Raw genomic sequence first — 72,089 nt, 5'->3', positions numbered from 1 at the left:
GACCCACCCTACTCCAGTATGACCTCCATAACATAGCAAAAGAAACCCCCTATTTCCAAATAGGGTCATGTTTACAAATAAGGGTTAGGACATCAGCATAATTTTTGGTGGACACAGTTCAATCCATAACATGGATCAAGCAGGAAAAAAAGTAATAAATACTAATAGCTAATTATATATTGAGTACTTACTATTTTCCAGAAGCTATTCTAATTGTTTCACCACTAGGAGTTATTATTCCCATTTGCAGGGAGGATACTGATGCACGGAGATGTTAAGTAATCGTCCTTCATCAAAGTGGTGAGTCCTGCACAGGCTGTCAAGCTCCACATCTGAAGAGAAGGGCTTCAGAAAAGACCTGAAACTGAGGTGTCACTGCTGCACATTCTTAAATTGCAAGAAGAGGGAAGTGTTTTGATCATGTCTACCTACAAGAGGGGCTATCTTCCCAGGTAGTACACAATTCCCCACTCCCTCCATCCCCAGTTACAGTGACCTCTGCAAAGGCCAGCATAGGAGCCATGGTGCTCGGTGGTAGCCATCCCCAAGAATAGAGTCTAAAGGCTGGAAGCTCTCACTTCTGCATGGAGTGTATGCCTCTGTATCCCTCATTGGATCATTTCCTTCGGTGCTACCTTTAGGATGAATGACCCTTCCTGGTTTGCCCAGGACTTACCGAATTTTTTCACTGAAGATCTTGGGCAAACCAAGATGGTGGTCACACTATTTCTTATGAAGTCATTATGATAAAAGACACCTAAATTTAAGGATGGGGATCGATCAAAAGTAAACAGGTTTGGAAAAAGGATTATTTTGTGATCTGTCTCAAGCCACAGAATAGGAGATCATACTCACCCCAAGTGGGGTCACACAGGAAATCCAGTAGCAAATATGCTGGCTGGCCACAGATTTTCAGGTATTCTATTGGTTCAGTTGTCTAAGGACCAAGCAGCATGAGAAAAAGACCTAACCAGAGTCCAGGGGAGTCATGGTAGATGAGAGTTTTCTAGACAATGAAGTACAGCTCAGAGCTATGCACGGCAATCTGGCGATGCATGTAAATTCCAATGTTAACCTGAAAAGGGTGGTTAGGCAGCACGCAAATGAACAGAGGACCCTGTGTTTTGGAAATGCTGTATCTAAATAAATTTCCTCACCATTTCAAGAATGAGTAATCAGAATCCACAACAAAAATAAATTAGGAAAAGTGCTGTGAAACATGGGAAAAGTACTCTTATACTGAGAATTCAGAGATCTTAGGATGCAACAACCATGTGAATTATACTAAATGCCATTGAACTGAACTGTACATTTTAAAGTGGATAAGTTTATAATATATGGATTACATCTCAATAAAGCTGTTTAAAAAATTAATCTTAGGATTCAAGGAGACTTGACCTCTATGAACCAAAGAAAATTTTAAAAAGTAAAAAAAAATGAAATGTAATGACAATAGGAGGGTAAGAAAAAGATGCTGAAGGATATAAGGAGACAGAGAAAATTAATAAACTGGGCATTCATCTCATGAAGTTAAAAAATGAACAGTTAAAGAATCCTAAGGAACCCTAATGTGTTGGAATCGACTCAACAGCAACTAACAACAATGACAAACTAAAGAGTGGAAATAATAAAGATAAATAATAATTGAAATGTAAAGATAAATAACAAAAAATGTCATTTAACTAGAAAACAGAAATGAGTCCATAAATAAAGCTAAGCTTCTGATTATTGATCATTTCTTCTTTATCACATCACAGGAAAAACCCAGATCCTTTTTCACCAAATTTGGAAGGAAGTGCATTTGGGATAGCCTGACTTAAAAGACAGGCTAACGATGAAGAGAGAGCTAATTAAATCAGGTGGACACTGGAGAGTGTGTTGGCAACTCTTGACTGGAGGGGGGATGGGAAGATAGAGAGAGAGGGAAGATGGCAAAATTGGCACGAAAGGAGAGACTGAAAGGGCTGACTCAATAGGGGGAGAGCAAGTGGGAGAAGGGAGTAAGATGTATGTAAACCTACATGTGACAGACTGATTGGAATGGTAAATGTTCACTTGAAGCTTAATAAAAATTAATTAAAAAAAAAAAATACAGGCTAAGTCACATAGTATAAATTCACTTTGTGTGTGAATGGCGGTGGGGAGATACCACAAAAATACAGGCAGACATTCTTAAGAGCAGCATAAATGAAGTACTATGACAAGCTTGTGGGACAGCCATTTGAACTAAGGTATAATGAACACTATGATGAGTTAAGATAGTTAGGAGACTAAAAAATAGTGGTTCCAAAAATATAAACCTGAATCAAAATAAATGAGAGTAGACTCTAAACAGAAGGCAGTGAATTGCAATGGACTTTCTTCTCATGTGAATAATTCCATGTAGAATGCTCCAGGACCAGCCGGGAGTTACTCACATGTGCTGCAGACATTAAAACCAAAGGAAAAATAAATGGCATATAAAAACCTTATTCCAAAGTTAGAAATTATACAAATCTGAAATAAGTCCTATAATTACAGAAAATTCTTGCAATTTTTATGTGATCTTTTAAATTAAACTTTATTTTATTTTTTTTAGGTTATATTATATACATGATGGTAATATATATGTTATATATATTGGTTTTATATATATATATAAAAATGATCCTCCAGTACAGCATCAAGTAATACAGCCAGTTGATAAATAAGCCCAAGAGCTGATTATTTAAAAATCCAGGAACAGACTGAACTCTTGTAAACCTAATCATAAAACGGACCAAAAGATAAGAATTAGTAAAAAGAGACAACTAAAAATGTGGAAGACATTTATATCATTTTTTTCAGCATAAAGTAAGAACGTATAATCCAAAATTTTGAAGATCTAGAATTCTAACATGCATTAGAATCACCTGCCACTTGCCATCAAGCTGACTGACCTTGACTCATGGTGATCCCATGTGTGTCAAGAGTAAAACTGGGCTCCATAGGGTTCTCAACGGCTGATTTTTTGAAAGTACATTGCCAGGCCTTTATTTGGAGACACCTCTGGGCTGACTCGAACCTCCAACCTTTTGGTTAGCAGCCAAGGGCGTTAACAATTTGTACCACCCAGCACTCCTAGCATCACCTGCAGAGCTTGTTTTTTTTTTGTTGTTGTTGTTAAATAAGAGTTTCTAAATCAGTAGGTCTGGGGCAGGCACAAAAAACAAGTCATTTCTAACAAGTTCCCAGGTGGTTCTGATGCTGTTGGTGGGGGACAGCACTTTGAGAATCACCAATTTTTCTAGAGTGAAGCTATTTCTGGAAAAACATGAATAACTGAAAGGCTGAAGAAGTAAAAAGCCTGAAAAAATCAAAAAATTACTGATGATATTTATTTCATACTGGGTACAGAGTATCTGATTGGGTTAATGAAAAAGTTGGGGAAAAACACGATAGTCGCACAACACTGTGAATATAAGTAATGCTACTGAATCTTTTATATGGTTAAAATGGCAAAACTTATGTGTATTTTACCACAATACAAGATGTGGGAATTAGAAAAAAAGATACAATTGACGAATCATTTTTTAAAATGGTTCCTGTTGTTGTTGTTATTGTTAGGTGTCCTGGATTGATTTCAACTCATACTGACCCCATGTGACAGAACTGCCTCACAGGGTTTTCTAGTCGGGGTCGCTATGAGTCGGAAACGACTCGATGGCACCACTCTCATCTCTCTCAATCTTTACAGGAGCAGACCTCCAGGTCTTTCTTCTGCAGAGCAACTGGGTGGGTTCAAACAGCCCGTCTTTTATTTAGCAGCCAAGTGCTTAATCATTTCTCCACCAGGGTTCTTTATATGGTTCCTAAGCTAGAGAATTTCTCTGATGAATTCTTTAAAACTGCTGGGAAACAGATAATCCCCACGTCAGTGCAAATATTTCTGAGCATTAAAAAATTAGGAAGCTAACCAATCAATTTTGAAGCTAATATAACCCTGTATGCAAAACCTGAAAAGACGTTTGCTTTATTAACTATTATAACCACTATATATGTACATGTACACACATACATATATGCATATGTATAGTATTTATACGTGTTATATTTTGTTTTATAGAACAAACTATAAACCTGTGGTTGACCATTTAGACTGCCAAGGAAGCCTGTTCACGGGAAATCTTATGTGGGTGGCTCATTTATAAAATAGATAAAAGCAAAGATGCTCCTTTCACAGAGACTTTCTCAGCTTATGCATAGTAACCACATAAAAGTCAGTGCAAAATCCTAAGCAGAATTTTGGTAAGCCAATGCATAAGAACAATCAACCAAGTATTATCTCAGAAATACATGCTTTAATAATAAAGTTTATTAATATAAATTAAATCGATTGATTCAATAAGAAAACGATTTTTGGTAAAACAATATTTCAGTTGAAAATTTCTTCATAAACCAGGATTAGAAGGGAACCTGTTAATCATGATTAACTGTATCAGTCAAACCAACACCAACATCTATTACAGAGAAGGCTTGGAGTTTTAAGCTCTTTCTCAAGACCTGCACATTTGATTAGAAGGTTCTCTAGAGGCCAGTTCTAGTGAGGATTGTAGAACATGTTGAGAAATTTTATGATACAGAATATAACTCATTTTTCTAAAGTAAATATGTGGCATATACAATTACTTCCATTTTTGCCCTAAAGACTGGTTGCTGTCTAAGAGCTCACTGTGCCAACACTGTAATCCAGAGGCCTCTAGCAAAGATGTCTGCAACAGAGAGCAGTGAAATGCCCTGACGGCTTGTTTATACATTACTTCTTAGGGATGCTGTGGATGTTGTCACATTTGAAATCTTCGAGCATTTTCTTGACATTCCAGATGCTGAATAAAGCTTTGCAGACTTCTGAGAAGACGTGTCTCCATCTTCTTTAAAAAGTGTAGACGTAACTCATTGGGACTAATTTGATGACTCATATCCACCACTGAGATTAATTTTAAGTAAATATGATGTGTATGTCATTTTATCTTGGCAGGTTTGGAGGGGCCTTTCTGAGATGCTATGAGATGTATTAAAGAAGCACAGAAAAAAAAAATGTTTATCTACTAAGAATTCTTTCCCAAGTAATGGTGAAGGTGAAGCTTTATTATGTGTTGGTCTACACTCAGTTTTCAGCTCTATTAGGGAAGTAATGCTACTCAATTTTTCCCTAATGCATAGAAATGTAAGATAAAAATTGCATCCCATATACTTTGTCCATCCTCCTGACACTTGGCAGGAAATGCTGACGATTCAGCGTGTCTACCCAGGGTAATAAGCATATTCTGTGTACTCTTCCCTTCATTTATTGCCTACTTCAATCACCTCTCCTGATAGTCTATTCCCTCTTCTAATTACTCTCATGGAAAAGAAATGCCTTAGTATTAAATTTAAACTTCTTCTTTAGCAAAATCAGAATGCAGTAAATAATTTCCAATTCCCTTTTGGAATCTAAACTTTTCCCACCGTACATGTTGACCTTTCAAGTACTTTTAGGTGGTAGTCCAATCACTTTCTCTCTCTTTTTTGGGGGGGGGGTGTCATAGCTTTATTGAGTCAAATTGCCCAATGTGCAAACCACTCTTTGAAAGGAAGAAGATTTAAGGGAGAAATATTAACTCTTAATGGGGAATATAATAACGTTAAATAATGTAATCAGTGGTGCCCCATTAATCTAACATATCTGTATCATCTTGCAAACATGACTTTCTCTTAAGAACTCTGTTAGTCTCTAGAGAAATCTATTTCATATGTGTGGTAAATCTTTCTCTGTGTATCTGCAATGGCTAAATATATAAAGATTTCTTAAGTGGTTTTTGGTCTGTTTGTTTCGGAAATCTATTCAGGCAAAATTGATTATATTAATTATTCCAATGATCCTAGAAGAAAGAAATGAATCATTCTTTCTCAGAATACTAGGATAAAGTGCTAATAAATCCAAGGGAAAATAACTAGCCAGGCAAGTAATGCTGTGCTCAGTAACGTGGCTAACACAAATGAGGAAGAAAATATATCACTTGCTCCAAAAAGTTTACCATGTACAGGTAGTCCTGGCTTAATATGTATTCGAGTTATGACAAAACCACACTTAGGACCACATAACTTTTTTATTTTTTGGTACCTCTTATCATCAGTACATCTTCCTGGGAGGAAGTTATGGCAAAATGCTTGCAGGGGATGTGGAAAAATTGCTGGAATATGTGAACACGCACCAAGCATTTGATCAAGATAATATGATGGAAAAGATCAGTGGAAAAATCACCCATATGGCAAGAATGCTGAATTTAGAACTTGATATCACCAATGTGGAACAACTCACAGATCATAAAGAGGGGGAATTGACAGATTAGGACTTAAAGAATTTTGAAAAAGAAAGAATGAGGAAGAAGGAGAGAAGTCAAAAAAAATTGCAGTGAAAGGGTTAGCTGGAGTTTTTTCTGAATTAAATCAGGGGCTTCAGTTGCTTGAAAACATAGACCCAAATGCTGATCACTTTGCTAAAGTCGATAGCCAAGATTCCGGAAGCAGTGAGATGTTACTACGAAATAGACGAAGAAAAAAAGAAAAGGACCATACAGACAACTCTCATTAATTTTCTGAGTAGAAACACCATCCCCATTCCCAGGGATAATCCAGATGACCCAAAGCCTTCCACAAGTGGAGTTATTACAGCAACTGACAAAATGCCAGTGTCGCCCAACTCTTCTTCATCATTGGAGCAAATTTTTTATGATTTGTGTATTCTTTTTTTTTATGTATGTATGTATTAGGGTCGCTACAAGCTGCAATTGACTTGATGGCAATCTGTATGTATTAAAATATATCTGTAAGTTTGTAAGTAATGTTTCCAACCCCCAAAGACAAAGATAGGATTTATAAAGATATTGATAATAAAAGGCAATAATAATGAAAACTAAAAAAAAAATGATGTCAGTACCAACTTCCAAGAGTTATTGGAACAGAACCCTGCTGTAAGTCAAGAATTACCTGTACTTGAAAAAGGGAAATTTAAAAGACTTGGAAAACAACTATAGACAATATAAGGAAAGAGTTCTGAAGCCATTGTCCATGTGGCTTGGTCACAGAATAACCAGTAGCCAGTTGTGATTCTGACTCACAGTGACCCCACGTGTGTCAGAGTAGAACTGTGTTCCAGAACATCTTCTCAAAGGCTAACTTTTTGTAAGTAGATCACCAGGACTTTCTTCCAAGGTGCCTCTGGGGGGACTCAAACCTCTAACCTTGTGATTAGTAGCTAAGAGTGTTTACTATTTGTGTCACCCAGGAACTCCATACACATGGAGTCAATTTTGACTCATAGCAACCACATGTAACACAGCAGAACTACCCCATAGGGTTTTCTTGGCTGTAATCTGTATGGAAGCAGATAGATCATCAGGTCTTTCTCCCACAAAGGTGCTGGGGGGTGTTGACCCATCAACCTTTCAGTGAGCAGCCAAGCACTTAACTGTTTTACCATGAGGGCATATATATATATATGTGTGTGTGTGTATAGGTGTGTATATAGGTGTGCATACGCATACATATACGTATATACTTCTGTGTCAGACAGTTTGTTGCCTCCCCAAAAGACACCTCCTCCCCCTCCTTCCTTGCTATCAGACTTGGGATTTTGTTCAGGTATCAGATTATTTCTTGCTCTCAGGAAATATGGGCCTGGTTCTTAGTCTAAGTGTAGGTAGATGACAAATTCTGGAAAGTAAGATATAAGAGGTGGTTTGATGGGGGAGGGAAGGTTACTGGGAAATATTTTCCTCCTTCATATGAGGCTCGATAGGAGGAGTTTCTACCTTTGACATGCTGCCTGGAGCTGTTGTAGCTATTGTGCCATCAAAAGGAGCAAATCAACCTAATCACAGAGATGCTGATCAGAGCCCAGACATGGGTAGGCCATCAAACCAATGTCAGAAATGGCCCTATTTCTTCATATGTAAGAAAAAGAAAGTTCTTTTGCTTAGCATACTCATATGAAAGCAGTTTCTTAAACCTAAAAAATCTATGACTGATAAATTTCCTCTCTGTGTGAAATAAAATCTTATTGCTTCTGAAATAATTTTGGGTTTCAATGAGCATGAGGAAGAGTATTTTGGAAAGCTGGGGGTTGTCTTTTAAAACTCCTCCTAAAGTCATTTAGATTACACTCCATCTGCTTGTTCATGGCATATATATTTTGTGAGTTCAGCTTTGGAACAGACCAGCATGGAGAGAAACCCTCACAAAAATGGAAGCTCTTTTCAAACAAAAATGTGAAAAAGAAAAAATAACAAACAGAATAAAGTTCTCAAATAAGGAGTACTGGCCACATACCCAAGGCCACCAGAGCTGAACACACAATGTGGGCAGAATATTTAGCACTGTCTGAGCTCAGAAACAGCTAATGACCACCACCAGCCCCATTCCCAAGCACAAAGAACTCACCAATTGTTCATTGTAAGATGCACATATTAAACAAGGTAAATGTTTACTAATAAATTGGTTTCTAAGCCAAGTGAGCTGTAGCTCCTACTGGAGTTATATTCCAGCTTACTGTTAGTTTAAACAAAAATTTTAATGTGGATAAAATATGGCACAGCAAAAGCTGTAAAGCTGTAATAAATCATTCTGAAAGCACAATTCATAAAAATTTGCTTACATGAGCATTATGTCAGTAATTTAGCTGTGGATCATCTTCTTGACAGGTAGACACTATTGTGTACATGATTCTAAGAAGAAAAATGAAGACTTACCCTAATGCTAACCAAGTCAGCTCAGCATTTAACAGAACGGTGAGATGCACTAACAGCATAGTTATTACAAGGGAACCAACTAGACTGATGCCTATTAACATAGATTATCTGAATCATGAGGCACAAGGACAATGGTTCCCATTGAACAGACACTACTTTGGCTTAGCCCAAATTAGGCACACACAAAAAAATTGTTAAGCATTCAGGGTATACCTTATATTTGTAAAATTCTAAGATAAAGAAATGTAAGTGTGAAAAAGGGTAGACTCAAGACCTGATTCTTGCATTTACTATTGAATGACATTGTGAGAGTCACTTCAACACTCTATTTCCTCTACTGTTATCCTGTAGGATTTACTCACAATTTGCAATTATTTTATTTATTTGCATTTTTATCGATCTACCCCAGTAGACTATATAAGCTGCATAAACATAAGGATATCACCTAGAACAGGACTGTTGTAGTGGCTCAATGGAAATAATGAATAAATGACTTAAATCTTATAAATAAAACTTATATTAGGATTGTTTTAAGAACTAAATGAGATAGTGTGGTTCCAGCTCTTCGTAAACTGTAGGTACTGTAAAAAAAAAAAAAACAAAAACACTATTCACCACTCAAATGTTTAAATCAATTCTTCCTGAATTTGTAAAATATAAAACGAACTCTTACTAGCTCTATTACTGTAGATGACTCACTTAGCTTCTTTAAACCACAGCTGGATATCCTTAAATCAAGAAGCCTGCCTCATTCTGATGTTGTGAGGATGGAATAAAATAATGTATGTGTGGTAGGTTGAAAAACGGCCCCCAAATGTCCTAATTCATGGACCTGGGAATGTTACCTTAATATGGCAAGAAGTGCTTTGCATATTAGATCATTAACTTACAGTTGAGGATCTTGAGATAGGGTAATTATTCTGGACTATCTGGGTTGGCCCGATGTAATCACAGGGGTCCTGTTAAGAGGGACACAAAAAGATGTGATGATAGAAGCTGAGATTGAAGTGATGCACTTTGAAGATATAGGAAAGAGCCACAAGCCAAAGAATACAGGTGTCTATTAGAAGCTCGAAAAGGCAAGGAAATGGGATTCTCCCTTCTGAGCCTCCAGAAGGAACCAGCCCTGCCAATACCTTAACTTTAGCCCAGTAAAATTTATTTCAGACTTCTGACCTCCACAATTATAAGAGAATATATTTGTATTGTTTTAAGCCACTAAGTTTGTAGTAATTTGTTACAGTAGCAATAAGAAGCTAATACACTAGGTCAAGTTGATTTTAGCCGCAAAGCACTATATAAGAAAAATGTATTAGGGTTTTAGATGTCTGAGGGAACAGTACAATGGGGTACCTATTTTCAAAGGGCCAGTGCCACAGCAGCTGAACTATTTAATATAATTTTTAAAGGACTGAATGCTTAGGCCTTTGACATTGTTAGAAGATTACTACAAGGACAAATTTAAATCTCCACCTCTCTGACAATGACATTTTGGAATTATAATTAAGGCCTCCATACGTTGTAATACATGTTTTTTGCACATTCAATCATTTAACTCTTGCAAGATCCATTGTGGTTGGTATCATTATTCCCATTTTATATACACGAAAACTGTAGTTGAGAGAGATCAAGTAACTTGCCGAAGGTGAAACACATGTATAAGTGGTAGGGCCATGGCTGGAGGCCAAGTTTGTTGGTTGTAATTTGGCTTTAGAATCACAAATGCATCCGTGGATCAACCCGAGAGCCATAAGAAAAAGATTGCTTTGTCCTGCTCCCTGCCATATCATTGTTGCCTAAGGACTTCTGCGCTCTATCTCTAAAGCACTTATATAAAACAAAATGAAATTGAATTTCTGCCTAGAGTCAAACGGTCTCATTCCAAAGTGTCAAAGGTTGCAGATTTCTCTGTCCTCATTAACTTGCCAGGTATTTAATTACATAGAAAGCTTTTTATTCTGCTCCATAGTCAAACCTTAAAATAGGAATTAAACATTCACCAGTAAATAGACTAATTCTTTTTGAATTTTGCTAGGTACTGGTTGATTTGGACAAATCAAGATTTAATTCCTTTCTTTTGGTCTTTCCTCTTGTTTGTATATGTATAAAGATAGGCTTAACTTGCAACTGGTCTGTGGTAGATCTACTTACCTCCAGTACCCATGGTACTGGCCCATGGCCAAGACAGGTGTGAAATATAAAAATATATAATGTGCTGTTTAAATCTGAAAAAGTCCCCTGGAAGCACCCTATACCAGCTTGCCTACATTACTGATTGAAAATATATAGACTGGTGTAGACTGATGTTACACACCAGATTAACCTGGTTACATGGCATCACTTTGCTACATGACCAGTAGGATGTAAAAGATCCCTCAGTAAACTTATGCTTCTGATTCACATGTCTTTATGGTTCATGATCCAAAGAGAACCTATGCTAAGAAAGGACAGTGAAAGCTGCATCTGACTGTCTCAAATCTCCCTGGTGTTTGTCAGTGCTCTCTTTCTCCCTCTGCTATATTGTGCCCTTTGTCTTTACAAAGCCTTATGTCAATGTACTTTATGGAGTTTTGTGAGTCCTTTCAATTATATGATCCTGTGTAATTGCTGCAGTATATATTCTGGTCCACTATAACAAAGCTCAGAAAAGCAATGGGCTTTAGCAATTTTTAAAAAAGTGAGGTTGAAGAGTGTGTTTCCTGTATTCAGGGGTCAGAACTTGACACTGAGTCAAAGGAATTCAAAGGCATTCTCCTTTAATTCATTGCTTCCTTCTCAAACATTTAGTGTGTGCCTACTATGTGCATACGCACACCTACCATTCGAAGGTACAATTCCCTACTCCTTCTCTCTACAAACTCCTCCTCTACCTTAAACATAAACACATGATATTTGGGTTCAAGTGCCATTCAATGAACCTCAATCACATATGTCTCCTACCAAAAAATCAAATGATAGACTATATTTAATTCCACCAATACATAAAAGCAAATACAAAAGTGTATTTTGTTTTATTCAAGAAAGTAGGTCCATTAAATTTAAGGATTTTTAAGCCCTCTCCTTTTGTATCCTGTACCTAAAAAAAAAAAAAAAAAAGATTTACATGATTGAGAAATGAAAACCAAGCCTCCATTATCTCCTAAAAATTCTATCCCCTGAAAAATTGTTTCCTTTCCACCAGACTGAGCAGTATTAGTTATTCTCTGACATCCCAAAATGAGGACCAGATATTGCCACATCTATACAGTAACACTACATGCCATCTTTCTGTAAAATATGGATACTACCACTTAAAATAATAAATGTGTATTTATTTGTATAATGTACTATAAACAATAACTCACAGATGAAAGACCAAATGTGTCTCAAAATGCTAAAAGGTAAGTAATATAGTGAAATTTTTACTGGACTTCTTTAACTCTTCTTTAACTCTTGCTCTGCACTAACAAGCTGGAAGCACTTGGACGTGACATTTTTCCTGAGACTCATGTTCGTCATCCGTAAACTGAGGAGGATGGACTCTGGCCCTGCCATGTGATAATAGGTGACAATATGATACACCACAGAATTACTGGAGACACCATCAATGTATAAAAGTGAATACAAAAGGTACAGAAATGAGGAACTCACAAAGAGGGGTCCTTGGCTACAGTAAACACGACTACATGGAAGCAAGAAGGCTAAAGTAAGACAATTTGAATTATACCAAGTGATTCTGGCTGGAATCCCAGCAAACAAATGCAACTGCTCTAAGTGTGCACAGGAGAAAAGAGACAAAATGAGATTGCTGAAGCTATAAGATCTCTTAAGGAATGTGAATCTCATAGGATCCAACGAAATAACATAGAAAAGCAAAGCATTTAATGACTTAAAGGCAAGCGTTTCAAAAGACCTGTTTATCTCCCCATACCCTTCCAGTCTGATAAAATGGGCAGTTACTAAATACTCTACATACTGTGTCCAAGGCTTGCTTAAACTGATATTCCTTTTGTAGCCAAAGCACAGGTTCTTTTCTTCACTATTGGATACGAAGGTGAGTGGGGGAAAGAAAAATACAAAAGGGAGAATTCATTCCCCTAATTAGATAGATTTGCCAATCTCAAGAATCAGTTGCGCATCTAAATATCTCTGAGTCAAATGCTCTAACCTGAAGAGGCACGTCAGCTTGGTTGTTAGAGTTCTTCCACAGCTCCCAAATGTCATGCTCTGTTCCCCCGACAGCTGCTCTGTTTTGCCACTCTGTTGGTTTCTAAGCTGCTCTGCCTATGACCGGCTGTGATCTGAGAAGAGGGAGAGCAGATAAGAGATGAAGAGAGCACTAGAGCAGAGCAAAACAGCTGCCAGAGGGAAAACGTGTCGCCGTAAGATGTGCAAAAGCAGATACTAGAGACGGAAAACTTTTGAAAGGAACTTCTGCTAGAATGGAGGTTGGGAGCGCGTGCAAGTTGGAAAACGGGGAATTGGGTACAAATATGCAAGTTCATTGTCACAAATTCTGGGCTCTTCATCATCCTTTTATGAAAGGTAATTGCATTCCAATTTAGTCAGAAAAGTGATTCCTTAAAGCATCCAAGAGTGTGGACCATGTTTTGTTTTGTTTTGTTTAAGAAACAGTTTTCTGTCTCAAAAATAAAAATTTTAGTCTTTCACAACATTAAATCAAGAACAAAATAGTTTGGAAATAATGTATTTTAATTGGTTAAAGGGGCTTGAAAAAATATTTGGCCCCTTCTGCTTCCAAGGTATCTATCTTTATGCAAACAAATTTTTACCCTTTGAAGGTAAATTAATATACAGTAAAATAAAAATAGCTGATTGGGGTTATTATGAAGTTATTTATACCAAATATTTTTAGAGGAAATGCTCTTTTAATATTATAAGCAAAACTGAAAAAGAAGAGGGTAAGTAGTTAAAAAAAAAAAAAAAAACCAAGTTTCCATAACAGAGTCCAAACGAGAATCCCTTGTGTTTTCGTGATAGATAATGATGATTGTTAAAGGTCTTTAGACACTACCTTCTGCAAAATATGGCCAATTGCCCATAACATATGTAAGAAAAATTTTTCAAGCAACAGACAATAACATGCAATATTTTCAATCCCTACATCATTTCCCCATTTTCTAACCCCATTTGGCTAAGAAAATTTTTTTTAAAACTCATTTTCCAACCACACCTAGCATGTAGTATGCTTGAATGAAACAGGTGCCCATAGGGCCTCTGGGTGACAGCCTTGCTTCCCTTTTTCCGTTTAAGCTTGAGGTCTAATATTGGTCTCAGTTCTCGCCTCAAGATTACAGTCTTGCCTGGGATTCTAGCCAACTTGCCTAGAGTCCTGAGGCCCCAGGGCTTAGCCTTGCTCCCATGTCCACAATGTCTACCATGAATGAATCGTAAATGGTCATGCCAGACTACACACCAGCACCATCACTCAGAATCCCATCCTACCTAATCCCACTGCTCAAAGCCTCCCACTAGATAAGCTCCCTGGTTGCAATGGTGATTTGAATGACTCTGGCCTTTTCCTCGTTGGATTGTATTTTAACAGCTAAGTCAGTTTCCTGAGACCCATCCTATCTTAGCTCTATCTCCCACCTTAGCACCTGGATGCTTCCTCCTGTCCAAGATTACTCCCAGTATGAAAGACATGCACTTTAATTGAAAAGTAAATTTATGCTTTCAATGGCCCATCTCCCCTCTGCTTCTCATCTTTCTCCTAGTTCCACTATTCCAACTCTTTCCCCTAAAGAAAAGGAAGTAGGCTCATAAAAACTTGCATATGCACAACCCTAGGTGGTGATTATACAGAAGAAAAGCAGCATTTTGAATCCTGAGATAACTGGGACAGTGAATTAACTGGGGCAATCCCAAAGCAACTGGACAAGCCACTCCAGCTTCCCATACATAAGTGGCCTGGGTCAACAGGTACAATGGCTAGGCCAGCTCAGCCCACTGAGGCATCTACTCATCCAGCTGGCCCCAATCTGCACAATCAGCTTCTCTCTTAAAACTGCTGGTTGTTCCCAGCCACCTTCTGGTTTAAAACTGGAGGCCAAATCCGACCTCTGGCCAAGCCCGACAGCCACAAGCAGGGGCTGGTTAACGCAACCAAGATGTGCAGAGGGATTAACATCCTAGAGAGAAAATATAACCAATGAGAGACAGGAGATGACCAAGGAGGGAATGTCGCACAAATTCCTTACCTTTCCTCCTCTGCTATCCCAATGGATTTTTCTAAGAAAATGGGATTCCAGATGACCTCTCTGGAAATATCCTACATGACTAAGCAACTGGATGTGTTACCTATAAAGATATAACCAGCTCAGCAGCACACTACCTTGTATTTGCTCTCCATCCTCCCCTGCCACACTTTCCTTCACTTTTCCTCCCCTGGGATTGCAGGCCCCAATAAAGCTTTAGCACGCAAATTTTGCCTCAGATTCTTTTTCCTAAGGAACCTGGGCTAAGATACATATTAGTGAATGATCCTGACTCCTGCCTCTCCCCCAGGGAAGAGTAGATTCACATTAGTACACTCTGGGGAGGTGATATTACTCCTTTTAGCTTTTGATTAGAAACCTCTCTTGTAGGGTCAGCAATTCATTATTCCCACTACCACTCTGCCCCTCCCATACACCTCTCTCTCCTTCTCTCTTTCACCAACCAAGATGCAACAAAAACATTTTCTCAGACACATAATAAAAAAATTTTTAATTCCAAGTGATTTCCAATACAATGCATTTCAATATACCCATGAGTCTCAAAAGTATGGAGAACACAACTTTGAGAAAAATTTCTCAAATTGCTCTAATCATATACAACATCTACCCTAAATTTTGACACTTAATTTTAAAACACAAGGTGTTCTCTTCAAAAAGATAAAGAAATAGACCTTCTTGGTAAATGTTACATATATATGTATGTATATATTATATATATATCTATAAAATATGTATATATATGTAATTTTAGACTATTCTTTTTTCAGAGATTAAAGATCTTCCCAATCTCTTAATTCAGTACTCATAATGAGCTTAGAAATTCCACTTAATATAAAGTGTAAACTGGGCCTCACTTGTATAAGTTTACTTCTTGGTAAATTCAGTCCCTTGGGTTTAAAATAACCACCAAGGAGAAAACCAAAGCAGCACTATCAAAGCAGCAGAAGTTGGCTGATAAATTAGAAATGGGAGAGGAGAAGAATTAATTGGTATTGGACATGAAAGGGGAATTTTCATTCCTAAACATTTGTGCTGTAATCTCCTCTAAACTTTAATTAAACTCTCTCAAGGTTTATAATCTTAAAATACACCTATTTTAAATTTACTCACTTGCCAGAAAGATTTACTCAAGCTGTCAGTTTCTTGCTCTCAAGCATTTCCATTTTGAAGTGACTGATTCCAATCATTGTCCCTCTGATGAGGTGAAGTCTTTTAAAGTGGACCCTTGGGAAACTTGTGCTATAAAAATAAACAGACTCTTCCACTGTTGGTGTGAGTGTAAATTGGTACGACCATTTGTATAACAGTTAGGCATTAGTGGGTGAAGCTGAGCATGCACATACCTTATAACTCAGTAATTCTACTCCTAAGTGGCACAGAAACACTTTCGTGCACGCACACCGGGAGCCATCTGCAAGAAAGCTCACACCTCACTGCTCATGACCACAAAAACTGGAAACACCAAAAATCCATCCACAATAGAATGAATCCATAAACTACAATATAATCAAATAGTTCATACTATATAGCAGCCATACATCAATATGCAAGAATATTAGTCATATTATTGAGCGAACAAAGCAAATCACACTATATATATATATATATATATATATACATATATAAACCCAGTGCTGTCAAGTCGATTCTGACTCATAGCGACCCTATAGAACAGAGTAGAGCTGCCCCACAGAGTTTTCAAGGAGCACCTGGCAGATTCGAATTGCTGACCCTTTGGTTAGCAGCCGTTGCACTTAACCACTACGCCACCAGGGTTTCCGTGTGTGTGTGTGTGTGTGTGTGTGTGTGTGTGTGTGTGTATGTATATATGTATATATTAGGAAAGGTTCCTAATCAAAATGTCAGCAGTTTGAATCCACCACCTGCTCCTTGGCAACTCTATGGGCCAGCTCTACTATGTCCTATAGAATTGCTGAATTGGAATCAACTCAAAAGCAATGGGTTTTGTTTCGTTTTTTTTTTAATATATATACACACACATGCATACATACACATAGTGTTTAAAGTTCAAAAAGAGGCAAAATAAACAGTACTAGTTTAGGGATATAAATACTGCTGATGAAACAGTAAAGAACCACAAAGAAATGATTAACAAAAAATTCAGAAGATGGATCAGCTCTGGGAGAGGAAGGAGAGGAAAGTGATCAGAGAGGAGAACTCAGGAGACTTCTCAGGTCTTGTTGATGTTGTTAGGTGCCAGCTCTGGTACTAGAGGGCAGCAACATGGAAGAGAGGACCACAGTCACAGCCAGCTAAGAGAAGTTTGCCCTTTTCCCTCTCATTCCTCTCTACTCCAACACACTGAGCACTAGCACACTACAGCCTAGAAAAGGCAGGAGGGAAGGAGTGAGCAATGGTTCCCAAATGCCCCTCCACCCCCCACAGCAGCATCAGCTTCACTTGGGAACGCGTCAGAAACACAAATTCTCAGGCCCCTCCGCAGACCTATTTAATCAGAAACTCTGGGGCAATATCCCAACAATTTGTGTGTTTAACATCTCCCCTCCCTTCCCCTCCCAAACCTTTTGCCAGGTGAAAGGAGCCCTGGTGGCATGATATGTTCAGTTAGCCCTTGGCTGCTAACTGAGAGATCCATGGTTCAAACCCACCAGCAGCTCGTAGGAGAAAAGACCTGATGATCTGTTCCCATAAAGATTACAGCCTAGGAATCCCTATGGGAAAGTTCTACTCTGTTTATAGGGTCACTGTGATTTGAAATTGACTCAAGGGCACACAAAAACAAATCCCAGATGATTCTGATACATGCTAAAATTTGAATATCATTGGTATAGAGCTTTACTGAGTATGGAACTGGGTTTTAATAATTTTAAAAGAACTGGACTGGGTTTTAATAATTTTAAAAGACCTGAAAAGTCATTAAAGGATAAGAAAGAGAGATGGGACAGAACACAGTTGAAAGCTCAAGAAAAATAAAACCATTTCATATTTGTACCTGAATGCTTGGTAAACAAGTTACATATTTCTTCCTTGAGGTGCATCGACAACAACTGCATTTAGGATTCTAGATTTGTAAATACCCATTAATTGAACAAGAGTGAGATAGTGTTTTTGTTTTCTATACAATATTAAATCTGATTCACCCATGCAAATAGCTGTCCCTCATAGCTATGTACTCAGGATAACATAGTACTCTAATGAGAGAAAGTAGAGGTTACCCATATGTCATGGATTGAATAGTGTCCCCCAAAAATATCTGTCACCTTGGCTAGGCCATGATTCCCTTCTATGACTGTTATGATTGTCTACCATTTTATCATCTGATGTGATTCCCCTATGCGTTGTAAATCCTATCACTATGATGTAATAAGATGGATTAGTGGCAGTTATGCTGATGAGGTTTACAGGATTAGACAGTGTCTTTAGCCAATCTCTTTTGAGATATAAAACAGAGATGTGAGCAGAGAGACATGGGAAACTCATACCACCAAGAAAGCAGCACCAGGAGAGAGCAGAGTGCATCCTTTGGACCTGAGGTTCCTGCGCTGAGATGCTCCCAGACCAAGGCAAGACTGATGACAGGGACCTTGCTCCAGAGCCAACAAAGAGAGAAAGCTTCCCCTGGAGCTGCTGCCTTGAATTTGGACTTGTAGCCCACTCAACTGTGAGAGAATAAACTTCTCTTTGTTGAAGCCATCCACTTGTAGTATTTCTGTTATAGCAGCACTAGATGACTAAGACACCGCACCACCTGATTCAGTACCTCGTTACAACCCCACAAATCGCAACAGATTCCAATGAAATAATATAAGCAGTTTACCCTGAAAAGATACAGAGTGATTAGGGTGAACCTCTGGTCAATTATTTATATACAATACATGCTATTTCTTTGCTTCAAATTGTATTGTTTTAATTGTATCTACTAACATTTAATGAGTGCCCAGCATATGCCAGGTACTGCTAGGCAATAAAAAAGTATATGTAAATTTATTTCTAGAGTTGTCAGGTGAATGCCTTTCTTTTTTTTTCTGTCAAAATGCATAATCTACAGTAGACTGTAGAGACTTATAGGCATAAACAGTATATGTTTACCCTTTCAATACCAAATCCAGAATAAATGTTATAATTATGAAAATGATTTTAAATATAAAAAAAAAATCCGTTCATAATTATTCCTGATATACCTGGTGCGTATAGCTTCTGAACACAGAGGGGGAAAAAGCTGTTCCATGTTCACTCTTTCATTTCATCTCAAAACTGTTGAAACTGTAACTGCAATCCTTGCAAGTTTCAGGTAATATTAATAATATTTTCTTTATATTCAGAATTAAAAGGTACTTTTTTTTTAGGCACTTAGGCACTGTGCAGGAGCCCTGGTGGCTCAGTGGTTAAGAGCTTGGCTGTTAACCAAAAGGTTGGCAATTTGAATCCAACAGCCACTTCTTGGAAACCCTATGGGGCAGTTCTACTCTCTCCAATATGGTTGCTATGAGTTGGAATAGACTCGACAGCAACAGGTTTGGTTTTCAGCACTATGCAAGGAGCCCTGATGATGCAGTGGTTAGAGCACTCGGCCTCTAACAGTGGCTCAAGTCCACCAGGTGCTCTGCAGAAGAAAAATGTGGCAGTCTGCTTCCATAAAGATTACAGCCTTGGAAACCCTGTAGGACAGTTCTACTCTGTCTGATAGGGTCTCTGTTGACTTGGAATCAACTCAACAGCAGTGTAAGGTTAGGCACTGTGCTAAGGATTTTACACATCACCTCATTTAGTCTTCACAACAAACCTGCCAGATGGGAAGGATGATACCCACTTTACAAATGGGAAAACTAAACATCAGAAAGATCAAGTAAACTACTCAAGGTGGCTCCAAGTGGCACCTCCATGATTAGAGCCCAAGGCTGACCACTATAGGCTACTGCCTGAGATGTATCTCTAAATGTGCCATTTAGAGGAATGAGGTGTCACAGGCTACCATCATGCCCTCAGGAGAGTGCAGAATATCCCTGTCACAAGGGGGGAACAATGCTGCATAAAGAGCTACACAGAGTGGGGAGAAAGGTGGCAACCGGGAGGCAAACGAGCAAAAGTACCACATTTCTTCCCTTAAATTCATAAACCTGCAAACAATCACCCATTAATGGTTTATGGTTGCCCAACTTCTAACTTGAGTATGGATAAGCTAGATAAATGACTGCTATCTTGCTCTCAGGGGACTCTGCCGCTCTTTTAGTTAAACCAATTTATAGTGAATGCAAATTTTTTGAAAATAACAAGACTTGCAAAACATACCAACAAAGAGAAAAATCAAATTCTGGGTGATCTTTAGCAGGTCTAGCAATGCCACAGAGACACAGAGACAGGAGAGCACGGAAAAAATATACTGGGAAAATTTTTAAAATAAAAATCTTCCAACAAGTTCCTTGTGCTATAGAAAAAGGACTGTAATTGGATTGCTTTAAAAAGTCTCTTTCATTTGAATTTGCTTTTCAAACAGATGTGTTGCCAGAGACTAGACGTTGTCATATCCAACCTTCACCCAACTCCATCTCCTAATTAGAAGCCAATGTATTTGCTTCCATCTGCATGTTGCAACAGTGACATCTAGTGGCTAGCTTCTCAAAGTGCATTTTCAAAGAAACTACAAATTCCTTAGGAACCCTCCCTCACCCATTGCTGGTGGAATCATAACATGGTACAGCCTCTGCAGAAAATAGTTTGGCGGTTCCTCAAAAAGTTAACATAGAACTGCCAGGTGACCCAGCAATCCTGATCTTAGGTATATACTCCAAAGAATTGAAAGCAGGAATGTGATCAGATACTTGTACATCAATGTCCATTACACTATTCACAATAGCCAAAAATGGAAACACCTTAAATGTCCATCAACAGACAAATAGATAAACAAAATGTGACATATACATACAATTGGACTATTACTCACCACAAAGAGAAATTAAGTCCTGATACATGCTGCAGCATGGATGAGCCTTCAAAACGTTATGCTGAATAAAATAAGTCAGTCACAAAAGGACAAATATTGCACAGTCCCATTTATATGAAATACCTAAAATAGGCAAGTGTATAGAGACCAAAGTTTATTAGTCATTACAAGGGGCAGGTGGGAGGGAGGAGTAAAGAAAGACTAAATGCTTAGGGGACACCTAGCTTCTCCTAAGGATGACAGTAAAATTCAGGAACAGATAAAGGTGATGGGTGAATATGATGAACATAATTAATGTCACTGAACTGTACACGTGAAGATTGTTGAAATGTCACATCTTGTTACATATGTATTTACTACTATAAAAAAAGAAGAATGAGAATTTATGCTTGTAATATTTCCACAAGTCAGCTCTAGTAAATATGAAGAGTGGACTAAAGAAAAGATCTGTTCTCTTCAGACAATCCAAATTGCATTCTATTCGTTTATGGTGAGAACGTGCGTGAAGCTAGAGAAGATCCAGGATGCAAACTCAGCCAGAGGTGAAGCCATATCTGGTGGGCTATTGCTGAATTCACCGATTAAGTTGAAACATTTAGACTTCTTAAATAACTGACTTTTATACTATGGTTTCAGTTTATTTATGAAAGCAGCACTGTTTGACCAATAATTTCTTTTTTGTTTCCTTTTTTCAATCTAGAGTTTCTACTATACTTTCATGTGATTCTGAGTTTTAAATTCCACACAGTACCATTATGCTTTCCTTTAAGAGGAAGAAACAAAAACATTTAGTGGAGTACTTTAAGGTAAAGAATTAATGCAGTGTGCTGGGAGTTAACTACGTATAACCCCAGGGCACGGTTGGCACTCTGGAAGAACCTACTCTATTGTTCCCTGCATCGCACAGACATTAAGTTGGCAGGTGCACAAGTTCATTCCAGGAAAAAATTTCACAATGCAATAATTCTTAACACTGTAAGGAGCTAAAGCTTAACCCTGAAGGAAGTAAGCTTACGTGTTGACCCAAGCGCAAAATGTGTGTGTGTATGGTGTCGTAGAAGGCTGTATCACTGTCCTGTCCTGTTTCTAAAGCATTAGTAGAAAAATGGCTCTAAATCAGTTATGTGTGTCATAGTCAAGACTTTCTCATTTCAGTCACACACACGTAACATAGTCATCACTAGTGGCATCTTTCCAGCATTAATTAAATCAAGATCTCTCAGAATATCTGATACTGTGTCATTTGGTGGCAGAGAGGAGATGGACAAATGGAAATCCTACAAAAAAAACAATGGCTGTCTTGGATTGATGTATGTAGTGCAACATCAGCTGTCTCCATGCCTCTCATCTTCTGGAATCATCTTTTTATTGTTGTTTTAAAATTAACTAGATGGAGCCCGGCTACCACCATGGACCGCTCTGACAGGGAGCACAATAGAGGCTCCTGGACAGAGCTGGAAAAAAATATAGAACAAAATTTTAACTCACAAAAAAAGACCAGGCTTACTGGTCTGACAGAAACTGCAGAAACCCCAAGAGTATGGCCCCCAGACACCCTTTTAACTCAATATTGAAGTCACTCCCAAGGTTCAACCTTCAGCCAAAGATTAGACAGGCCCAAAAAACAAAATGAGACTAAATGGGCACATGAGCCCAGGGGCAAGGATGAAAATATAGGAAAGGGCAGGAAAGCTGGTAATGGAAATCCAAGGTCGAGAAGGGGAAAGTGTTGATATGTTGTGGGGTTGGCAACCAATGTCACAAAACAGTATGTGTATTAATTGTTTAATGAGAAACTAGTTTGCTCTGTAAACCTTCATCTAAAGTACAATTAAGAAAAATTTAGCTTAAACCTCCATAAACCTCCATACCACCAAAAAAAAAAAAAAATTCAACTCATGGTTCCATATAGGACAGGGTAGAACTGCCCCCATAGGGTTTCCAAAGAGCTGCTGGTGGATTTGAACTGCCAGCCTTTTGGTTAGCAGCTGAGCTCTTAACCACTGCACCACCAGGGCTCCCTCCATACCACATGGGGTAGGAAATGCAGTATCTCTAGTATCCCTCCCCCAGCCCATACTTCAAGATGATCCTTGTCAGGGTTAAGTTCAGCATATTCACCTCATACTATTATGTCCTGCCCCTGCTGAATTATCTCTATTTCTCTGAACCTTGCAGCTCTTGTTCACTCTCATTCCAGCTAGACCAGAAAATATACTACTCAAAAACAGGAGTCCTTTCTGTCCTGCTCCCCACTCAACTCCCAGTGGCTAGAATACCACCTGTCATGTAGTAGTCACAAAATCCTTGCTTTTTCTTATTCAAAGCAATTCAGTCATTTCTTTTTTCTCTTCTCACCTCCTAGACCATGTCCTGGGCCACATCTTTTCACACTCAGGTGGTTCTTCAAAGTGACTTATTGAAACAACAGATTCTTCCTATGAGGAATTCAATCACCAGAATTTTCTCCCCACTACTTGCATATGATATGTTTAAAACTTAAGTAAAGTGGGCTGATATATCAGAAATTAAATTTTACTTCTTCAGCGGAAGAAGCTGTCAGTCACACTCGGTCTAGTAAGAGAAAGAAAGTCACCCTGGAGCAGATGTTGAAAGACCCATTTTAGAAAACAGGCCTACCCATCTCTGCATGGTAATCAGAGCTCTCAGCACAAGTCAGAGCAGAAGGATCAGAGCCAGGGGCCGCCAGGGCAGGAAGCAGTGGTATGGTAAATTTTAACAACCAGCATTCTCAGTTCAGGTATATATGCCAGTTTATCTTTTTGTTTACATTAATTAATGAGTAAGAGAAAAATGAAACAACAGAGATGTATGTTGGAATTTCACTCATTTATCAATGATGTGAGTGATTTCTTTGCTGAACAAGATAATAGTTTCTAAATACAAAAAGAATATTTTCCCAATTTTGTGTGCTATTCACAATGCAAAAGCTACAAGCACTTTTTGGTTTAATCTGCATTATTAACACTTTCTCCACCACTTTCTTAAGTCTAGACCAGAGTCAGCAAACTATAGCTCTCAGGTGAAATCCATCCTGATACCTGTTTTTGTAAATAATGTTTTATTGGGATATAGCCATGCTCGTGTGTTTTAAGTACTGTTCATGGCTGCTTGTGCACCACAATGGCAGAGTCAAGTGGCTGTTGCAGAGACCATATGGTCTGCAAAGCCTGAAATATTTACTATCTGGCCCTTTCTAGAAAAAGTTTGTCAACCCATTCTGTACTCTCAATTTCTGATACCCTTGAACCCCCTCCCCCAGCATTAACACGCCCTCTGGCTGATAAAAGTCCTTGTTGTTCCCACCAACACGGCTACTAACCCCCTCCATTGTTTTTCTGTTCTCTTTTCCCCCATAAACCTTTCATTTTCTATTTTAACTAAAAGTTGAGAAATTGGATTAGATAACTAAGTATTTCATGGTAAGTTTTAACTATTATATTCATTCCTCCTGCTTTTAAAAGAGGACCTTACCAAAGGAAAAAAAAAATCTTATTGGAATGCTATCTGAAGAACATTAATATGTTTATAGCTCCACCAACCATGTTGTCTTCTCAGTCTCTATCACAGGCTTTTCAGAGAAGAAAAATAAAGTGGACAGGCAGGCAGCCAGAGCCACCCATACCTCTTGGGACTCCTTTCTGAAAGGAAGTCATTTTCCATCAATTCTCTGTAAAAGGAGTAAGAGAGTTGGCTGGACTTAGTCACTGATTGAAATTAAATTTGTTGCATCCCCATACCTCGTTTTCTTAAGGCTTCTCCTACTTCTATGTATATACCTCTAATTTCTAAGTAAAGATTTTAGTAGAGATATTCAGATATTTTATATTTTTTATAAAGTCTTTGATAAATGTGTCTATCTCTCGAACGTCTACAATTTAATGGTTCCATTTAGAAATTTAAGTTATGTTGTGTATTTTATATTACTCATAACTGTGTTAATTTTTTTAAAGAATGCTGTTTATTGTAGACAATTTTAAAACACAGATAAAAAGAAAATTAAAACACTCACTACCCAGAAATAATCACCATGAAAATATATGCTTATAGTCTTTTGTCCGTACAAACACACAGATAGATAGACAGACAGGCAGACAGATACACACACACAATCCAAAAACCAAACCAGATGCGTTGGAGTCTATTCTGACTCATGGCGACCCCACGCGTGTCAGGCTAGAATTATGCTCCATAAGGTTTTCTAAAGTAGATCCCCAGGCCGTTCTTTCAAGGCACTTCTGGGTGGACTCAAATAGCCAATCTTTTGGTTAGCAGCCAAGCACGTTAACCGTTTGCGCCACCCAGGGACTTCTCTATATACACACACACACATATACATGTCATAATATATACTATTTTAAACACTACTGCTTTCACTTAACCATAAAAGCGAAGATCTTTCTGTTATTATATATTCTTCTATAGTACTATTTCTATTGGTTACATAGTGTTTGATTATATAGCTAGACCATGAGGAATTTAACAAATAGCTTTATATATGTTAGTCTAAGTTTTAAACTATAATTAGCAACACTGCGATAAACATCCTGGGCACCATCCGTAACTATTAAAGTAAATTCCTTTCTTGGTCAAGAAATACATGTATCTTTTGATACAAATTCACTTTTGATAAATTGCCAACTTGCCCTCCCAAAATATGATATTCTGATAATGCCCACTGCCATCAAGTCGATTCCAACTTATAGCAACCATAGACAGAGTAGAACTGCCACATAGGGTTTCCAAAGCTATAAGTCTTTACAGGAGCCAACTGTCACATCTTTCTCCCATGAGGCAGCTGGTGGGTTCCAACTGCTCACCCTTCAGTTAGCAGTCTGGTGCTTAACCATAGCGCCACCAGGATAGTACCATATTTCAAGCAAATAATGCATGCATTATACATTTTTGCCAACTATGCCATCCTCCACCCCGTGTTATTTTCATAAGAGACTACGTCCCACATTGTGTGTGTGTGCTATTTAGAAAAATATGGTAATGGTCTCTGGGGTGGAATGATGAGTGGGTGAAATTGTCTTTTTTATTATTTATCTATATTTTCTTTGTTTTCTACAATGAGTTAAAATACCCAGGATATTTCAGAAACATCTCTCCCTCTTTCTCTGTCTAGATTGGTAGATAAATAGATATAATAAATTATAGGCTTGTGGAATATATGATTTTATTAGTTATAAAACCATTAAAAATTTTTTTAACTGCAAGTATTCTCTTTCATGGTATTCAGCCATTCAAAAACAAATGGTCTATTCTGTGTATGTGTTTAAAAGTATCAAAATCGTATAGCAGACTGCTGTCTTTAACCTGCACATGAGTGTCTTTCTCTGTAACATAAATGAGATAGTTTTCCTTTCTACCAATAAATACAATGTTATGAATATACTCTCAAGTGTTTCATGCCTTATTTCATTACCAGCAGTAACAACCTACTTCTGGCCACCTTCTTAATGACAATTTTCATTATGGAGATAAGAAAAGACATTACATTTGGAAACTCAGCATCTCAGGTATAATTCCTTGGTGAATATTTCCATCAGTTTCTCTCATTTTCCTGTTCAACATTAATCAACTCTTTCCCGATAAATATGCTATGTTTCATTTAGAGATAATGTTTAAAGTTAATCAACTGCCTAGATCATTGTTGCGCTTTCAGGAACCATTTAGGTATACACTATGGAACAGTAATATTAAAGCTATAAACGTACTTCTTAATGAATTTACAGCAACATTTCATTAATTTAGATATCTTTGATACAAAGGAAGTGCAGCAATAGAAAGACCCCTACATTCCATTAAAGCATTCTATGAGAATACTCGCACCCAAAAAGAGGTTTTCTGAGCACAGTTTGAAGAAGTTAAGGAAGATGAGGTCATCTTGAGTGGGCTTAGGTTATTTGGTTGCAACTTCCCAAGCTACACAGAGTGGTTCCAGTTTGATCATTTTCAATAAATATCTAGACCTTTCCTACTATAGAAAATTTAAAGCAGTATCATTGATTTTCCCACTTAGGGACAGTTTCTGGCCTCAACCTGACTTTAGAATCCATCTCACCTTTCCTATTTGTCAGGTCAGAATGGTACAGATGTCCCACAGTGGGTATCAGACAGACTCTTGAAGGAGGTCCTATGGTATGAAAACTGAAATTCAAGAGAACAGAGATGTGAAGCATCAGTGTGCTGCCTGCATTGTTCATTCAACAAATATTGACTGAAGCACTACTAAGTGCCAGGCACTATGCTGTGTGCTGAGTAATGCTCCCTCTTGTTCCTTGCAGACTGTAACTGCTGGCTTACTTCATTCTCTCCAACATTACAATTATCTTTTAAATATCCCCCTGGATAACCCTTTGAATAACTTCACTTCTCAGTTCCTTGATTTGGTTTTCCCTAATGCAGAGCCCAGGTCAAGTTCTTGGACACAGGTAGTTTATTTGACAGAAAGTTCCCAGAAACAGCAGTTAGAGAGCAGGAAGAGTGGTGGAGAGAAGGCATAGGTTTTGGATTAGTTACCACAACAGGCAATAGGGACTCAATCTCACTGGAGACCGTCTGAGGAACCATGTAGAATGTACCTCAGAACTTCTGGGGCATTTATCCATCAACTCTTGTTCCCAACTGCTTTAAATTTGTTGCCAGATACACAAACTCCTCCATGCTTCCAGTCCACCTTGCATGGACCGAGAGAGCTCTCAGGGTTTCAGAGAAAGCCCTGAAGCAGAAAGGCAGGGACAAGCAGGTGCTTGTGGTGGGACGGTGTCAACAAGTACAGGCACTGTTTACCACAGCTGCTGCTGAAATCAGAGGCAAGCCACAGGAATGCAACCCAGGGCATGAACACCCTCAGCTACAACCTCCTTTCTGCCAGTGAACTTATGCCCTACCTATCTCAGATGTATATGCACTGTCATTGTCAAACTCTAGCTTTGTCATTATTCCTTCCCAACTGGCAATTTTAAGAATTTCTTCACCCAACTATTGTCTCCCACATTTCCAACTTAATCTTCCTAGTACTCCAATGTAAACAGTGCTTCAAAAACCAAAAACCAAAACCACTGCTGTTGAGTCAATTCCAACTCATAGTGACTCCATAGGGTTTCCCAGGATGTAAATCTCTATGGAAACAGACTGCCACATCTTCCTCCTGCTGAGAGACTGGTGGTTTTGAACTTCCGCTTTCAATTTGCAGTGGATCGCTTTAACCGCTGCACCACCAGGGCTCCTTAAACAATCCTTACACCTTATTATATCCTATAATCCATTGATCCTACCAACATTTCATCGCTCTTCACTCCCTTCATGTCCTCACTCATTTCCTTTCACAGCTTAAATTCCACAGTCAATCATTAAACTCATTCCCTTGCACATATTCTCCAACTCTCTTGCCTCTCTCTCACCTTGTCATTCTCTCCTGGAAAAGTCCTAATACTAGGTAAGTCCATCTCACCATTCACTCTGTGCCTGTATCCTTGTAGCTCAATGAATCTGGAGAAGAACAAAGTACCACACTGACAGATTTGACTTTAAATTGATGGTCATTTTGCTCAAGTTGGCCCTTAATGCTGCCCAACAATCATGACGTATTTCCCTAGTTCATTCAAACGCCCAACCTATGTGACTATTTCCTATATTCTACTCTCCTCAAACCTCCAAAAACTTCTCCATTCTCATTTTCAGCTGATGGTCTTGCTTCCTATAGCTCCAAGTAAATAGAAGTAAATGGAAGGGAACTCCCACAGGCTTCCACCAAAACATCTACCTACCTAATATATATTTGCCTATACACTCTAACTTCTTCTCCTGTTAATATGGATGAATGCCCATATGCCTACCCAAGGCCAATGTTTCAACTTATCTACCAGATCAAATGAACTTTTTCCTGCTCACTGACATCGCTCCAACAAACATCCCCTCTTTTTCCTTTTTAAATGTTTCTCTCTCTGCTGAACCTTTCCCATAAAACATGTTAACATTGCTACCATCTTAAAAAAATATTAATGATAAACCCTCTCACTAACTTACTACCACTCTGGCCTACCACTCCATTACACCCCTTCTCTTTACAATAAAACTCCTAGTTTGGAGTTGTCTGTATTCACTGTTTCTAACTTATCTGCACCCATTCTCTTCTGAATCAACTTCAAGCAGCCCCACACAAACTGCTGTTGTCAAGGACAAATATGAATTTCTGATTGTTTTTTTCAAATATTCACTCCTCACATTTTTTGCTCATCAACAGCATTTGACATGGATTATCATTCACCCCTTCGAGAAATATTTTTATCACTTGGCTTCCAAGACAACACACTTGGTTGGTTTTCCTCAATGATCACTCCTTTCTATCCATCTCCCTGGTTTCTAAACACTGGAGAGCCTCAGGACTCAATTTTTTGGACTTCTTTTCTATATATTTTAAACTCGTTATTTTTCTCAGCAGTATCATCCAGTATTTATAGCTTTAAATACCAACTATATGCTCCCGTAACCAACTAGTTGCCATCAAGTCAAATTTGGCTCATGGCAACCCCAGGAGTGTGAGAGTAGAACTGTGTTCCACAGGGTTTTCAATTGATGATTTTTTTTGGTAGTAGATTTCCAGGCTTTTCTTCCAAGGAGGAGCCTCTGGGTAGACTGAAGCCACCAAGTCAAGTGCATTAACTGTTCGCACTACTTAGAGACTCTCAATTATATGCTAATCAGTCCAAAATTTATATGTCTCACTCAGACCTCTCCTCTGAATTTTTTTAATTAGCTGTATTGAGGTACAATTTACATTCATTACATGATCATCAATTTGAAAAATGCAATCTGATGAGTTTTGACAAATGAATACAGTCATGTCACCAACACAATAATCAAGATACAGAATATTTTCGTCACCCGAAAAGCTTTCTCTTGACCCTTCCCCCAAATCTCAGCCCTGGAGGTCACCAATCTGCTGTCTGCCATTATAGTTTTGTCTTTTCTAGAAATTTTTATACATGAGTAATACATTGTGTAGTATTTTATGGGTGGTTGTTTTCCCTCAGCATAATGACTTTTAAAATTCATCCACATTATTGCATGTGTTAGTGGTTCTTTCCTTTTTATTGCTGAGTAGGATTCCATGTATGGCTATACAAGAATTTGTTCCCCCAGTCCCAGTGGACTAACATTTGGGTTCTTTCCAGTTTTGGTCTATTATGAATAAAGTGACTTTAAATATTCACATGCCAGTCTTTATATGGACACCGCACTGTGGTGTTAATGGTGGTGCAACAGCTAAGCACTCAGCTGCTAACCAAAGAGTTAGTAGTTCAAACCCACCCAGTGGAAGAATGACCTGGCAATCTGCTCCAGTAAAGATTACAGCCTGGAAAACCCTATGGGGCACACTCTGTCACATGGGGTTGCTATGAGTCAAAAAGTGACTAGATGGCACCACCAACAAAAACAATAACTAATGATACTGAGCATCATTTCATGCACTTATTTGCCATTCATATAATTTATTTGGTGAAGTGTCTACAAATTTTTCACCTATTTTTGTTATCAGATATTTTGATCCTTATTATTGAATTGTAAGAGCTATTTTTAAATTATGGATACAAACCCTTTATCAGGTATATGTTTTGCAAATATTTTATCTGCATCTGTAGCTTGCTATTTCATTTTCATAAGAGTGCATTTTGAAGAGCAAACATTTTTAATTTTGATGAACTCTTTTCTTACCATTTTTTTTTTTTCTTGTGGTTCGTACATGTTGTGTCCTAAGAAGTATTTGTCTAAATCAAGGGGCAGGGCAATGTGTTTCTTGTATACATGGTCTTTCTGGCTTTAGGTTTATAGTTGTCCCAAAAATAATTGATTAGGTGCCAACCTGTCCTGTGATTGGTCTATTTTACATACTTTGTAGGGACCGGACAATTTACTATGCAAATCAAGTGTGTAAAACCCTTTCGGGGTTTGATCGATTACTATTCAAATTAGGTGACTGTAGCCTACTGAGGGCATAGGTCAATTGATGGTCTTGGTGGGAGCAGTAGGCTTATAAAACAGCCAATCCCACAGAGGTTGAGGGGGACCTCACTACTATAATGAAGAGCCTGGTATGGAGCACCTTCTTTGAACCCGTGGTCCCTGCGCTGAGAACTTCATAGACACAGGACAGAGAAAGCTGTAACACCGAAGATGGCGAGAAATGATGGCAAGGGTGGCGGAGCCTAGTGGCAGAGAATCAACGGCAGTAGTACAAGTGGGGGGAATGAGGAGACTGGCACAAGGCAGCTGCAGTGGGCTTGCTGACCCATGGAGAAAGAGAGAGCGGAGCACCTTCGAGCAGAAGGCTCGCTGGTAAAGTGGGATGCCCTGGGCACTTGACAGTGAAGCTAAAGAGCTGCAACGCTTGCCCAAGCAGGTCAGAGACCAAGGGAAGCCCTGCTTGTAGACACAGCCAAGAAAAGGGCCACCTGCCTGCAGACACAGCCAAAAAGAAGCTGAGAGATGTCTTAGTTGGAAGCTATTCTGACTGAAGAACTATATCCTGTCTCCTGAGCTGTATCTGTTACTTCCAAGTTAATACTGATCCTGAGTTGCAGCCTGTTACTTCTGTAATAAACATAATTGTGAGTATGGTCTTTGAATTGTGTGGCCATTGGAATGAATTATCAAACCCAGCAGAGAAGTAGAGAGTACGGTAGGGAGGAAGGCTGGTGTCAGAAATGGTGAAAAAAGTTGGAGAGTGGAAGCATGTCTGATTTCCACCTCAAGGGAATCCACTTTTTGCTGATGTTAATCTTCATCCCTCCTCCAGAAATTAGGCAACTTCTGACACTAGTGGATTACACAAGGCTACAAAGGTAGCGTATGTTTTCCCCTAGAAGTTTTATAATTTTAGCACTTACATTTAGGCATATGATTCATCTGAAGTTAATTATTGCTATCTGGTGTGAGGTAAGAGTTAAGGTTCATGTAGCTATTTGATTGTTCCAAAAGCATCTATTAAAAAGATTATCCTTTCTTTCATTGAATTAATTTGAAAATTTTGTCAAAAATCAATTAACCATAAAAGTATAGATCTATTTTGGAACTTTCTATTTGTTTCCATTTTTCTATGTATCTATGCTTATGACAATACCGCGGTGTTTGATTACTGCAGCTAGAGTCCTCCAATTTTTTTTTTTTCTTCTTCTTCTTCTTTTTTAAAAAAAAATTTTTGGCTATTTTAGAGCTTTTGGATTAGCATATAGAATCTAGACTCCATTTGTCAATTTTTATTTTAAAAAGCTGCTGAAATTTTGATATAGACTACATTGAATCTATAGATCAATTTAGAGAGACATGACATTTTAGTAGGACCCAGAAGAAACCCACATTAAATATAAAGACAGATAGATTAAAAGTAAAGGGATGAGAGGTTTAGGGTCATGGTTTCATGGGACCTCCTAGTTAATTGGCCTAATATCATGTTTAGTGCTTCTGTTTTACCTTCTAGGTCATTGTGTAGTACCTGGGGTCTTAAATGTTTGCACGCGGCCATATAAGGCACAACAGTTGGTATCTATTCACCTGAAGCAACAGAGGAAGAAGAAGAGTCAGAAATAGGAGAAGGAAATGGAATATGTGGGCAATTGCCTCTATGAACAACTGCTTCCTTTGTCATGAGACCATGAGAACTAAATGGTGCCTGGCTATCATTACTGAACATTTTGATGCAAGATTCTAAAGAAGAATCCTGGTCAATAGGGGGGAAATGAAGAACAGACCTTCAAATTCTCATGGAATACAGACTTTACGAAGACATAAAAGCTAGATGAACCCCTGAAACTACTGCCCTGAGACAATCTTTTAATCTTAAACCTTAAACCAAAAATATCCTCTGAAGTCTTCTTAAAACCAAACAATAGTTTAGCTTAACTAGTAAAGAATGGTGGCACAATGGATAAGAGCTTGGCTGCTAATCAAAAAGTCAGCAGATCAAATCCACCAGGCACTCCTTGGAAACCCTATGGGGCAGTTCTACTCTGTACTATAGAGTCTGTATGAGTCAGAATTCAATAGACAGCAATGGAGGTTTAGGAGTAAAGAATGTCTGCCTTCAAAGATTAGACTGGACTATAAAAAAAAAATGATACTTGTGAAGAGTGTGCTTCTTAGCTCAAGTAGATACATGAGACCAAATGGGCAGCTCCTGTCCAGAGGTAAGGTGAGAAGACAGAAAGGGACAGAAGCTAGCTGAATGGACATGGAAAACACAGGGTGGAAAATACGGGGTGTGCCATCATGTTATAGAGAGAGCAACTAGGTCACATAACACTGTGTGTATAAATTTTTGCATGAGAAACAAAATTGACCTGTAAACTTCCACTTAAACCACAATAAAAATTAAAAAAAGAATGTTTGCCTTGAGCAGTATGATCTTTTAAGATCCATCTACATGGGATCAAGCTGACAATAACAACTCAAAAGATTATGGGAAACTTAGGGGGCAGTGAGTTTAAGTTAATGGGGGACGAGCAACTCAGAAAAGGTGAGAATGGTTGCACAACTCAAGGAATGTAATCAATGTCATTGAATTGTACAAGTAGAAATTGTCAAATTGGTGTATGTTCTGTTACGTATATTCTCAACAAGAGCAGCAAAAATAAAATAAATCATAAAGAAAAAAAAAGTAAAGGGATGGGGAAAGATGTCACCATGCTAACATTAATCAAATATTTGTAGAGTACTACATTCAACGACAGCAGAATACACATTCTTCTCAAGCTCGTGTAGAAGATTCACAAAGATAGACCATGTTCTAGGCCACTGAAGACACCTGAACAAAATTTTAAAACTAGAGATCATACAAAGTATGCTTCCAGACCACAATGGAATTAAACTAGAAATTGATAAGAGAAAGATACTAGGAAAACTCAAAATATTTAAAGATTAAACAATACACACATAAATAATACAAGGGCTAATGAAGTCTCAAGAAAAATCTACAAATATTTTTAACTACCGGTAAATGAAAATACAACTTTTCAAAATTTGTGGAATGTAGTGAACGCAGTACTTAGAGGGAAATTAATAACATGTAATGCATATATTGGAAAAGGAAAAAGATCTAAAATCAATATTATGAGCTTCAGTCTTAACAAACTAGAGAAATAAGAGCAATATAAGCCTAATGCAAGCAGAGGAAAACAAATAATAAAAGGAAGAACAGAAATCAATGAAATTAAAAACAGGAAATCAATAGAGAAAATCAATGAAACCCAAGGCTGATTCTTTGAAAAGGTCTATAAAATTGATAAGGCTGTAGCCAGGGTAACCAAGAATAACAGAAAGAAGACACAAATTACTAGTATCAGAAGTGAAAGAGGAGCCATCACTATTGATCCCATGGACATTACAAGGATTGGAAAGGAATATTATGAACAACTCCATGCCCACAAATTTGATAACTTAGATGAAATGAACCCATTCCTTGAGAGACACAACCTACCAACACTCATGCTAGCAGTAGATCTGAATATAAGCATATTCATAAAAGAAATTGAGTCAATAATTAATAACCTCACAAAAGAGAAAGCACCTGTTCCAAATGTTTCACTTGTAAATTCTATCAAACATTTAAGAAAGAAAGAGTTTCTCTACAATCTCTTCTAGAAAACAGAAGCAGAGGGAATACTTCCGAACCCATTCTTTGAGATCAGCACTAACCTAACACCAAAATGAGAAAAAGACATTACAAGAAACAAAAACTACAGATCAATATCTCTCATGAACACAGATGCAAAAATTCTCAAAAAATATTAGCAAATCAAATTCAACAATGTATAAAAATAGTAATTATATACCAAAACCAAGATGTCAATATCAGGGAAACCATGTGTGAGTCTGGGGTGTAGGAGTGGGATAGGTACATGAGTCTCTATTATCTGCTCATCTACCCTGCAAATCTAAAACTATACAAAAAATAAAGTCTATTAATTATATTTTTTTAAATCCATTCAAATCTCAGTGGTTTTCAATAAAATTTATTTCTGCTAAAGCAAGTCAAATGGCCAAACCTAATGCTAGTGGACTGGGGAGATTCACCCTGCCCAGCAGAGAGGGGGAGAGGAGGTGAATATTTGCTGAACAATCTACCGCAGCCTTCTAATTGGTTTTCCTATTCTTTGTCGTCACCTTTTTCTATTGCTACTCAACAAAGCATCAGAATGACCCTTTTCAAACATGCTCCCCCTATTTAAAAACTTCTCACTCAGAGTACATACATTGGTCTACAAAGTCTTAATACACCTCCTGGTCACCTCTGGATTTCATTTTCTACTATTTCCCTCTTGCTCTCTCAGACTCAGCAACATGGGCCTCCTTGCTTACCTGGAACACGCCAAGCAAGTCCACATCTCAGGGCCTTTGTACTTGTGATTCCCTCTATCTGGATGCTTTTCCCCCAGGAGTTTCTCACCCCTTTGAGGTTTTACATCAAATATCACCTTCTCTGTCAGTCTTCCCAGATCACTCTACAGTAGCCTCCGACTTATGATTTATTCAAGTTATGACGAACTTTGTTTACAACTGTCAGTGTATCTGAAACATTGCATCTTTCTGGGAGGAAGTTAACAGGAAAATGCATACAGAGGATATGGAAAAAAATGCTGAGTTATGTGAACATGCTCCAAGCACTTAATCAGGATAATATTATAGAAGACAGGTGGAAAAATTAACCAAATGGCAAGAACACTGAATTTACAGCTTGATTATCACCAATGTGGAACAGCTCATAGATCAAAAAGAAGTGGAACTGATGAATAAGGACTTAATGGATTTTGAAGAGGAAATAAATGTAAAGAAGAAAAAAATGAGGAAGAAAAAGAGCAGAAGTTGTCAAGAAATTTTACAGTGAGAGGAAGAAACAGAAAATTACCAAATAGGTAGTATCCATTGCCATTGAGTAGATTCTGACTCATAGCAACCCTATAGGACAGGGTCGAACTGCCCCATAGGATTTCCAAGGACTGCCTGGTAGATTCAAACTGCCGAACTTTTGGTTAGCAGCCATAGCTCTTAACCACTATGGCACCAGGGTTTCCTGACAGATAGTAGACACACGTTAATATTGGTGAAGAGAAAGGCAATACGCAATATGGGAGAAGTCAGCACAACATAACCACAGCAAGAGAAGACACTCAGAGGAATGCAGAAATAAAGGACAGCTACAGTAACTACTATAGCACAGACAATCCTGTAGCAATAATGTTAACAAACAGTAATTTACAAATGGTTACACAGACAGATATACCAAGAGGTAAGGGAGGGTATAAGGAAGTACATCCACTGGCAGATATAGGTTTAGTGTTGGAAATTTCTAGATACATGACTCTATGTGCTCCTTATATATTAATATAGACAACAGAGCACATAAGTGGCACAGTCAGGGAAACCTCTCAGACATAACTAAACACCTCGTGGCATGAAGTTCCCAGGTTCAAAAGTAAAGGGCCATAGACTTGGGGGACATCTACATCAATTGGCACAACAAAGTTCTTAAAGACAATATTCTACATCCTACTTTGGTGAGTAGTGTCTGGGGTCTTAAAAGCTTGAGAGCAGCTATCTAAGATAAAACTATTGGTCTCTTCCAGTCCAGAGAAAAGGTGAGTGAAAAACCAAAGATTCAAGGGAGCAATTAATCAAAAGGACTAATAGACCACATGAACCTCAGCCTACATGACTCCAAGATCAGAACTAGATGATGCCCAGCTACCACTACCAACCACTCTGACTAAGATTACAACAGAGGGTCTTTGACAGAGCAGGAGAAAAAGGTAGAACAAAGGATCAAACTCACAAAAAAAGACCTGACTTATTGATCTGACAGTGAATGGAGGAACCGCCAAGACTACCGTCCTAAGAACTGCATTCCTGGAGATCACCTTTCAGCCAAATAAAAGATAAGCCTGTAAAAAAAAAAAAAAAAAAAATGGTAACACCTGAGAGGAACATGCTCCTTAGAACAATCATTATGAGATCAAAGGGCAATATTTTCCCAAAAACAAAGTTGAGAAGGCACAAAGGGCAATATTTTCCCAAAAACAAAAGTTGAGAAGGCACGACGACAGGGTAGAAAATCAGGACAAAAGGAAATGGGAAACCCAGGGAGGAAACGGGGAGAGTGCTGACACATTGTGGGGAATGGAGCCAAGGCCATAAAACGCTTTATGTACAAGCTATCGAATAGGAATTTAATTTGCTCTATAAACTTTCACCTAGTGCACAATAAAAAAAAAAATTTTTATTACACCGGAGTTTTCCTAAACTAAATGAGGGGCTTCAATTGCTTGAAAACACAGACCTAAATACTGATCGCTTCACTAAAGTCAACAGGCAGATTCGGGAAGCAGTGAGATGTTACAGCAAAATAGATGAATTAAAAAAGAAAAGAACCATGCCAACAGTTCTCGCTAATTTTCTGACTAGAAACAACATCCCCATCCCCAGGGATAATCCAGATGATCCAAAACCTTCCACAAGTGGAATTATTACAACAACTGACAAAATGCCAACATTGACCAACTCTTCTTCATCATTGGAGCAAATTTTTATAATTTGTGTATTTTTATGTATGTATACATGTATTAAAATATATCCATAAGTTTATATGTAATGTTTCTAATGCCCAAAGACAAATAAAGATTGGGTTTATAAAGATACTGATAATAATGAAAACTAAAAAAAAAAAAAAAAGTTTCTACTTAGGTCAGAACCAACTTATGACAGTCATCAGAATGGAATCCCCTCATCAGTCAGTGACTACCTTATAATTGCAAACTCTTCACTACTCACTAGCCATCTTCCTTGTATTATTTTTTTCCACAGTGCTTATCATACTTATTTAATGTTTGTTGCCTGTCATCTCCCACTAAAATGTGAGCTCAAGACTGGTAGGTAATTTTCGTATGTTTTATTCACTGCTATATCCCTTGGAATGAGTCGGAATCAACTCGACGGCACTGGGTTTGGTTTTTTTGGTTTGGATATCCTTTGGAATAGTAGCTTGTTCATAATAACCCAAAAAACCAAACCCATTGACATCGAATCAATTCCCACTCATAATGACCCTATATGACAGAGTAGAACTGCCCTGTAGGGTTTCCAAGGCTGTAGTCTTTATGGAAGCAGATTGCCATATCTTTCTCCGAGGAGTGGCTGATAGGTTCAAACTGCTGATGTTTCGGTTAGCAGTAGCTCACCTTAACTATTTCAACACCAGGGCTCCTTTTGCTCATAATATTCACTCAACAAATATTTATTGAATGAGCAATAAGGTAAATAAAAGGGTCACTGAATCATCAAAAAAAAATAAATTTTTTCAATGGTGGAGCCAGTCATACTACTAGGACAAGTCTAAGTTTCCAGCTACATCTATCCCAGAGATGATATCTACAATGACAAAGAAGTTCAAAAGTTCCAGTGTATATTCAAAAACCTTAGTAAGAAACAATATATTCAAAGAGCCTACTACAAATTTAAAGCTTGTAAAAACAGGAATTACACAATCTGGAAACCTCTAGAAAGGATACACGTTAGGACATTTGGTCATTTAGGGGAGGTCTACCCCTATCCTGTGTGTGTATATACATATGACCTGTGTGTGTATATACATATTAAAATTAAAGAAAATTCTGTCTCATGGTCTTTTGGGGAAGTCTATAGACAGTAAACTGTAAGAATCAATGAAATGAGGTAAATAAAAGTGGTCTGTGAAATTTAAAGGAAATAAAGCTTAAAAAATATAAGTATCATAATGAAAAAGTTATTGCTGAAAGTTAGTCACGGGGCTGGGTTTACCATGGCTTCTGTGCTTTCAGGGTGATAACAGCTTTGGTCCCATTAAGAAGACACATGGATTACTTTAGTCTCCCCTGCAGATGGGAGACAGGGAGTATGGGAGGGAAGGGAAGGCAGCTAAGTGACATAACTAATTAGTGGTGGAAAAGTTCTGGTCTAAAAGTCCTCATAAGGTCTCTAAGCCAATAGTTTGTCTACTTCAATGAGCAAAGGAATCACCAGGTTCTTGTTACAGATTCCTGACCCACCTCCAGAAATTCTGATCCTATAGGTGTGGGCTATAGTCCAGGAATCTGTATTTAACAAGCACCACAGGCAGTTTCAGGAGTCCCTGGGTAATGCAAACAGTTAAGTGCTCGGCTACTAACCAAAAGGTTGGCAGTTAAAATCCACCAAGAGGTGCCTTGGAAGAAAGGCCCAGTGATCTACTTCTGAAAGGTCACAGCCTTGAAATCTCAATGGAGCAGCTCTTACACACATGGGGTCGCCATGAGTTGGAATCGACTTGATGGCAAATCGTTCAAGGCAGCTGTAATATTGTCAATGGACAATGAGGCTTTGGAAAGCAGTGCTCCAGGCTAAAATAGCTCTCGCTGATCTTCCTGTTTTCCAACTTCAGGTTCATTCTCAATAATGACCAGAAGGTGGCACGCATAATACCTAACTTACAAAAATACATAAACGAATATACTCATAAATTAAAGAGTTATATTATCCAGCATATGTGCCTTTAGTTCACAATGGAGACAAAAGACAAATAAAAGCTAGAGGGCAATAAGCAAAGAGAAAGGCAGCGCACACTGCAACTACTATCAGACCAGCACCACCAACAACACCACCACATGAGGAAACACATGTCCTGAGAAATCTTTTGCATTATGAAATTTTAGCATGTGAAAGCACTGGCTTGCAGATTATTCTAGATTTTTTTTAGGTGTTTGTTGTTTGTCTAGTTGTTTGCTTGCTTTTTAAATATCTTTTTTTTTTTTTTTTATAGCCTACTGAGGGTGTTCTTTGAGAAAGACAGTGAAAGGAGCCTCTCTAAAGTCTCAAGGAATTTTATCTCTATAATTCATGTGACGTAAAAAAAAAAAATTTTTTTTAATCTCTCTGGGATGGAGCATGAGCATTGACATTTGTAAATGTCCTCCCAGGTGATCCTGACATGTAGCCAAAATTGAGACTCACTGCTTCAAGCTCACATAGCACTATACTATAATGCTTTATTTTGTCTGCATTGCTTTGCTGAATCTGTTTATTCATCTCCACCTATCACAGGATTCTAAGCTTCCTGAAGTCAGGAACCAAATCCTAGTCATCTTTTGTTTCCCTATAGTGCCCACAACAGGTGTCTATGCTTAGGAAGGGATTGGTAAAACTTTGTGGAGTAAATGATGAGGATATCAGTATAGAGGACTCGAATCTCAGCAACCACAAATGAGTTCAGCCAAAGGAACATCTCAAAAAACTCTGAATCACAGGATGAAGCCAGACACTATATACAGCTGTTTAAAAAATAGTAACCAGGAACAAGTCTTAGCTTCCAGACTAAGACAAACTAGGAAGAAGGACTTGGTGATCTGCTTCTAAAAATATTGGCCAGTGAAAATCTTATGAAAAGCAGCTGAACATTGTCAGACATAATGCTGGAAAATGAGCCCCTCAGCTTGGAAGGAACTCAAAATATGACTGGGGAAGAGCTGTCTCCTCAAAGTAGAATGGACATTAATGACATAAATGGAGTAAAGCTTTCGGAATCTATATTTGCTGATGTTGCACAACTCAAAGTGAAAAGAAAAAGCTGTAAACATCCATTAATAATCAAATCATGGAATGTATAAAGAATGACCTTAGAAAAATTGTAGGCTGTCAAAAATGAAATGGAATGCTTGAATATAAATATCTTAGGTATTAATAAACTGAAATGGACTGGTATTGGCCATTTTGAATTGGACAATCACATGATCTGCTATGCCAGCAATGACAAATTGAACAAGAATGGCAGCACATTCATTCTCAAAAAGAACATTTCAAGATCCATCCAGAAGTACAACACCGTCAGTGATAGAATAATATCTTTATGCCTACACGGAAACCCAGTTAAGATAGCTATTATTCGAATTTATGAACCAACCACTAATGTCAAAGATAAAGAAACTGAAGATTTTTACCAACTTCTGCAGTCTGAAATTGATCAAACATGCAATCAAGACACATTGATAATTACTGGTATTTGAAATGGGAAAGTTCGAAACTAAGAAGAAGAATCAGTAGTTGGAAAATATGGCCTTAGTGGTATGACACCAGAGATCTAATGATAGAATTTTGCAAGACCAAGGACTTATTCTTCGGAAATATCTTTTTCAACAACATAAACAGCAACTATACACATGAATCTCACCGGGTGGAATACACAGAAATCAAATTAACTACATCTGTAAAATGAGATGATGATGAAGCTCAATATCATCAGTCAGAACAAGACCAGGAGCCACCTACAGAACAGACGATCAATTACCCATATGCAAGTTCAAGTTGAAGCTGAAGAAAATTAGCACAAGTTCACAAGAGCCAAAGTAAGACCTTGAGTATATCCCACCTGAATTTAGAAACAATCTCAAGAATACATTTGACTCATTGAATACTAATGACCCAAGACCAGACGAGTTGTGGGATGACAACAAGGACAAGAAAGAAAAGACCAAAATGGATGTCAAAAGAAACACTGAAACTTGCTCTTGAACATAGAGTAGTTAAAACAAATGGAAGAAATGATGAAGTAAAAGAGTTGAACCAAAGATTTCAAAGAGCAGCTCAAGAAGACAAAATAAAACATTATAATGAAATGTGCTGAAAGAACTGAAGAAAATATTCGAGCCTAGAGCTGCAATAATGAAGGATTCAATGGGCAAAATTTGAACGATGCAGGAAACGTCAAAAGAAGATGGAATGAATATACAGAGTCACTGTAACAAAAAGAATTAGTCAACATTCAACCATTTCAGGAGGTAGTATATGATCAAGAATCGAAGGTATTGAATGAAAAAGTCCAAGCCCCACTGAAGGCATTGGTGAAAAACAAGGCTCAAGAAATTGATGGAATAACAATTAAAATATTTCAACAAATGGATGCAATGCTGGAAGCGCTCACTCATCTATGCCAGGAAATTTGGAAGACAGCTACCTGACCAATCAACTGGAAGAGATCGATATTTGTGTCCATTCCAAAGAAAAATGACCCAACAGAATATGGAAATTATCCAATAATACCATTAATATCGCACTCGTGAAAAATTTTGATGTAGATAACTCAAAAAATGGTTGCAGCAGTACATCGACAGGGAAGTGCCAGAAATTCAAGCCAGATGCAGAAGAGGACATGGAACTAGAAATATCATTGCTGATATCAGATGGATCTTGGCTGAATCAGAGAATATCAGAAAGATGTTTATCTGTGTTTTGTTGACTATGCAAAGATATTCGGCTGTGTGGATCACAACAAATTATGGATAATATTGCAAAGAACGGGAATTCCAGAAAACTTAGTTGTACTCATGAGGAGCCTGTACCTAAAACAAGAGGCTGTCGTTTGAAAAGAACAAGGGGATATTGTGTGGTTTAAAATCAGGAAAGGTGTGCATCAGGGTTGTATCTTTCACCATACTTATTCAATCTGTATGCTGAGAAAATAATATGAAAAACCGGACTATATGAAGAAGAATAGGGCATCAGGGTTGGAGGAAGATTCATTAACAACCTGTGTTATGCAGATGACCACAGCCTTGCTTGCTGAACGTAAAGAGGACTTCAGGCACTTACCGATGAAGATCAGAGATCATAGACCTCAGTATGGATTACACCTCAATACAAAGAAAACAAAAATCCTCACCATTGGACCAATAAGCAACATCATGATAAACGGAGAACAGATTGAAGTTGTCAAGGATTTCATTTTACTGGGATCCATAATCAATGCCCATGGAAGCAGCAGTAAAGAAATCAAATAATATGTCGCATTGGGCAAATGTGCTGCAAAAGATCTCTTTAAAGTGCCGAAAAGCAAAGATGTCACCTTGAGGACTAAGGTGAGCCTGACCCAAGCCATGGTATTTTCAATTGCCTCATATGCATGGGAAAGCTGGATAATGAGTAAGAAAGATTGAATAAGAATTGACATATGTGAATTACAGTGTTGGCAAAGAAATATTGAATATACCATGGACTGCCAGAAGAATGAACAAACCTGTTTTGGAAGGCTTCTTAGGAGCAAGGATAGCGAGACATCGTCTCACATACATTGGCCATGTTACCAGGAGGGACCAGTTCCTGGAGAAGGTCATCATGGCTCGTAAAGTAGAGGATCAATGAAAAAGAGGAAGACCCTCAAGGAGATGGATTGACACAGTGACTTCAACAATGGGCCCAAGCATAGCAAAGACTGTGAAGATGGCACAGGTCTGGGCAGTGTTCTGTTCTGTTGTACATAGGGTTGCTATGAGTCGGAACCTAATCGAAGGCACCTAACAACAACAATGTTTATCATGCTCTTCCCCAATATCAGATAAGCCTCTTCATTGAAGGCTTTGAAGAAGCAACTGTTCAATCATCAGAGAACTACCTCCTCCTAGGTGGGAGGAAAGTAAAGAGCTAAAAACAGAAGGAACTGTCTGGGAAGACTGAAATGGAGGAACATTCTCAAATTGCTCTCCTCTTCCTGGTTTTTCCTGGTACTCCTGTGAAGTGGGGATGAAAACTGTGCCTCTGAAGAGCAAGCCACATGTAGTGATCAGCTATTTATAACTCATTGTATTGTAATTCCCTGTTGTTATCCTTTGACCCTGGTAAACTCTACAACATGGTCTCAGCTATGCTGCAGGGGATTCAGAGAAGGGGTGTGTGCTCACAGCTAGGCCTGACTGCTGAAGATGGAGATATAGACAAGTTCCCTGGGGCCAATGTGATAGTGGCAACAGTGACTGGTCAGATCATCCAGAGACACAGGGCAGAAGCCCTGGTGAAAGGTCCAGTTATATCCCTTCCCACACAGATTCTCACTCTAAGACAGGGAACAGAGGGGCCTCCAAATCTGCAAACGAAGTAACAGGAAATGGTCCAGGGTGCAGAAACAAAGCCATTCCCCCAGAACAATGGGGCAGGGTATCAGAAAATAGCCCGCAAGCTTCTTTAAAGTTGCCTTTCAGAAGCAGCTGGAGAAAACCAGCCCCAGGGACACGCACAGAACACCCACCTGTGACCGCTGTGTGACCTTCCACCAAGTGCAGTAAGCGCTGCAGCGGCAGCCAGGGAATCGAACCTGGGGAGTAAGAGACTCTGGACGTGCAACACCCCATAATAAGTCCTTCTACAAATCCCAGAGGCCTCCTGAAAAAGTGCCATCTTAGAAAGCTGCCGAGCACACCGTGGTTAACATATCCTCGCCTGTGCCTATGAATAAACATGAATCTTTTCCCACCCAAGAACTTTTAAAAACCCAGGCCCATCTTTTGTTCTGTGAGATGGAAGTAAGCATTGCTTTAAGGCCCTCCTCATCTCCGCTTAAAAGCCTCTTCAAAAAAGCTTTGCTCATGTAGAAAACTCTATGTGCCTTACCTGCTCACTCTTGACCAGTGAGAGGCAAGAACCTTATTCCGGTAACAAGCCCACTGCCAGTCATGAGAATAAGCAAGTCTGTAGATTTTCTTATAAGGGGCTCCATGGTTTTGGTTCTGAATGAAAGTTTTTTAAGGTTGGTACAAAGTCTATGCAGTTTTGGCACTCTCTGAGTTTTGCACTTAATCTTATTTGTGAACGATCTTCTTTCAAAAAGCGCAAAGTATCTCCGTAATCATTCAAACCATAACATTCAGTCAAGTTACTTGAAAATAAAGCCTGAATCACCTGAATCCTGGTCTGAATTTTGTCCTTTACTCATGAGTGGGAATGTGCCTGGAGAATAACAATTGGAGGATAACTATTTATTATGCTTCCTAATTACAAAGCAGCATATCTAAAGAACTACATCTTATTTTTTATGAATAAAAGACTTAAAACTTTAGCCAAAAATAAAATAAAAACCAGTGACGAAAAACATGTTGTACCAGGAAAGTAAACCTTCCTAAAAGACGGCAACCAAGAATTTAATAAGCTCAGAGTTACTTTAATTTTTTCATCCTCAGATATCCCTCAATATTAAAAGCCATCATATGAAGCTACAAGTTGGATCAGGTAAAGTGATTCACAAAGGCACACGGAGAATTCTGGACGCCTACCAGCTTCCTTAAGTCTGTAGCACTACCTAGATCATGGGAAGACTTATGTAGAAAAGGAACTAGGCGGAACTCTACATATTATTTTCTGAACATGATTGTTAAGATTAAACTGGTTATACAAGTTTAGCTTCTCCAACTGGCCAGACGTTCAAATGAAGACTAAGAAAATATATTGTTTTTGCAAACTTGTAGAGCAAAACAGGTACCCTTAATTGAGAACAATATAGAAATATTCATGCCTCCTCTCAAAACAATTGTTCCAAATACTTAACAAGTTCTATTCTTCCTTGTATGTATATATATATTTTTAAAAAAACACCTGTTCCCATCAAGTCAATCCCTACTCATAGGGACCCTATATAACAGAGTAGAACTACCCCATAGGGTTTCCAAGGTGTAGCTGGTGGATTCAAACTGTCAATCTTTTGGTTAGCAGCTGAGCTCTTAACCACTATATCAGTCACTGTATTTTACTCTTTGAAGCCGCCAAGATAACCTGTAGTCTAAAGTACTAAATTAGGATTATTTAGTTATGAAACTCAAGACCCCATTTATAACCCTTGAGCAGGAAAAGTCACAGGTCTCTGAATGTTCTCTAAAATAGTGCTTTTCAAACTTTGTTGTGCATGTCAATTACCTGGTAATCTTGAATGAATAGGTCTGTCTGGGGCTTGAGATTCTGCAGGTCTAACAAGCTCCCAGATAATGCCAGTGCTGCTAGTCTGAGTGCCACATTTTCAGTCGCACTTAACAGATTTGAAAACTCTCAGTAAACTCATGAAAGAACTGTGGTCTAAGTAAAATTGCTCTCACTGATATCCTCATGAGTATGTGCTGCATATTGGCACTGAACACATTTAACCAAAACAGAAGTAATTAAAAACCTTGTACTTGTAATGGTACATACACATATGTTTTTGTTATTGTGTGCTATCGAGTCCATTCCAAATCACAGCAACTCCATGTGATGGCGTAGAACTGCCTCATAGGGTTTTCTTGGCTATAATCTTTACGGAAGATTGCTAGGTCTTTCTTCCGTGGAGCCTCTCTGGGTGAGTTTGAACTGCCAACCTTTCTTTCAATTAGCAGCCGATCACTGAACCATTGTACCACCAGGTTCCTTCATACATATATCATTTCCACCAAATCCAGTCAATCAAGCAATCAATAAACAAGCAGAGACAATATTTATTTTACTGATTGAGAAATCTATAAAGTCATCTTTGATAGAAATGGGAAAAACTGTACTACAAAAAAAAAAAGGAGGTACCAAAATGAAAGAAAAGAATGAAAGCCATACAAGACAAAAATCTAAGTTTCAAAAATGTCAGGCAGCAGAATGGAATGGGGCTAGAGTAGAAAACTTTGTAACAAAATGGAGACAGAACCTGCAGAAGAAAGAATCTTTGAGAAGGGACAAGAGTCTTCAGGAAGAGAAGAGGACATATTCTTGGTCTACATTCCAAAGGGCTCCATGTAAACAAACCAGTCATGCTGGAAAGTTTCATTTGGCCTCTATTGTTTCCCTGTTTCTGCCTCTGCCCAGTCCAAGAAGCCGAAGAATGTACATTAAGTTCTGATGTGTGACTGCAGCTGAACCACACTGGCTAGATCACAATCCATCTTCCAGTCAGGTGTTTGTGAAGACCTCCCATTCTAATCTTCATTAGTCCTTACTGTAAAGACATCATTCAATTCCTTACAACACTGCCTTAATTTGCCACAAGTAAAACTGAGTTTTTCTCTCAAAACAAAGCCCACATTTGACAGTACAAAAAAAAAAAGACAAAAAGTTTGAATAACTCACTACACTTACAGAACAGATTATATCAGAAGTTTGGACATTTTGAGACTTAGTTAATTAAAGAGTAATTCTTACTCATTCTATGAAAAATAACCTTTTACCCAATGTCATGGGCTGAATTGAGTCCCCCAAAAATATCAATTTGGCAAGGCCATGATTCCCAGTATTGTGTGATTGTCCACCATTTTGTTATTTTATGTGATTTTCCTATATGTTGTAAATTCTGTCTCTACGATGTTGATGAGTCAGGATTATTGGCAGCTATGTTAATGAGGCTGGACTCATTCTACAAGATTGGATTGTGTCTTGAGCTGATCTCTTTTAAGAAAAAGAAAGAGCAAGCGGAAAGACACAGGGGACCTCATACCACCAAGAAAGCAGTGCAGGGAGCAGAGCGCATTTTTTGGACCCTGGGTTCCTGTGCAAAGACTAAGGGAAGATTGATGACAAGGACCTTTCCCCAGAGCCAACAGAGAGAGAAAGCCTTCCCCTGTAGCTGGTGCCCTGAATTTGGACTTCTAGCCTCCTATACTGTGAGAGAATAAATTTCTCTTTGGTAAAGCCATTCACTGGTAGTATTTCTGTTACAGCAGTACTAGCTAACTAAGGCACCCAATTTAAACAATTTAACTGTAAATGGTAACCTAACACCATAATTCCAATATATAACTCCTTCCTGATCAAAAGAGAAAGTGACATGAGAGCTTTCCACCATCTTTCTGCCTAGGAGAGTAAGAAAAGAGATCACACAAGATTAGGCATAGAAGACGTGATATGATGACTTCTCAGAGAGCTTTAAGGCATGCTCTCCTTCAAGAGAAGGACCAGGTAATTAGTAGGATTGGAGCACAGAGATGTGAAGATGCCATGCCCAGAGAGAAGGACTCTCAATCAGTACACACATCAGGGGAGAGCGCTGAAGGGTTCTCAGCAGTACAGCTGAGATCAGTTTTCCTGGAAGCACAGATAGGACTTAAATCTTGAGCTTAATCTTTAACTTAAAAAAAAAAAATTAAAATCCGACCAATCCATTGAGTTGCTTCTGACTCATGGGGACCTCATGTGTGTCACAAAGTAGAACTGTGCTCCATAGGGTTATCTCAGCTTTAACCTTTATGAAATCAGATCACCAGGTCTTCCTGCTATGGTGCCTCTGGGTGGATTTGAACCATCAACCTTCAAGTTAGTAGTTGAGTGCAAACTCTTTGTGCCACCCAGGGACCTATCTGGTAAATCTAAAACCAAACCAAACCCTTGCCATTGAGTAGATTTAAATAGTGGGTACTTAATATCTGATGAACAAGGCAAAGACTCAAGATTTTTTGAGAAGCACAACAGATGCAAGAAAATATGTGTTAGTTTTTCTGAGATTAGGAAAAAAATTAAGGAAATTAATCTACGGCAGTTGTATTTACCAAGAAAGGGCACCTAGAAAATCTGTTCATTTATTTGTTTTATCTTTTTTCCACTTTAAATTTCCATGTTTATACCTACCAAATATTTTAAATGGTTACATATGCATACTCTGTAGGTTTTATGTTCATCAAAAAAGATACAGATAAATAACAAAATGTTAAAAACGGTTATCTGATGGAGAGTGGAAGGAAGGATACTTAGGAGTATCAGTATCTTTTTTATTCTTGTGTGCATATATTATCAGTATCTTTTTTATTCTTGTGTGCATATATTAGTTTTTATAAGACAGAAACCTCCATTCTCCTGTCTCACGCTTCCTTACGTAAATAGAGAGGGAGATAGATAGATAGATAGATAGATAGATAGATAGATAGATAGATAGATAGATAGATAGATAGATAGATAGATAGATAGATAGATAGATAGATAGATAGATAGATAGATAGATAGATAGATAGATAGATAGATAGATAGATAGATAGATAGATAGATAGATAGATAGATAGGTAGGTAGGTAGGTAGGTAGGTAGGTAGGTAGGTAGGTAGGTAGGTAGGTAGGTAGGTAGGTAGGTAGGTAGGTAGGTAGGTAGGTAGGTAGGTAGGTAGGTAGGTAGGTAGGTAGGTAGGTAGGTAGGTAGGTAGATAGACAGGTAGATAGACAGGTAGATAGATAGGTAGGTAGATAGATGGAGGGAGGGAGGGAGGAAGGAAGGAAGGGTGGGTGGGTGGGTGGGTAAATAGCTGGCTGCCAACCAAACAACTCTGACTCATGACGACCTTATGTACAAGAGAAGGAGTAGCTGACTGGTCCTGCGCCATCCTTATGATTGTCGGTGCGTTTGAGCCCCACTGTGCCAATCCATCTCACTGAGGGTCTCCCTTTCCCTCACTGACCCAAATATGATATCCTCCTCCAGAGACTGATTCCTACTGGTGACATGTCCAAAACAAGCAAGTCAGACAAAGTTCTGTTGTGATCCCTAAGGTTTCGTTGGATAATTTTCAGAAGTAGATCACCAGGCTTTTCTTCCTAACCTGTTTTAGGAAGCTCTGCTGAAACCTGTCCATATGCCATGCCAAGTTGGTATTTGAAATACTAGTGGCATAGCTTCCAGCATCATAGCAACATGCAAGCCACCACCGTACAACAAACAGATGCATGGTGGGTGCTTCCTTAAAGAGATTATACTAATATTCCTGGCATCTTGCCTTCTCTTTCCCACTCTCCGACAGGAATTATCTGATATCCAAGTTGGGACAAGGAACCAAGACAAGTCTCAGTCCTTTCTCAACCTTTTTCAGAGCTAGTCTGTCAGCAGGACACATGTATCTCATTATTTTCTTGGTCCTCCCACCACCCACCCCATAAATACAAGAACATAAAACCACAAGAGAGAATGAACTTTTTCTCTCATGTTCACTGCTGAAGCTCCAGCACCTAGAACAATGCCTAGTATATGCTGGGTGCTAAAGAAATAAATAGTGCTTGAATAAATTAATAAATCTGTCTTCCCTCTGCCTTGTGATGAGGGACCTGATCCTGCCAGAGAGGCTGAAAGATGTCCAGCTGTGCCAGTGACTCAGCCAGTATTTCTGTCTAATTCAGACTTGAAGTCTGTCTTACAGGTTCCCTGTGACTGCACTTGTGGGCCATACCCTCCAATACAGTACTTATCAGGACTACAGCCAGCATTTGGTCTCTCTCTGCTGACTACTGAGTCCATCTCTCACTTGGCTCCAAGTTCAGGAGGGGAAGAATGATATCATTGATTGGGTACCCCGAACCCCCACATTCTTATAATTAGAACTTCTAATTTTAAATGCACGCTTATTTTATTAAAGAGCTATGTTATGTTTTCAAAGTTTTAAAGATCATGTGCTTCCCACTGCTCTCCGACATCTAGGAGTGAAAAGCATCTGTCCAATAAGCTGAATACTCATGGGATACTCGTTGTCAATAAGCTGAATGCTCATGTAATAATCACTGCTGAATGCACAATGAAAAAAGGAGGCATGGTTTGGGTTGTTTTTTCTTTTTTTTTTTTTTGGAACTCTATTCATAGAACCCGTTATCTACCTCTTCATTTGTGTTTTTCCGATGTTTTTACTATAACCTATTTGTCTTAGTTTCTCAGTGCTACAGTAACAGAAATATCACAAGTGGGTGGCTTTAACAAATAGAGATTTATTTTCTCACAGTTTAGGAGGCTAGAGGTCTGAATTTAGGGTGCTGGCTCTAGGGGAAAGTTTTCTCTCTCTGTTGGCTCTGGGGAAATATCCTTGTCCCTTCAGCTTCTGTTCCTCAGTTCCTTGGTGATCTTCACGTGACTGGTTATCTTCCCATCTTTTTGTACTTCCTTCTCTGTGCCTAATTTGCTTTTTTATGTTTCAAAGGCAATTGGCTTAAAACATACCCTACACTGATATAGTCTTATTAACATAAGAAAAAAGGTTCTATTCTCAAATGGGATTATAACCACATGCACAGGGTTTAAAAATTTATAACACATATTTTTGGGAGACACAATTCAATCCATAACACCACTATAAGAAATATTTTTACCATGACCCATAATAAGAAATATATTTTAAAACACAACCCAATATGTATGTATGTATGTATAACTGAAACATATATATGTATATATAATTGAAACCAAAGTTTTAGGAAATTTACCTACTCTTCATGCAACATACTGATTTTTTTAATTCTATTTTATTATGATTATGCTCCATCAAACTGACTTCAAGATCCTTTGAGTCATGACTTGAAGTTTAAAAAACAATGTGCTACATTTCATCTTGACAACCATAGCAATTTTGTGAGGATTAAATAAGATAATGTATGTAGAGCATTCTGTACACTGTCTGGCACATACTATGTGTTCAATACGTGAGAGTTAACATTATTGACCTGGTAAACTGTCTGTAATTACTGGAGAAGGCACAATGAGGGGAAAGCCCTGACTGAGCTGTAGACGGATTTAACACCAGTTTTGTCCTTGGCAGTGAGATGAGGAATTTCCCAGTATTTTTAACTTACGTTGTAGTAGATATCCTTTTCAGAAGAGTTCTGGCTTTTGGTTAACTCCAGTTTCCTTTTCTCCACTGACTTGTGGTTAACTCGTTTCCTCTCTCTACTAGAAAAGGGCATGTTACAAGTTGTTGTGGCTCTCTGCAGGAACCCCCTGTAAATCTAAAAAAAAAAAAAAAAAAAAAATTTTTTTTTTTTTTTTTTAATCTAGCACCTATTAATCTCTGTTTGCACCCAAAACTGTGCTGGGTACTATGAGTTACACAGAATTGGTCTTCATAAAAGAATCCAGCTAGGGAGGTATATTAGTTTCCTACTGCTGCTATAACAAATTTGCATACAGTGGCTTAAAAACAACACAAGTTGATTATCTTACAGTATTGGAGGTCAGAAGTTCAAAATGGGTCTCACTGAGCTAAAATCAAGACATCAGCAGGGCCGTGTTCCTTTTCCGGAGGCTCCAAAGAAGAATCTTTCTTTGTCTTTTCCACCTTCTGGAAGTCGTCTACATTCCTTGGCTCAAGGCCCCTTCCTCCATTGTCAAAGCTTTCAGTGGCAGGTTAATTCCTTCTAATATCAAATCACCCTGACTCTGACACTGACTCTGTTGACACATCTCCTTTTTTGACTCTTCTGTCTCCATTTTCTATATTTTAGAGACTCTTAAGTCCCTAAGCGGCAAAAGGTTAACACATTCAGCTGCTAACCAAAAAGTTGGAGGGTTAAGTCCACCAAGCAGTACTTGGGAAGAAAAGCCTTGCAAGCTACTTCTGATAAACCAGTCATTGAAAACCATATAGAACACAGTTGTACTCTGACATACATGGGGTCACCATAAGTCAGAATCAGCTTGACGGCAATTGCTTTGGTTAACTCGTGATTACACTGGACTCACTCAGATACCTAGGCTATCTCCCTATTTTAAGATTCTTAACTTAATCACACCTGCAAAGTCCCTTTTGCCATGTAAGGAACATATTCACAGGTTCTAGCAATTAGGACATAGGTGTCTTTGAGGGAGGAAGGCGCTATTATGCCTAGTACAAGAACAATCACAAAAAACAGCAAATAAAATATCATAACAATAATAATAACACATGACATTTATTGAGCATATACTATACTGCAGGTGTTGTGCTGAGTGGTTTACTTGGCCTTGACTCATCTCCTCGATGGGAAACCAAGTCATCAAAAGCTAATACAAATTTTCCAAAGTCATACGAAGTGGCAAACCCAGGTCTGCCTGACTTCAAAGATCATGCCCTCACAACTTCACTACAAATAATTAAGTACTAAACATGTGCATATTTAGTGATTTACAACTTTTCACCACCACAGACTACTGTTATTCTTTTTCTCCTGGGATCCTGTTTTGAAAATCAAAAAAATTTTTTTCAATAACCAAAGAAATGTTTAACTTCTGATTATGTCTGATAAATTTGAACTAACCATCACTTTGCCTTTTTTTTTTTTAATTTATATAACTCCAGCACAAATAACTTAATTTAATAATTTTACTTAACATACTTAGGCCTTATTTTGGAATACCGAAAACAGTAACTTCCACAACCACCTTTGTAGATGCCTGAAAAATTGGCCCAGGTTGAAGTAATGATCTAGGAGACCAGCCTCAGGCTCAAAGAAGCAGAGAATACAGATAGACTAGAGGAAAGTAAAAGTAGCCCTGGTGGTGCAACAATTAAGGGCTCAACTGCTAACTAAAAGTCTGGCAGTTGGAACTCACCCAGGGGCTCCACAGGAGAAAGACCTGGTGATCTGCCTCCATAAAGATAGCAGCCAAGAAAACTCTATGGGGCAGTTCTACTCTGCCACATTGGGTCACTATGAATCGGAATAGACTCGATGGTCCCTAACACCAACAACAGAGGAGAGCAAAGAACATGAATGATGTCTAGGAAGTTAGAAACAAGTTCATCTAGGGACAAGACACAGGAAGCTTGTTAAGGAGAACTGGAAAAGGAGATTAAATAGAGAAAAATAAACAAAGCATTGAGGCTTTGAAACACAGGTAAATAAGGTGAAATTTAACCAGGTAAGAAAATAAAATCTTGAAAGTTTCTGAACTTGAGTTTACAGGGATTAATCAGCAATAGAACAAAAAGAAGAAGAGAGGAGGAGGAGGAGGCAATGGCAGTCACCTTGCAGAGGGAAACTGGGTGGCTGGGAGACATGGAAAGGGGTGGAGACTAACTGTTCACTATATCGCCTTTGAATTCTTCTAAGTTTTTCACAATGTGCATGTATGAGCTAGTGCTACATAAATTTATAAATGTGTGTAGACTGTCTTTACTGATCCAAAGTGCCATATAGTAAAATTAGGCGTTCATTCTTAGTTGCTGCTCATAACAAACTACCCTATTCCTACTCTCCCCCTCCTTCATAAAGTTGTTTCAGTTATTTCCTCTTTGGCTCAAAAAATTATTTTTAGGCCTGTGTCAACCTACCTCGTCCTAAGCATCCACTCACAGTGGGCTGGTGCCCAAGCATCTTATATTTTATGTTTGCCCATTTTGGATGAGAACTGACTCAGGAATGTCACAGCATGCTGTCATTTGCCCCCACAATCCATGATCAGTAATACAGTCACAAGGCCTACAAAAACCAACCCAGCGCAGGGTCTCTGCCCAGACAAGGCCTGCCAGCTGGCCCCATCCACCTTACATTCACTTTGTCATTAGCAGGTTGACATCAATATTTATCTTTTCAAAATAGTGTGCAATTCAAAGTAACTTTTTTTTATCTCATAGATCAACCGGTATCCTACTGTTATCCGGTTCTATTTTGCTTTTAAGAGCTAACTAATAAGATGACTCAGTCTTTGTTTTTGTGGGCAGATGTTGAACCTTTGCACTTTGTGAGTAATCTTTGCTTTGCTACTGTTTCACCACATTTGTAGTGTTAGAAAGCTAAACAGTCAAAGTACTCCATAATACTTAGGCAGCCAACCTGTTGCACTAGTGCTATGAGAAATGATGAGGCAAATGGAAGACTTTAGAATTCTCTGAATGTTTTGAGGTTTATGAAAAGTATCACATTAGAAAAGCATTTCTTAATCAGATGGTAACATAATTGTATTCAAAGCCATAGTGTTAAGCTCTTGGTAAGATATTAGATGTTATGCATGAGATTATATAAGCAAGTCATAGCAGGCATAGAAAAGATAATAAACCAAAACTCACTGGCACAGCTGGCTGCTGAAAGCCAGTTAGGTTACTCTTTGTACATTTTGCCAATTTCCATGTATAAGATCACATGCTACATTGTGTGAATAAAAGTGCTCCATCCAACTACCTGATCTGCCTGTCATATGTTAGTCAGTGGAGAAATATTTATTGAGCTCCTACAGGTGACTAATACTTTAAACTATGTTAAAAAGAAAACATCCAAGGATGGAATAGTTGCTAAGCACCTAACAGCTGTTCTTTCCCCTCTTGGAACTCCTGGAAGGTAGGAAATATTCAGTGTTTTCCTATCTGTGACTAGTACAGTGTTAGCCCCGAAGTAACACTAAATCATAATAAAGAGAGCCTTATATTTTAATTAAAGATTCTATAGAAGAATCCCCATCGAAAGGGAGAAAATATAGAACAGAATTTCAAATTCTCATGGATTCCACAATTTCTGGAGCCATGGAGCCTGGATGAATTTTTTAAAAAGTTTCCAGGAGGTAATCTTTAAGCCTTAAACCAAAAATATCCCCTGAAGTCTTCTTAAAACCAAAGGGTAGTTTAGCTTAACTAGTAAAGAAGGTCTGACTTGAGCATTATGTTCTTTTAAGAGTTATCTATATGGGGTCAGAGGACAATGGCAACTTGAAAGATTAGATAGAAACTTTAGAGGGCAGTGAGTTTATGTTAATGAGGGAAGAACAACTCAGAAAATGAGGGTGAGAATGGCTGTACAACTCGAGGAATGTAATCAATGTCCCTGAATTGTACACGTAGAAACAGTTGGATTCGTGTATGTTTTGCTGTGTATATTCTCAACAACAACAAAAAAAAATTTTTTAAAACTTAAAGAGCCAAAATTCAGAACTGAAATCAATTATGTGTCATAAATCACAAAGTGATTCCACATGTCTCATTCACTGCTTCCACAACCCTTACAAATGAGGAAATTGAATTTCACCAAAGATGTGGGTCCTAAAATTAGTAACTGGGCTTGAAACCAAGTAGGTACTGTTAATATTTTATATGTGTGATTAAAGTCAAGCATACACTATGCAGATTTTTAGAGATGTCCTCCACTTACCCCCAAATTATGGATAAGAAATTACAAAATTATATTATGGTGTTAAACATTTCCTTGTCCCAGAGAGCAGTAGGGTGCAGACTTCATTCAGCATGACTATTGCTTTTTTTTTTTTTTTTTTTTTTGCTGTGGCCCTAAAGGCCCCCTAGTGGAACAGAAAGACATAGTTATTCCTCTTGGGGTTTGGGGGGGAGGGGGGAGAGAGAGAGAGAGTGTGTGTGTGTGTGTGTGTGTGTGTGTGTGTGTGTGTGTGCGTGTTTTGTAAGCTGTCCAGTCGAATTAGCTCTAAAATGTACCATACAAACTTTGAGATCAACTTCCCTCCCTCTGTAATACCACAAATGGTTCTCTCCTTCAAATTACACCTTCAGCGCGGGCGGGAGCCGAACGCCCCAGATGCATCTGTGGAAACCCAGCGCCCCAAAGTGGTGGCAGGAAACACAGGGCGGCGCTCGCGTCTCGCCGCCTCCGTCTCCCGCTCAGCTTCCTGCCCCAGGCGAGGAGGCCTGCTAGGAGGCTTGAGTAGCTCAGCAGGCGGGGAAGATCAAAGGCACCCGGATCGAGCTAGGAGATGTGACATCATCCAGTTTTAAACAGTTGAAGAGATTAAACCAGGTCATCTTTCCAGTCTGCTACAATGACAAGTTCTACAAGAATGTCCTGGAGGCTGGTGAGCTAGCAAAACTTGCGTATTTCAAGATATTGCACTAGGTGCCGTACGCTGTAGGGTGGATCGTTCACAGAAACCGAAGAGACTTTTACATCATGACCTAGGATGCCTGGCACCTTACCGAAGGCTAAAAATAGGAACTAAAATATTAAATCATTGTCATAAACATATGTGGAAATGATGGTACTTTTGACAACACCTATCTACACGTCCAGGTCAGCACTGAGTCAGCAATGGAATTCTACAGGAAGTCTGGCTTTCAGATTATTGAGACAAAAATACTATAAGAGAATAGAGGCCACAGAGGCTTAGAGCTGCAGAAAAACCTCAAAGCCCTTCTGGCCAGAATGCGGATGTGCAAAACATAGACAACTGAACAAATCACAAATGAACTTTACTGAGCTTGCTTGTCGCCAAATAAAAGACAGGCTCATTGATTTCCCCCTCTTCCTTTTAAGGCTTTCCCCTCCTCCTTAGTCCTGTCAATTTCTTTCCCTTTCCTCTAAAAGTTTTAATACTTTCAAGGACCTTAAAAATCATGTTTGGATTGTTTTCATTTTCTTATTTTTGTAAGATGGTTTGACTGAAGGAAGGAAAAGGTATTGATATGTTCAGTTTCACAGTTAAGATATATGATCACAAAATTTTGAGTATTAAATAATTTTGGATTTTTAGCTGATTTTTTTACTATTCTGCTTTCACATTGAAGGGCAGAGCTTACAAAATATTGTGTATTTCAAAAGACAAAAAGAAGGATCAGCAATATCTTGTTCTCTAATTCACAGACAAGTTCAGTGTTTGTGGTACTTCGGGTTTTTAAAGACTATTTGTGGGATTTTTTTTTGTGTGTGTGTGGGATACTAACTCCTAGACATTGCCTTCACTCCACCTTTAGTCCTTCTTAGCACTGTCTCCAGAATTGGACCATTGTTATGCTTGTGAGAAATACTAAGCTTATTTTGTTCTTTGAAGCAATTGTTTCCTCTCCCTGTTGGTAGCAGAGGGTGGGCGGGGCAGTTTGGGTAGGCAGTGCTATATATTTTGGTCTCAGTATTTCAGTTAAATTGCTTTTTGCTAATGAGTGGGCTGGTTGTTGGTAGGTTCATTTTTCCTGCTACCGATTGTTACCAGCGGCATTAATTTTTAGAGTGTAGGCTCATGAGTTTTGTTTTGTTTTTTAAGATCCTAGCTAGAGATATGGTCTTTAACTGACCTGAAGCGGTTTGTTGTGATTTACTTTTTTCTCTGACCCTTTTTTGTCAGTAAATGTCTAATCTTAAAAATGAGTTGATGTTCCATAGGTCACTACCCTTAAATAAACCTGAAGCAGGTGTTTTCTTCTGAACATGTTAAAAAGTACCTAAAAGGAAGCTTTGATGGACTTGTGATACAATAAATGCATTTAATGTCAGCCAGTGAGGCCACTAACCCTGTGGCCAGTAAGCATTTGATGATAAAGGCAAGAATATCCAGACAGTGTTTTTGAAAATAACGTAGCTGTGCTATTGCTTATCTGTTGGAGAACAGCCGGGATTTGCTTACTCTCTGTGGCTACTATGTTGAGTTTAAGGATTTGGAGAACGCTGGAACTGTTAGACATACACTTCTATTCTTGGAAAAGCAGAAGTCTAAAAGCGTTAATGCAAATGTCACTGTGACCTGCTTTACTGACCAGACTGGTTTGTGCCAGATAATTTTCTGGTATACAGGAAATGGTTCTGACAGACTGATAACTTATTGTAAAATGGGAGACAGCTAAGATTTTCATAGTCCAATCTCCAATATTTTAAATTTTTTACATTGTCAATACTGATAGCCCAACAAATTGTTCTCATTGGATTTTAAAACATTGTACAGTGCTTGAATTTTCTGTCATTTGACTTTAAAAAGAAGATTGATTCATAATATTTATCCTTTTATGCAAAATTCTGGTATATAAGTCCTATCTCTTCAAACATATTAAAGGACAAAAAGATTTTACAAAATGTTTATGTACACTTTATAACCCTAAATTCTTATTTGAGAATATGAAAGTACAGTAGACTTCAACAGTCTCACTGAGTGCCACGAATAATACAGAAAAGGAAGACAGTTGATGAATGAGTATACAGGGGTTTAGCCAGAAGGTAGTAAAAGTGTAGCAAGACCACACTGGTTTTGTGAGTATTGGTTTCTTAAGCAGCTCAAATCTTAGGAGAAAGGTTTAGCATAAGGCACTTTCAACCTTCATGAGTAAACTGCTTGCTCTTGGCTGAGAGAAGAGTACTTGACTTACAGAAGCATTATCAGTTTGAGGAACTCAGCATTTTTCTAAACTTCCAGTTACCTAAATAGATTTTGATGTGTAAATGAGTTTTCCGAGATCACATTGCCTCTTTCTACAACCATTTCACCTGGACTATCTCATCAGTCCTAAGACTCTATCCCTAAATGTGGTTACTGAAAACAGAATAGCTGCCTTATAACAATTAAGTACATGTTATTTAAGGATGAAAAAATATCAAATTTTGAATTGAGTATGTAGGGTCCCTATCATTACCGAATTTCTTTTTCCACACTAGACAGTGACTTAACCTAAATTATAAACATTTATAACGGGTTAATTCTCCCTACATCAAACTTATATTAAATCATTCCATCCACTTCCAGAGGAGATGGATACGGAGAAGATAGAAGCTGGGCCCTAGTTCAAATGCCTATGAGTCAGTAAATACTGAAAGTGTCCCATGCTGAGTTGTTCATTTTGATACATGATAGAAAAATTATCTTGTTCGAGGTAAAACAATAATTCTATTAAATGTAAAATCACAGAACATGCCTGTCATATTTTTCAGGACAGTTTTATTATGGGGAAAATAGGTAAAAATTATACCGTATGATATTGCATTTAGGTTCTGAAGAAAAGAATCTGCAGAGAAATCTACCCAATATATAATTTGTTCAGATTAGTTTTCACTTGGGGAAAGAAATTCTGTAATATCCCCAAAGCAGTTTACTCATCAACTGAAAGTTCTCCAAAAAACAGAACTCGGGAAACCATAGTGTGTGGTGGTGGAAAAGAAAAGCCCCCTCCATTTTTTGGCAGGAGTAACTTTAAAAATACTTAAATGGCTAAATTTATTTTGTGCAGTTAAGAATTAAACTTGTCAATATGAACATTGCTATTTTATCTGAAATATAAAAAAAAAAAAATTGCGCCTTCAGGTCGCCTCTTTCAATAAGTTTTTTCCAATCGTCTACACACTATAATATATTCAATACCTCCCTAGTAACCCCCTCACTTTAGCATGAGCATTCCTGAATCTCTTTACAGTGTCTCCATTAAATATGTGTCTAATGTAAGCTGCTTACATTACAAATTTGACATTTAGTTCAGATTTATATTCTGTATGAATGGTCACTAGGCAGAAATATACACAATGCTTATATTTTAATGAGTTCACCACCTCATCACAGAACAAATATAAAGGGGCAAATTTATGATACTGAGCTCTGACATTTATGCATCTAGTTCTTAATTTTACTATGACCCCAGGATATTATATCATGGACTAAATTAACAAGAGCTCTCTGATGCAATGAACCTAAATTATACAATCTGGTTTAATTTACTTTGAATACTTCAGGCTAGTGATTCTACTTCTATTAGGCTCAGTTTTCCCATCTTTAAAATGGGAATTGTTGGAGAGAATGCTTACCCCCTCCCCGCCATTCCTGGTATTTCCTCCTAGGCGGAGAGTTCTTTCATTGGATTAAAATACCTAGCTTATTTCTCACTCTTCTCCACTCCCACCCACCACCCTGTTCCTTTGCAGGGAGGAGAAGCATCTTTTCTGAGTTTGAGAACGTAAGTAGCTCATTCTGTTTCTCTTGCCTTTGGCTTTGGAACCTGCCTGCCTTCAGAGACAACATGGGTTTACTTCTCAGTTGGTTCTGACCTTTGGGTTAAAACCAAAAAACCAAACCCATTGCTGTAAAGTTGATTCCAACTCATAGTGATCCTATAGGACAGAGAAGAACTGCCTCATAGGTGTTCCAAGGAGTGGCTGATAGATTCAAGCTGCCAACATTTTGGTTAGCATCCGTAGCCCGCCATAGCTCTTAACCAAAGTGCCACCGGGGATCCCTTTGGGTTAAGGGCGTCACTTATTAGCCCTATCAAATCTCGATAGGAATAACAATAGTTACAACAAAAAGACTGTCTTAACAATATTGTATTTTGTAGAGTGTAAAACATCTTTTATGTATAAAGAGTTAACACATAAATTTTATCACATCTTTCACGTATGTATGTAGGTGAATGGATTTACATCTGGGTTCTCAATTGTGTTCTACTGGTCATCGTACCAGTACCAGGCTGTTTTGACTACCATAGCTGTATAGTAGCTTCTGAGGTCAGGTAGTGCCAGTCCTCCTACTTTATTCTTCTTCTTCAATAGCACTTAACTTATCTGAGGCTTCTTCCCTTTCAATAAAGTTAATGGTTAGTTTTTCCATCTCGTTAAAGAATTCTGTTGGTATTTGGATTGGGATTGCATTGTATTTTAACTTGCTTTGAGTAGAGTTGTCATTTTCACAATGTTGAGTCTACCTATCCATGAGCATGGTTTGTTTTTCCATTTATGTGGATATCTTTTGGTTTCTTGCAGTAGTATTTTGTAGTTTTCTTTGTATAGGTCTTTTACACCCTGGTTAGATTTATTCCTGAGTTTTTGTTTGTTTCTTTGTTTGTTTAGGGTCTATTATAAATGGTATTGTTTTCCTGATTTCCTCTTCATTGTTCTCTTTATTGGTATATAGGAATTCAACTGATTTTTGTATGTTTATCTTGTATCCTGTTGGTGTGCTGAATCTATTAGTTCCAGTAGTTTTCTTGTGGAGTATTTTGGGTTTTCTATTTTTTTTTTTTTTTATGTATAGTATCATATCATCCGCAAATAGGGAGTTTAACTTCTTCATTACCAATTTGGATCCCTTTTATTTCTTTCTCTTGCCTTATTGCTCTAGCTAGGACTTTTAGCACAATGTTAAATAAGAGTGCTGATAAAGGGCATCCTTGTCTTGTTCCTGTTCTCAAGGGGTATGTTTTCAGCCTTTCTCCATTAAGAATGATGTTGGCTGTTGGTTTTGAATAGATGCCCTTTACTATGTTGAGAAATTTCCCTTCTATACCTATTTCATTGAGAGTTTTTGTTTTGTTTTTTTTTTTTTAATCAGGAATGGGTGTTGGACTTTGTTGAATGCCTTTTCTGTGTCGACTGAGATGATCATGTGACTTTTTTTTTCCTTTTATTTATGTAGTGGATTATGTTGACTGATTTTCATAGTATATTTTTAAAGAGATTCATTTATTCATTCAATCAGATGACTGAGTTATGACTAAACGTACTAAAAGTAATAAAAAAAGTAATAAATAAGTTTAATATCTAATTACACTTGAAGCAAAAGACTTTCTGCCAAAAGGTTTCGGGTGTACATGGTTTATTTTTTATTATGTAATAAAATTTAATTTTCTAGATAGGTGCAGTCTAGAGTTTAGAGAACTACTGTAATATTGACTCTGAAGATTTTTTTAATCTAATACTTTTTTCTTAACTTTCGGCTGCTAACCAAAAGGTCAACAGTTCGAATCTGCCAGCTGTTCCTTGGAAACCCTATGGAGCAGTTCCACTCTGTCCTATAGGGTCACTCTGCCCTATAGGGTTGGAATTGACTCAACGGCAAGGGGTTTGGTTTGCTTTTGACCTCTGTGAACCATAATAATTTTTAAACATGAGCTTGGTAAACCTGAGGAAAACAAAACTTGAAATGAACATACCAAATAATGCTGCATGTTTTTAATCTAAGAGTCACAATGTTTAGGTCATGACAACATCCTTCCATAGCCTGAAGTTATGGAAGATGAATTATGATCACTTTCATTCATTTTCCTAGTCACTGCTGAACAAACCAAATAAGGCCCTTGTCTTCATGGAGCTTGCATTTGAAACCAGAGCATGACTACATAGTTTTCAAATCATTTTTCATTATTTCATAACCCAGACTTGACAGTCATCTTATAAAATTGATAATTCTCAAAAACTAAAATTAACAAGACCCCAAATGTCTTATGTCCAGAAGGGAAACTAATATTCATTTGCTATAACTTTATGCACTTGCTGTCATTGTTGGGTTCCATTGAATAGATTCCTACTCATAGCAACCCTATAGGACAGAGGAGAGCTGCCCCATAGGGTACCTAGGCTGTAATCTTTATGGGAGCAGATCGCCAGGTCTTTTCTCTTGAGGAGGTGCTGGTGGGTTTGAATCACCAATCTTTTGGTTAGCAGCAGAGTGTTTAACCATTGTGCCACCAGGGCTCCTTTTTATGCACATAACTCTATTTAATTCTCATATTACCCTTAAGAAAAGTATTATTATTATTACTATTTAATAGATGAAGGACCTGAGGTTCTGTGATATTATATAATACCAACAAGGTCATATACATTGGTTAATGCAGAAGGAGACTTTTAACCCAGGTCCTTCCGATTATAAAATTCGTATTTTTTCCTGCTAGAATGGGTCAGCTGATGTTAGTTATATAGCAAATCAAAGTTATCAATATAATGAGAAATATTTTTAAAGGATAAAGTGATGTATGTATGTCTATTAACAGAAGAATGGATTTAAAAAATGTGTATATACAATGGAATGTTACTCTGCCAATGAAGTCTGATACATGCTACAACATGGATGAACCTTTAAAGCATTCTGCTGCGTGAAACAAGTCAGTTACAAAAGGACAAATACTGTATGATCCCACTTATATGAAATAGGCAATTGTATAGAGACCAAAGTTTATTAGTGATTACCAGGGCTGAGAGGGAGAAAAAAAAGGGGAGTCATTGCTTAGGGGTCATTGAGTTCATTTTAATGGCAGTGAAATAATTTGGAGACAGATAGTGATGATGGTTGCACAACACAATAACCGTAACCAAAGCCACTGAATTATCCAGGTAAAAATTTTTTAATTGGAAAATGTTTTGTTATATACATATATACCATAATAAATCTTTTTTAAATGTATATAAAGACGTTAGTCATTGCCTTTGTATGTAGCAACATTAAGAGTTTATTCATCCTTGTGTGTCACACATCATACACCAAAAGCCTTGCACATCATGTTGTTGTTAGGTGCTGTGGAGTCGGTTCTGACTCATAGCGACCCTACGTACAACAAGACAAAACACTGCCCGATCCTGCGTGCCATCCTCACAGTGGTTGCTATGCTTAAGTCCATTGTTGCACCCACTGTGTCAATCCATCTCTTTGAGAGTCTTCCTCTCTTTCACTGACCCTCTACATTACCAAGCATGATGTCCTTCTCCAGGAACTGATCCCTCCTGATAACATTTCCCAAGTATGATAACATCTCCAAAGCAGTCTCGCCATCCTTGCTTCCAAGAAGCATTCTGGTTATACTTCTTCCAAGACAGATTTGTTCATTCTTTTGGCAGTCCATGGTATATTCAATATTATTGTCCAACACCACAATTCAAAGGCATCAATTCTTCAGTCTTCCTTATTCATTGCCCAGCTTTCACATGCATATGATGTGATTGAAAACACCATGGCTTGGATCAGGCACACCTTAGTCTTCAAGGTGACGTCTTTGCTTTTCAACACTTTAAGGAGATCTCTGGCAGCAGATTTGCCCAATGCAACGCATCTTTTGATTTCTTGACTGCTGCTTCCATGGCTGTTGATTGTGGATCCAAGTAAACTGAAATCCTTGACAACTTCAGTCTTTTCTCCATTTATCATGACGTGGCTTATTGGTCCAGTAGTGACGATTTTTGTTTTCTTTATGTTGAGGTGTAATTCATCCCGATCTTCATCAGTGCTTCAAGTCCTCTTCACTTTCAACAAGCAAGATTGTGTCATCTGCATTTCACAGGGTGTTAATGAGTCTTCCTCCAATCCTGATGCTCCCTTCTTCTTCATACAGTCTAGCTTCATGGATTATTTGCTCAGCATACAGACTAAATAGGTATGGTGAAAGGATACAACCCTGACACATACCTTTCCTGACTTTAAACCACACAGTTCCCCCTTGTTCTGTTCAAATGACTGCCTCTTGATCTATGTAAAGGTTCCTCATGAGCACAATTAAGTGTTCTGGAATTCCCAGTCTTCTCAATGTTATCCATAATTTTTTATAATCCACACAGTCCAATGCCTTTGCATAGTCAATAAAACACAGGTAAACATCTTTCTGGTATTCTCTGCTTTCAGCCAAGATCCATCTGACATCAGCAATGATATCCCTGCTTCTACTTCCTCTTCTGAATCTGGCTTGAATTTCTGGCCGTTCCCTGTTGACATACTGCTGCAGCTGCTTTTGAATGATCTTCAGCAAAATTTTACTTGTGTGTGATATCAACGGTATTGTTCAGTAATTTCCACATTCGGTTGGATCACCTTTCTTGGGAATAGGCATAAATATGAATCTCTTTCAGTTGGTTGGCCAGTTAGCTGTCTTCCAAATTTCTTGGCACAGATAAGTGAGCACTTCTGGTGTTGTAACCGTATGTTGAAATATCTCAATTGGTATTCTGTCAATTCCTGGAGCCTTGTTTTTCACCAGTGCCTTCAGTGCAGCATGGACTTCTTTCAGTACCATTGGTTCCTGATCATATATGATACCTCCTGAAATGGTTGAACGTCGACCAATTCTTTTTGGTGTAGTGACTCTGTGTATTCCTTCTATCTTCTTTAGATGCTTCCTGCATTAATGTTTTCCCCCATAGACTCCTTCAATATTGCAGCTCAAGGCTTGAATTTTTTCTTCAGTTCTTTCAGCTTGAGAAATATCTAATGTGTTCTTCCCTTTTGATTTTCCATCTCCAGGTCTTTGCACATTTCATTATAATACTTCGTTTTGTCTACTTGAGCCACCCTTTGAAATCTTCTGTTCAACTCTCTTACTTCATAATTTCTTTCTTTCGCTTTAGCTACTCGATGTTCAAGAGCAAGTTTCAGAGTCTCTTCTGACATCCATTTTGGTCCTTTCATCCTTTCCTGTCTTTTTAATGACCTCTTGCTGTCTTCATGTATGATGTCCTTGAAGCCATCCCACAACTCGTCTCAGTAGTCTATCATTTTGTGAGAACAGTTGAACACATCCAGGATACAGCAACATGATTCCCTTGATTCAAACTCTTGTTCTGCCACTTAATAGCTACAGGACCTCACACGAGTTCTTAACATCTTTGTGCCTCAGTTTCTTCATCTGTATAGTGTCATTTTGAATATCAAATGAGCTATTATATGTAGAGTGCTTAGAAGAGTGGTTGACACAGTAAGCATTATATAAGTGTTTGCTGTCACTGTTATAGTTATTGTGTAAGAAATTCACAAAGGACTTATTGAATAAGATTACAGCCAACCAGAGACAACTCCTCACAAATTTCAGGCCCTGATAGAGCACCAAGAGCATGAATAAGCTCCTAGAGAAGCCAGAGCAGCCAGCTCTCTGCCTGAGATATACAGACAGTGAGGACTCCTGGCTGGGTAGTAACTGCTCTATGAACTTATAATGTCCTCCAGCCAAAGACCACAAGGTACATACCTGCAGTTCAACAAAATTGGGTTATTGACTCATTGCAAAGAAAGAGAATGTATGCCATGGGGAACCACGGGCATTTCAGTAACAGGGTGTTGGAAAGAACTTATTATAGGATTTGGGGTTGTGGTGGGTAGTTTTAGGAAGCATTCATGGAGGACTCTGCCCTGGATTGGATGCTTACGAAAGCACGGGTGATTCTCTGATTGGGCATTTTAATAATTCTTATCTAGATAGTGGGAGGAATGAACTTGTCATTCATTGGTTTGGACAATGTTCTTATTTTTGTCTGCTCAGATATGATCATGGAGCAGTGTTACTCTATCTTGCTCCATTACAGTCACAAAGTAGTCTTGTCTTAGGCTGGTATTCTAATAAATATGTTTATATTCGATCAGAAAACTCCACAGGCTCACTGCCAGGCCAGCTCCTGGTTAATAGGGGCTGCTTTTCTATTTCTCAAACTAGATGACAAAGCTTTGCTCGAAGGGCAGAACTGGACAAAAAAATAACTATTATTACCATCATTTACATATGTTGATAGGTTTATATTTTATGAAGAACTTTTATATTCAGTGTCTACAGAGCCTCTCAGAACAATCCTGAGGTATCAGCAGGACACTGGCCTCCACAGTCTTCTATGTGAATGGCACCTCCTCAATGTGAATAGTACCCCAGGGGGTGGTGCAATAAGGCTGCCCTAGAAAGGCAGATTTGTGTATTCCTTTTTACAACTATGAAAATGGAATCAAAGTTTCCTGAGAGTTCCTTACTTCCCAATAAACCTTAGAGTTCTCTCTGGCAAACTGTTGAGTTGCTAACGTTGGATCCCTGATTCAGTCAGAGTTTGCCTCCTTCAGACGATGGCACCAGCCTGCCCTGTTATGACCTAGACTACATCCGCTAGTACAGTAAGAATAGTTCCACCTTCTTCCACAACCAGCTCTGGGCCTGCCCAAAACAGGATGCTTAAAAGGTCACTGAACATATAACCTCTTTCACATAATCACTTGCTAACCCCCCCCGCAAAAAAGTGCATGTGTATTACCTAAAAAGTTAATCACCTTTTTATATCTTGCATACAACCTGGGAGTAACTGAAGGAAAAAAATGACTTTGAGTTTTGAAAAATATCCTGCTAGATTCAAGGGCTGAATCGTTCAAATGTAGACTGAACTACTAGTTACACATCTTTCCACATCCTTGGAAACCTGCCAAGTAAAATGTTAACAGGGAAGGGTATTTCCCATGACATGTCCACTAATAAATCTTTGTCCAGCACTGTCGTTTTGTAGCTGGGAAAGTCCTTCTTTTTACTGAATTTCTCTCCTTGTATCATAGAAAATGAAACTGAAAATGGAATACCCCATAGATATTTCCAACAGTAACTGGTTCCTGAAAGAATAGGGGGTTTGACTAACCTCGCTGGGCAACATTTTCATCAAAATACCATGCATGTCCCTCTCCCTGGTTGTCTGAGGGTACCCTGTACTTGCCCCATCAGAACACGTATCAGTCTCTACTGTAACTGTATGTTCAGGGGTCTTCTCTGAAAGTTTGGTAGAACTCTGCAGTGAAGCCGTCCGGGCCAGGGCTTTTTTTTTGTTGGGAGTTTTTGGATTACCGTTTCAATCTCTTTTTTTGTTATGGGTCTATTCAGTTGTTCTACTTCTGAATGTGTTAGTTTAGGTAGGTAGTGTTTTTCCAGGAATTCATCCATTTCTTCTAGGTTTGCAAATTTGTTAGAGTACAATTTTTCATAATAATCTGATATGATTCTTTTAATTTCAGTTGGTTCTGTTGTGATGTGGCCCTTCTCGTTTCTTATTCGGCTTATTTGTTTCCTTTTCTGTATTTCTTTATTCAGTCTAGCCAATGGTTTATCAATTTTGTTAATTTTTTCAAAGAACCAGCTTTTGGCTTTGTTAATTCTTTCAATTGTTTTTCTGAAAAAAAAATTTTTTTTTTTTAATTCATTTAGTTCAGCTCTAAATTTTTATTATTTGTTTTCTTCTGGTGCCTGATGGATTCTTTTGTTGCTCACTTTCTATTTGTTCAAGTTGTACAGAGAGTTCTCTGATTTTGGCTCTTTCTTCTTTTTGTATGTGTGCATTTATCGATATAAATTGGCCTCTGAGCACTGCTTTTGCTGTGTCCCAGAGGTTTTGATAGGAAGTATTTTCATTCTCGTTGCTTTCTAAGAATTTCCTTATTCCCTCCTTGATGTCTTCTATAAGCCAGTCTTTTTTCAGGAGGGTATTGTTCAGTTTCCAAGTATTTGATTTCTTTTCCCTAGTTTTTCTGTTATTGAGTTCTAGTTTTATTGCCTTGTGGTCTGAGAAGATGCTTTGTAATATTTCGATGTTTTGGATTCTGCAAAGGTTTGTTTTATGACCTAATATGTGGTCTATTCTAGAGAATGTTCCATGTGCACTAGAAAAAAAAAGTATACTTTGCAGCAGTTGGGTGGAGAGTTCTGTATAAGTCAATGAGGTCAAGTTGGTTGATTGTTGTAATTAGGTCTTGCATGTCTCTATTGAGCTTCTTACTGGATGTCCTGTCCTTCTCCGAAAGTGGTGTGTTGAAGTCTCCTACTATAATTGTGGAGGTGTCTATCTCACTTTTCAGTTCTGTTAAAATTTGATTTATGTATCTTGCAGCCCTGTCATTCGGTGCATAAATATTTAATATGGTTATATCTTCCTGATCAATTGTCCCTTTTATCATTATGTAGTGTCCTTCTTTATCCTTTGTGGTGGATTTAAGTCTAAAGTCTATTTTGTCAGAAATTAATATTGCTACTCCTCTTCTTCTTTGCTTATTGTTTGCTTGATATATTTTTTTCCATCCTTTGAGTTTTAGTTTGTTTGTGTCTCTAAGTCTAAGGTGTGTCTCTTGTAGGCAGCATATAGGCGGATCGTGTTTCTTTATCCAGTCCAAGACTGTCTGTCTCTTTATTGGTGCATTTAGTCCATTTACATTCAGCGTAATTATAGATAAATAAGTGTTTAGAGTTGTCATTTTGATGCCTTTTTATGTGTGTTGTTGACAATTTCATTTTTCCACTTACTTTTTTGTGCTGAGACGTTTTTCTTAGTAAATTGTGAGATCCTCATTTTCATAGTGTTTGACTTTATGTTTGTTGAGTCGTTACGTTTTTCTTGGCTTTTATCTTGAGTTATGGAGTTGTTATACCTCTTTGTAGTTACCTTAATATTTACCCCTATTTTTCTAAGTAAAAACCTAACTTGTATTGTCCTATATCGCCTTGTATCACTCTCCATATGGCAGTTCTGTGCCACCTGTATTTAGTCCCTCTTTTTGATTATTGTGATCTTTTACGTATTGACTTCAATGATTCCCTGTTATGAGCATTTTTTTTTAATTAATCTTAATTTGTTTTTGTGCTTTCCCTATTTGAGTTGATATCAGGATGTTCTGTTTTGTGACCTTGTGTTGTGCTGGTATCTGATATTATTGGTTTTCTGACCAAACAATTTCCTTTATTATTTCTTGTAGCTCTCGTTTGGTTTTTGCAAATTCTCTAAGCTTGTGTATATCTGTAAATATCTTAATTTCGCCTTCATATTTCAGAGAGAGTTTTGCTGGATATGTGATCCTTGGCTGGCAGTTTTTCTCCTTCAGTGCTCTGTATATGTCATCCCATTGCCTTCTTGCCTGCGTGGTTTCTGCTGAGTAGTCTGAACTTATTCTTATTGATCCTCCCTTGAAGGAGACCTTTCTTTTCTCCCTGGCTGCTTTTAAAATTTTCTCTTTATCTTTGGTTTTGGCAAGTTTGATGATAATATGTCTTGGTGTTTTTCTTTTTGGATCAATCTTAAATGGGGTTCAATGAGCATCTTGGATAGATATCCTTTCGTCTTTCATGATGTCAGGGAAGTTTTCTGTCAGCAGATCTTCAACTATTTTCTCTGTGTTTTCTGTCCTCCCTCCCTGTTCTGGGACTCCAATCACATGCAAGTTATCCTTCTTGATAGAGTCCCACATGATTCTTAGGGTTTCTTCATTTTTTTTAATTCTTTTATCTGATTTTTTTTTCAGCTATGTTGGTGTTAATTCCCTGGTCCTCCAGATTTCCCACTCTGCATTCTAATTGCTCGAGTCTGCTCCTCTGACTTCCTATTGCGTTGTCTAATTCTGTAATTTTATTGTTAATCTTTTGGATTTCTACATGCTGTCTCTCTATGGATTCTTGCAACTTATTAATTTTTCCACTATGTTCTTGAATAATCTTTTTGAGTTCTTCAACTGTTTTAGCAGTGTGTTCCTTGGCTTTTTCTGCAGTTTGCCTTATTTCGTTTCTGAGGTCATCCCTCAGAAGCATTCTGTAAATTAGTTTTTTATATTCTGTATCTGATAATTCCAGGATTGTATCTTCATTTGGAAAAGATTTTGATTCTTTTGTTTGGGGGGTTGTAGAAGCTGTCATGGTCTGCTTTTTTATGTGGTTTGATATGGACTGCTGTCTCCGAGCCATCACTAAGATATAAAAAATAGTGGTTTATTCTGTAATTGCTCACTGAGTCTTATCTTGTTTTTCTTTCAATATACATGGATGGGCTCCTAGATTGTGCTGTCTTGTTTGTTGTAGCCCTTGACTTACTTATGACCTATTACCAGCTGGTTTGGGCTGTTGCCCGATACATATGCCTGAGTCTATTCACTATTCTTGAGTAGAATCTGATTTTGGGTCATCAAGTGCGTGCTGCACCCTAACACCTATCCACCTCGAGAAGTAGTGGTGATAGTTGTGTGCACCAGATTCTATTAGCAGCTGGGGTTCACCCTCCGGGGGGGGGAGGATGCTGACAGGCTTCCCCCAAGTGTCAGTGAGGTGGGTGTGTCTCTTTTCCTATAGCACCTTGGTGGGAGGGCACTGCAGCTGTACCTTAGGCCCCCAATGCAAGTACCTCTACTGATTGGTAGGTGTCACCCTCCTTAGACCCCTAAGGCAAGAGGCTAGGTGGTCTGGGGGGAGCTTCAGCCCTCAGTTCCCTGTTGTGGGTCAGTTTGGGCTCTGTTGAATATACAGAGATATCAGACCTGGGAAACTTGTTTTTCCAGAAAATCTGCTAAAAAAAAAAAAATGCAGTCAGATCCCTATCGGAACTGCCTTTGGATTATAACCGCCACCTTGTTCCCTGTAAGGATGAAAGTCCGAGATTTGGATCATATATGCTTGGCTGTAGCTGGTTCTGTGTTTTTAGTCCAATTAGGGATGGATTTTCAGTCCCTGGGTTTTTTGTGGTTCCTTCTCTCAGGCCAGAAGAATGGGTTAGGAAAAGACCAAAAAAAGGGGGAAAAGCAAAGCCGCTGTGGAGCCGGAGCCATTCTCCCTCCGGCTCAGGAAATTCCAATGTTAATGAAGCCGCCTGGGAAGGGTGGGGGAGGGTTCAGAGAAATAGGAGAGTAGCACCCCAGAATATAGCCAAAGTTGCTTATCTTGCTTGGAATGACTATTTTATCTGAGATTCCTAAGGGGCGTGTCGCCGATGTGTGCTGGCTGTGTGGAGATTGCCCCCGAGGGTCTGGCCCGCTGAAGCCGCGGTCAGATCCTCCGCTGCCAATCCAAAGCCCAGCATCAAGGTTCCCCTGCTGGGACGCTGCACTCCCGGCTCCAAAATCAGTCACTGCCTCCCGGGGACTTCTCGTCCCGCCAGCCGCGTCGTTGTGCCACCTCCACGGACCCGCTGGGCCCCCTCCGGGGTTAGTTCAGGGGAGTAGGGCTATGCCCCATGCTTGCACCGTGACAGCGCCCAGTCAAAAGCCCGGCACCAAGGTTCCCTGGCTGCGACGCTGCACTCCTGGCTCCAAAACCAGTCACTGCCTCCCGGGGACTTCTCCCACCAGCCGCGTCACCACGCCGCCTGCACGGACTGGCTGGGCCCTCTCCCGGGGTCAGTTCAGGGGGGTAGGGCTGCGCCCCTTGTTTGTGCTGTCACAAGATTTTGTGTTCAGCTCCCCTGGGCCCAGTCCTAAGCCCGGCGCCAAGGTTGCCTGACTGGGACGCTGGCTCCAGGGTCCGGAAACAGTTGCTGCTTCCCCGTATTTGTTCGTTCTCTGTCTCTAAATCTGTGTTTGTCGCTCAGGGTTCGTAGATTGTTATGTATGTGATCGATTCACTTGTTTTTCCGAGTCTTTGTTGCAAGAGGGATCCAAGGTAGCGTCTACCTAGTCTGCAGTCTTGGCCCCGCCTCCAAAAGTAGGTGATTTTAAGGCAAATTATTTTCTCTATCTTCTTCTACATAGTAAACTA

The 72,089-nt window shown here is 38.5% G+C and overlaps 1 pseudogene; it reads left to right on the top strand.

The window, feature by feature from the left end:
• The first annotated feature begins 43,596 nt into the window (after positions 1–43,596).
• Positions 43,597–56,582, top strand: LOC126058668 (N-alpha-acetyltransferase 50-like; annotated as a pseudogene).
• Positions 56,583–72,089: the final 15,507 nt, after the last annotated feature.

The sequence above is a fragment of the Elephas maximus genome, chromosome 15 (genome assembly GCF_024166365.1).
Source record: "Elephas maximus indicus isolate mEleMax1 chromosome 15, mEleMax1 primary haplotype, whole genome shotgun sequence".
NCBI lineage: Eukaryota > Metazoa > Chordata > Mammalia > Proboscidea > Elephantidae > Elephas > Elephas maximus.
This window is presented reverse-complemented; position numbering and strand designations above follow the sequence as displayed.